General features: G+C 39.6%; 1 protein-coding gene and 1 long non-coding RNA gene across 2 annotated transcripts; both read left to right on the plus strand.

The window, feature by feature from the left end:
- Positions 1-9,155: 9,155 nt before the first annotated feature.
- On the plus strand, positions 9,156-10,019 carry LOC145125269 (uncharacterized). The gene is made up of 4 exons (XR_013715905.1): positions 9,156-9,265; positions 9,518-9,611; positions 9,711-9,815; positions 9,936-10,019. It is a non-coding gene; the product is annotated as an uncharacterized LOC145125269 (long non-coding RNA).
- A 742-nt stretch (positions 10,020-10,761) lies between these two features.
- On the plus strand, positions 10,762-48,757 carry LOC145125268 (pyridoxal kinase-like). The gene is made up of 5 exons (XM_079060752.1): positions 10,762-10,784; positions 40,075-40,104; positions 40,184-40,228; positions 40,334-40,387; positions 48,589-48,757. The coding sequence occupies exons 3-5, from the start codon at positions 40,199-40,201 to the stop codon at positions 48,727-48,729; spliced, it is 225 nt and encodes a 74-aa protein (XP_078916878.1). The 5' UTR covers positions 10,762-10,784; positions 40,075-40,104; positions 40,184-40,198; the 3' UTR covers positions 48,730-48,757.
- The last annotated feature ends 23,332 nt before the right edge of the window (positions 48,758-72,089 follow it).

Consider the following 72,089-nt stretch of genomic DNA (forward strand, 5'->3'; position numbering starts at 1 on the left):
AGTATGAGTAGGTGTGAATAGTAGTAGAGATCTATACTACTGGAAGCACAGGACTCACACTTGAATCAGGGAAAGTCACAAGGTTACCAAGGAACTAGTAATTGATTCCGTCTTATTCTAGTCTGTCGTTACCATCGTTTCGGTAATGACTAAGAAGATGATTGTTATTCCGACCTTAGAGGTCATATCGAATCGAGTCCGACTAAGATGAGTTTATTATGTGGTTCAGAGAACCAAGTTCGATGTAGCATTTGACTTAAGCCAGAAGATTGAAGTGAAAGATGATCAAAGCGATCAATAAAAGTATCACACTCATTGTTAAAGAAGTTGGTAGTTAGAAATGATACATGTTGAACTGTGATTGTATCACATTAGAACATGAAGGAAGGTATAGTTTGCTCCGAAATTTGTCCCTAGGAGATCTGAGTCTAAGTAGTGCAATATACAATGAGAGATCATTAGAACATGACCCATCGGTCTGTTACAATAAATGAAGGAAAGTACTTATTCCAAGAAGAAGAAGGAGTCTTCAATAAAGATTTATTTTGTAACTCGAAGGTTACAATTGAAAGTCCTACGAAGATCTGAAGCTTTTTAGGATTCGTCGGATATTACCGAAGGTTTATCCAAGGCTTTTCTTCGATCGCGACTCCATTGACAACTTTGACCCACAAAGGAGCTGTTTATACTTGGAATGAGAAGCATAAGGAAGTTTTGAGAAGTTAAAAAAAGAAGTTGTGTGAAGCACCGATTCTTTCGTTACTTGAAGGAGTTGATGACTTCACAGTTTATAGTGATACCTCTGGAGTTGGGTTAGGTTGTGTTCTGACCCAAAGGGATAAAGTGATAACGTATGCATCGAGGCAATTGAAAGAGCATGAAAAGAACTACCCCACTTATGATCTGGAGTTGGCAGCGGTAGTATTCGCCTTAAAGATATGGAGAAGGAATTGAACATGAGGCAACGGCGCTGGCTAGAGTTACTCAAGGACTACGACTGTGAGATACTTTACCACCCTAGTAAACCAAATGTTGTTGCTAATGCTCTCAGTCGGAAGGTAAATCTTGAAAAGAAAAGGCCAAGAGCGTTCAGAATTGAAGTTGTCTCGACAATTATGGAAAGTATAAAGAAAGCTCAAGAGAAAGCTTTAGAGAGAAATGACCGAAAGGAGGAACGTTTGGGCAAAACGTTGGTGTTTGATACAAAGGGTCAAGGACTGAAGGTATTCAAAGATAGGATTTGGGTACCTAAGGCGGGAGAAGTAAGAGATCTTCTGATGGAAGAAGCTCACAAAACCATGTACTCGATTCATCCCGGCAGTACGAAAATGTATAGGGATCTAAAACCCTATTACTGGTGGCCGACGATGAAGCTCGATGTTACTAAGTATGTGGCTGAGTGTGTAACTTGTGGTAGGGTTAAGGCACAACATCAGAAACCATATGGGAGTTTAGAACCTTTGCCTATACCCATGGGAAAATGGGAAGACATCACTATGGATTTTGTGACTAAACTGCCCAGAACAAGGAACGGTCACGACATGATTTAGGTGGTCGTTGATCGCTTCACTAAGAGTGCGCATTTCATAGCAGCCAACGAGAAATGGTCTATGGATAAACTTGCGAATTCTTACCTGAAGGAAATTATGAGGCTTCACGGTGTTCCGTTAACGATTATATCCGATCGTGACAGCCGTTTTACCTCAAGGTGTTGGAGGAGTCTGTAAGAGGAATTGGGTACCAAGTTGTGTTTGAATACAGCTTACCATTCGCAAACCGATGGTCAGAGCGAATAAACGATTCAAACGTTGAAGGATATGCTGAGAGCATGTACCCTGGAATTCCAAGGTAACTGGGATGAACATTTACCTTTAGTAGAATTTTCCTATAATAATAGTTTCCACTCGAACATTTAGATGGCACCTTATCACGCTTTGTACGGAGAAAAGTGTCGAGCGCCGTCACGTTGGCTGGAAGCTGAGGAAAAGCAGTTTATGGGACTTGAAATAGTCCATTAGACTGCTGAAAAGTTGAAAGTGATTAGGGAAAGGATGTTAGCTGCTCAAAAGAGCTATGCTGACACAAAAAGACAACCGATATCATTCGAAGTTGGAGATTCGGTTTTACTTAAAGTCTCGTCATGGAAGGGACTTATAAGGTTTGGTAGAAGGGGAAAGTTGAGTCCAAGGTTTATTGGACCATTTAAAAGTTCTTCAGAGGATCGGGAATCAAGCTTACAAGCTAGAATTACCGGAAGAACTAGAGGGTATTAATAATACCTTTCATGTGTGTTATTTGAGAAAGTCCACGGGAGGTGTGCCCGACATAATTCCCATTTCTGAATTAAGGTTGGATGAGAGCAAGAGGTTAATTGGAGAACCTGAGGCAATCGTTGACCGTAAGACTAAGAAGTTGTAACGTAAGATGCTCGATTTAGTTCTTGTGCGTTGGAAACATATAAATGGGTCAAATCCCATCTGTGAAACGGAGAGTGACATGGTGAGTCGCTACCCGTAGTTGTTTGTCGATGTGTGATTCCGGGGACGGAATCATCATAAGGGGGAGAGAATTGTAATACCCGTGTTTCTAGGCTAGGCATTAATATTGACGTGATAGTCTTGGTTAACCTTTGTGACTCATTTTGAAGAAATGAAAAGGAATTATGTGAATATTATGTGTTTTATGTGTTTTATGCTTAATTACTAGGAGTTAATTAATTAAGAATAAAAATGAGCGTCGAAAATAAATATTAGATAAAGCCGATATTTATTAAGAAAGTTGTAGTGGTCGTGAAAAGGATTACGATATATAAAGAATGCCGAAATCCGAGCTATAGCGAAGAAGTTATGACCTGTCGAAGTTTCGCGATAAACCGGCACGGTGCCGAATGTCGTAAAAAGTGAGTTTTTGATAAACTACTTTTTAGCCTTAGTGATCTAAACGAAACTTGTAGTGTTCGTTAAACCGAGAGTATGTATAAAAAGAACGCCTAAATCTAACTTCGTATGAGGAAGTTATGATTTTTTGAAGTTTCAGCTTAGCAGTAGACAGCTAAAAACTCGAATTTTAGATCGAGTGATTTTTAGCCGACACGACCTAAACGAGAATCGAAGGTCTCGTAAATTGTAGCACAACGGTAAAAACTCTGACGAAAACGGACGTCGGATGAATAAGTTATGAATTTTTAACGGATTTCCTGTCCCGGTCTGTTAAAAATAATAATATAAAAATTAAATTCAAAATTAGCCGACGAAGTCTAAACGAAAGTTGTAGAGCGTAATTTTACCGACGCGTGCATATAAAGAACGTCAAAAACGGAGCTCGTATGCGAAAGTTATGGATTTTATAAGATTTGGCGCGAAAATCGAGAAAAAATCCCCAAAACCGAGGAATTTCACACACGTGGACTTCGGCCACGTGTCCTCGCTTCGCATCCGACGCGTGTCCGGGAATGGCTGAGTCACCAAAGCCACCTGGCGAGGCGTGTCATGTCCTTCTCGAGTCCGAGGTTCGGTCCAATAGGAGGGTGCCCCGTGTCCGATCTCGGTGTGTCATCAGCAGCGCGTCCGAACCATAGAGCTGTCCGAAGTGGTCCAATCAGAAGCCTCCAGCAGACCCTTCGCATGCGCAGCCACGTGGGAGCCCACGTGCGAACCCTTCCTGCGAGCCCTCGGATCAGCACCACCTGGAGCCTTCTCAGCCGTTGGATCAGAAGGCTCGCCCCTATAAATAGGAGGGTGCGAGACCTCCCGGGTATATTTTGGAAAATTGTCACTTTTAGCCCCTCTTTCCATATTTCTTTCATTTTAACGTCCCCCGAAGCCCCGGTATCAATTATAACCCCCGAAATACGCCACGAAGTGCCCGAGAAGCCAAGAAAATTTATCTTTTCGGTTTCGAAGCCCAACCCTTCGCAGAGCCCGGTTTCTCAATAAAACTCCCGATTTTATTAGAAACTATCGTTTTAGGAAACGAATTGCTGCCCGATTTTCATTAAATCAGGTGAGTGTGTAGTTACTTTCACCTTACACATAGATATGAAGTATTTTATATAAAATACGTGCTGTGTGAATATTTATTGTTTGTTTATTTGAGTTGGATGTTGAAGGAGTGATTAATACATGTTTTTAAATAATTTAAACTGTATATGTATTTTTATCTACAAAAAATGTTGGGTAAAACATGGGTATATGAAATAGTGGGTGTGTGATGAAAGATGAGTTGGATAAATGAGATGATCAGTGATATAGATCATAAGTTGAGGGTGAGTGGTGAAAGGAGATCATAAGTTGAGGGTGAGTGGTGAAATATGAGATAAGCCCTTACCCAAACAGTGACCCCGTCATTCAACAGAGTATGGATGACAACCATGGACTATTCTAGACGGTCTGTGGAACACTAGCAGGCTTGCAACCTGTAGGTGTGTGAACCATATGTTCATCAGGCGTACTCTAAAAACCCATTGACATGTATGACAGGGGCGAATACTGTCAATAATATTGTCGATAAATGAGAGTTATGGACATGTATGACAGGGGCAAATACTGTCAATAATACTATCGATAAATGAGAGCTATGGACTTAGCACCTGTTGTATAAACCCTGACGATGGTGTGACCTTGTGCCTATTCCTTAGGATAAATCCTTAGGAAGGAGTGATAGTTGAATCTTAGGGTAAACCCTAAAGAAATAAATAAGATAATGGGGTTGGGATAATTTGGTTGATTGATTGTTGTTTAAGTATAATAAATTTATTTATTGTGGGTTGAAAACCCTATATGCTCACCAAGCTTCCAAGCGTGACCCACTCAGCTTTTTATGATTACAGGTAGTGGACCCCAAACATAGTCGGATGATGATGATGAGTGATTTTGAATTATAGGCCAATAGTTATAAATAACTGTTGTAAGACTTATAATGTATTGTTTATGCTTTTGATCTGTATCGGAACATGACATCCCGAGGTTTTGATATAAAAGGAAATTATATATTTCTTAAAGAAAGGTTTTGACAAACTTTTATCATGTTTTGTTTTGGGGACCAATTCCGCAACATCTTTTAAAAAGGTTTCTCTGATTTTATTTTAAAAAGCATAAATTAAATCGGTCTTTTCTGGCCGAGAAATTAGGGGATGTCACAAGTTGGGGAACCATGACCCGACTCGCCGAGTCCTATGAACGACTCGTTGAGTCCCCCAAAGTCCAATTCCATACAGTCGATTTCAGTCGGGCTTATTGCATTCAAAGCATAGATCTGGCCTCCTAGGTTCGATATAACACGTAAAGTTACAAACTTTACGTGCATGCATGGGTGTTATGAAGCTAAAACACCAAAACTAAGTCATAAAGGAGTTCTAATGCATGGGATAGGGCCATAGCTCAATAAAGGTGGCAACTTTGAGCTTCCTGAGCTCAAATGTTCCCAGATCTGAAGTCATCACTCTCATATTCGATCAAATCCCGAAAGTGACTTAGAAATGTCCCAAAAATGACAAGATGCAAGCCCTAAAAAAGATCTAAGCGATGGAAAGCCAAGGTTGAAGCTTTTTACCTCAAATAAACTGGAAATGCAACCAAAAACTCTGGATCTACTGCCTTCTTCTTGAACCTCCAAGCCTTTCCTTCCTTCTCCAAGCTTCAAATCACGGGAACTGGGCGTTACATAATTTGTTTATTTATTTAATAGCATTATCAAGATATCCTTTGGTTGTAACTTCTTACTCACAATATTCACTTGGTTTAGAAAGAAAATACCATGTTTAGTTCTTTCGAATATACTTAGCCATTTTCTATCACACTTCTCCAAATTTGATAAAGTTCTTGTGCATATAGCTATAGAAAACCGTCTACCAAATTTATCGTAGGGACTATACATAATACTATTATCTCTTTTGGGACCTTTCTCGACCAAAAGTTTAATCTCATCAGAATTAAGTTTTTCTCACCTTCTTGGATCATATATATCAACAAGCTCTTTAACAAGCTCTTGCTCTTCTACCTCTTCTACTTCTACATGCTCTTGATCTTCAAGATGCTCTTCAATGTGCTCTTCAACATGCTCTTCAACAGGTTGTCTATGGATAAACTTATCTAAACCGATGTCAACATTTCTCTTTTCTTCATCTAGTTTTCTTTTTTTACATTTTTGATAACAGGATGGTTGTTTAGACTTCATCACTACATGTTCATTAGTTTCAACTTTCAAGTTTTCAACTTTCAACATTTAAGCAATTACAATAAACATAATTTAAAAATATGAGAATCAGATAACCTGATTTCTGATGAACAAGATTTATGATAGACAATTTTACAATAAACATAAACTCATAATTTAATTTCAGTTTCTAATAGTCTATTTAATAATTATTATTCATTCATTAAACATTCTATAATCTAATTGATTCATATTTCAAAATAATTTAAGATTTTCTGATATAGTGAAATCTTTCAAGTATGCAATTGACAATTATTAAACTGATAATCTATTAATCATATTTTAGAATAAAACTATTAAATTGATAATCTATTATCTATGAATCATTCAAGTATGCAATTGACAGTTATAAACTGATAATCCTCAATTTCTCATAAATCATAAGAATCACTAAATATAATCTATGAATCATTCAAGTATGCAATTGACAACTATATTTACCTCGTTGGTTGGTTAGTAGGGGATAAGAATCACCGAATATAATCGACTTTCAAAGTTTCACCCTTGCTGTTGGCCTGTTCGCTATTCGCGCTAAGACACACTTATCGTTTTTTTTGAACGACGATATCATCATACGAACATGATGCTTTTGTTCGTCGAATTCCTTCTCCCGTACGTGAGATGACTAATGAATGATGATACCGGATTGCTTTACATTTGGATTGGGTTGAAAACTATATATACTACTAAAAAAATTGGACCCTTTAAAATTAGGGAAAATGACTTATATGGGTAACTATGTTTCAAAATTGTTCAAAAAATACCATTCAAGTTTGGTGTGTCCAAAAAACACCATCCAAGTAAAGCATTTGTATAAAAAACACCAACGAAGTACATTCTTTGTTCAAATTTGACCTTTGGTAACCGACAATTACCGGTAAAAAATAAGTAAAGAAAAAAAAACAATAGGAAATGACTCAAAGAGGTAACTATGTTTCAAAATCGTTTAAAAAACACCATCCAAGTTTGGTATGTTCAAAAAACACCATCCAAGTAAACTTTTTGCACAAAAAACACCAACAAACTATATGTTTTGTTCAAATATTACCCACCGGTAATTGGTTCTTACAGGTTAAATGATAACTTGGCTTAACTATTATGACATGGCATAATAATGATTGACAAAACAATAAATGATATATTCCTCCTTTAAAAACCGATTTAGGGTTTCTTCATGAATGAATGACTTCTTCTTCTCCTATGAAGCCTCTGCGATCTGGATTTTATGCAAGTACGCCCGACGTACTCCTACGTACGCCCATCGTACTCGGCTAGGCTCAAGAACCGCCAATCTTCTGAAGGCCATAACCCTCGGTATGGCCGTCTGATGCCTAAATTAGCTCCCGTAGATATAAAGAATGACGAAATCACACTTAAAATGAAGAAGTTATGGCCTTCGGAAGATTGGCGGTTCTTGACCCTAGCCGAGTACGTTGGGCGTACGCTAGGAGTACGCCGGGCATACTGGCTCGACATTCGGATATGATGGGACTATGCACAAACTTGTTTAAGTTAGGCCTCGGGCCCACCTGATTGTAGCAGGTCATTTTTTGGCTAAGGCCATGTTGGGGGTTCTTGGGCCATATTAGGCCTTAGATGCCTTGTAGTTGGATGCCTTTTTGGGCTTTTTATGGATTTGGGCCTTAGGTGGAGGGAGGTCCATTGAGGCAGGGGTAAAGGAGCCCTTTTTGCCTTAAGTTAAGAATTAGGGTTTTAGACTTGAGTTCGAGATCATCACTTTAGAAGAAGACGAGCAATCATAGGAGAAGAATAAGTCATTCGTTCATGAAGAAACCCTAAATCGGTTTTTAAAGGAGGAATATATCATTTATTGTTTTGTCAATCATTATTATGCCATGTCATAATAGTTAAGCCAAGTTATCATTTAACCTATAAGAACCAGTTACCGGTGGGTAATATTTGAACAAAACATATAGTTTGTTGGTGTTTTTTTGTACAAAAAGTTTACTTGGATGGTGTGTTTTGAACATACCAAACTTGGATGGGGTTTTTTGAACGATTTTGAAACATAGTTACCTCTTTGAGTCATTTTCCTATTGTTTTTTTTCCTTTACTTATTTTTTACCGGTAATTGCCGGTTACCAAAGGTCAAATTTGAACAAAGAATGTACTTCGTTGGTGTTTTTTGTACAAATGCTTTACTTGGATGGTGTTTTTTGGACACACCAAACTTGAATGGTATTTTTTGAACGATTTTGAAACATAGTTACCCATATAAGTCGTTTTCCCTTAAAATTATAGGACCTGTTCCAATGCCCACCTTGTAGCTGCACATGGTCTAAACCGGGACTGCTTTTTATCTATGTTCATGGATATAAAACAATGTTTTATTTAAAATATAAATCAACCAAAAGCAACTATGAAACAACAAAAATAGGCAAACAAGTACAGGCGGTCAGGCGCTGATGAGAAGTGATGAGTCCAGGATGCTATTAAGCCCGCTATCTGCCGTTAAAGCCCAAATAGCGCCGTAGTGTCGCTACGCCAGCGATAGCGAGCTGAGCTCTAATGGCCGCTATTGCCAACTATACTTTGACTTGCTACCCTAAAAACCTTCAAGCTTGATTATCCTATTCTTTATCTCGTATCAACACCAAATGACGATACAAAATTCTTCATGATTTCTACGAAAATTTGAAAACATTTTAGTTTAGTTTACAAGCAAAGTTCTCAACATAAATCGAAAGTGTTGAATTTAATTGTTTAGTGGTAATTCGCGTATCTTCTTCTTTGGTTTATGATTAGATTACAGAGTTCATTGTGAAATAATTTCCGTTCTGAATCGATCACATTCCGGAGAATATCTTATTTTAGGTGAATATGAAGTTTTACCTGTGTACATTTTGTTGATTTTAGCTGATTGGGCGTATTGTAATTAATTCGTTCCTTTATCTGTGCGGATGGATTTTAATTCGAATTAAAGTGGTAGGAACTCGAAGAAGGATTCGCGAAAAATGGCACCTCTATTCTATCTTTAGCTTTACCATCGGAAACAGGTCGGGTTCTCAGTATTCAGTCTCACACTGTTCAGGTTCGTTTTGCTATTCGTCCCCTTCCACCGTTTGACTGCAAATTTGTTTGACTTATTGGAAATTGGCATTAGATTATCGCTTTTCCATGTTCGATCAAAATCAGGAAATTAGTTACAGTGATTTTGATGACAACTGTTACTTTGTGTATAACACTTTACATGTTCATTATCTTTAATGAAACAATTCTTAATCATCCTTTGATCATACATCTTGATTTTCTAAATTTGCTCTCTCTCTCTCTCTCTCTCTAGGGTTATGTTGGCAATAAATCGGCCGTCTTTCCACTCCAACTACTAGGTTATGATGTTGATCCGATTATGTCAGTGCAATTCTCAAATCATACAGGCAAGTTTCTTTTATCTACTTCATCAAATCAAAACATAGTGAGGGTCATTTTTTTCAATTTAAATCTATCCATGGCTTAACAACAAAAGAATTTTGTAGGATACCCAACTTTCAAGGGGCAAGTTCTAAATGGAAAACAACTTTGGGAGTTGATAGAAGGCCTAGAAGCCAATAATCTACTATACTACACACATCTATTGACAGGTATTTGACTATTTTCTATCTTTTTTCTAATACAAAAAAGCATTTTATTTAACAAGACTACTTAGAAGAAGAATTATGATTTGATGGTTTTGTTGATGCATTTACAAATTACAATTACAGGTTACATTGGTTCAATTTCTTTCTTGGATAATGTGTTAGAAGTAGTTAAAAAGCTTCGATCCATCAATACTACACTTACATATGGTAAGTTATTAAGGATATGTTTTCTTTTTTTGTAAAGTATATTTATATTTTCTTATCTTTCTGTGTTTTCCATTGTTAGTTTGTGATCCAGTTATGGGTGATGAAGGAAAGTTGTATGCCCCTCAAGAATTGGTGTTTGTATATCGTGAAAAGGTAACATCTTGATATATATTTTGAAATAATAAGTTTGATTATTTATATATAATGATTATCATCCCTTTTTGTAATTCTTGTTTAGGTTGTCCCTGTTGCTTCAATGTTGATTCCCATTCAGTTTGAAGCTGAACAATTGACTGGATTCAGGTACTTTTATTATTTTTTTTCCCAAAAAAGACCTTGCACTTTTTTAGTTTTTTTCCGAAATAACCTTAAGTTTTTAATCTGAAAAGCAACAATATATAAAGATCTTTTATGATATCAACCCTTTGATATATTTATCCACCTTTTGTAGAATTGCATCTGAGGAAGATGGGCGAGAAGCATGCAAACATCTTCATGCAGTTGGTCCATCAAAGGTTCTCTCTCTCACTCTACAATTTTTTTTCATTATTTATTTTCTTTAATTTTTTTTTTCTCAGGTTGTGATAACAAGCATATCCATAGATGTCAATCTTCTTCTAATCGGAAGTCATCAGAAAGTAAAGGTACACATTCTACTAATCTTTTTATTTTTAACTTTCTTTTTTGTTTTGTTAATATTCAAATTCATTACTCTAATATGACTTCTAAATATGATAGGATCAATCTCCTGTGCAATTCAAGATTGTCATTGTAACGCCCGTAGATCCGGGCTATTCAATTTAGAGACGATAAGCATCAAAAATGACTTTTTGATGGAAGATTATTTAGAGGGATTAATCTTAACTAAGTTGTAGTATATGTTACAAGGATTCCGTACATATAAAGAACGCCGAAATCCGAGTTATAACGAAGAAGTTATGACATGTCGAAGTTTCGCGATAGAACCGGCACGACACAGCGCGACGTAAATAGTGAATTTACGTTAGAGCGATATTTGGCCTTAGCGATCTAAATGAAAGTCGTAGAATACGTTAAACCGAGAGCGTGCATAAAAAGAACGTCTAAATCTGACTTCGTATGAGGAAGTTATGATTTTTCGAAGTTTCAGCATTAGCAGTATGCAGCCCGAAGTTCGAATATGAGATCGAGTGATTTCTAGCCGAAACGATCTAAATGAGAATCGAAGATCTCATCGATAGTAGTCCAACGGTAAAAAGACAGACGAAAACGGACATCAGACGAAGAAGTTATGGATTTCTAACGGAGTTTTCCTGTCCCGGCCTACTAAAAATAATATAATAAAAATATAATAAAAATAGATTCAAAATTAGCCGATGGAGTCTAACCGAGAGTTGTAGAGCGTAATCTCACCTACGCGTGCATATAAAGAACATCAAAAACGGAGTTTGTATGCGAAAGTTATGAATTTCTGAAGTTCGGGGCGCAAAACCCCAAAACTGTCAGAGTTCACGACGTGAATACAGTGTTCACGACGTGAACTCAGTATTTATGACTTCTGGAGCATGACAGACGCAAGTTGCGATGACGCACCTGATGACTATTGAACTCACGACGTGAATATTTGAGATTCACGACGTGAATCCAGAAAAATGGCCCTATAAATATAATTCAAGGGGCAACCGAGTTTGGTTGCTCAATCTCTTCTCTCCCACTCCCGATACCCTCTCTAAGCCCTATTTTAACCCCCCGAAGCCCCGGTATCATCCCGAGACACGAAGCAAGTCACGAAGCCTGAAGATCCCGAGAAGAAAAGAGTTTCCGAGCCGAAGCTCTGCCCGCGAGAAGTCCGGTGTGTGAAGATCTTCCAGTTTTACCGAAGAATACTACTTTACGAGCCGTAGTGCTGTCCGAGAATCGTCTAATCAAGTGAGTGTGTAGTTACTTTCTTCTAACACATAGATATGAAGTATTTGCTATGAAATACGTGCTATGTGTTTATACATTGTTTGTTTACTTGAGATGGATGCTGAATGAATGTTTTATACGAGTTTTTAAATAGTTTTAAACTGTATATGTAATTTATATCTACAAATATGTTGGGTAGAACATGGGTAGATGAAATAGTTGGTGTGTGATGAAATAATGTGATAAGAGATACGTGAGGATATAATGGTGATGATAATTAGGTGATGATAGATAGGTGATGAATTACGAGTCCAGGCGATGTTGTGGCTACGTATTCTTGTGATGATAGTCTAACCCTTATTATGAATTACGAGTCCAGGCGATGTTGTGGCTGCGTATTCATGCGATGATAGTCTAACCCTTATTATGATTTACGAGTCCAGGCGATGTTGTGGCTACGTATTCACGCGATGATAGTCTAACCCTTATTATGAATTACGAGTCCAGGCGATGTTGTGGCTGTGTATTCATGCGATGATAGTCTAACCCTTATTATGATTTACGAGTCCAGGCGATGTTGTGGCTGCGTAATCATGCGATGATACCCTAACCCTTACTAGACACATATTGAGGGAGTGATCCCCGAATTAGTATTGTCTATGCGATGTAGGCGATGATCCTTAGGAAAAGTTCTTAGGAACAAACATATAAGGAAATAAGATGTAAGGAGATGAGAAGTAAATATGATATAGGAGATGACCCTTAGGATAATATCTTTAGGGAAGATTAAATGAATATAATGGGGATGGCTAATTGGGTTGATTGTTTGATGATTAAATATAATAATTATATTATTGTGGGTTGAAAACCCTATACGCTCACCAAGCTCCCACGCCTGACCCACTCAGTTTTCTTTGCATTACAGGTAATGGCACAAGAGTATAAGTTGGTGGACTTGACGAGAGATTTTGGATTATAGATCAGTAGTTATAAATGACTGTTGTAAGGTCTATTTTATACTGTTTATGCTTTTGGTCTGTATCGGAACATAACATCCCGAGATTTTGTTATTTAATGAAAATACATTTCTTTAAAGAAATGCTTTGATAAATTCTTATCACATTTTGTTTTGGGAACAAATTCCGCAACTCTTTTAATCAAAGGACTACTCTGATTTTATAAAACAAAGCATAAACAAATCGGTCTTTTCTGGCCGTGATTTTGGGGATGTCACAGTTGGTATCAGAGCATTAGTTTAAGCGAACTAGGAATTTGTAGGATTTCTAGACTTAAACTTAGAATGCTAAGCGATGATTGTGAGATGAGTGTCTACCACATTTTTAAGACACGAGCACTAGGATATTTTAGGAAATATGCCTAAAATGGTTTTATGTGCTAAATGTTATATGTTTGCCATATATGATACTATTTGTTCGTATATATGGTCTGTTGCCAACCGGGTCTGGAAACCTTATGTGTTTAGGATTCGAAGCATACGGCTACGATATTAGAACTAGCATGTAAACGTTTCGGAGTGATAAGGAGATTTATACGTCTATCGTAAATAAAGCTTTCTTATCTTAAATTCTCGCCCGGTGCACCGAACGTCTGCTTGGATGTACAAAGCGTTATGGTGAAGACTCGTAGAGAATTGAGTAAATGGAGGAAATGAGAGGCTTATGATAGTGAATGAAACCTATCGGAAGATATCGTAAGAGTGATATCTTGCCTTAGAATATGTCTGATAAAATAACGGAACGTTTAGAGGAGTACGGTACGTCTGAGGTACACCTTCGATTGGCAGGATGGTGGAACGATTGGTGTAATTCTTGAAGTTGTCCCATCGTCTGGAATTTCCATCACCAACCGAGTTGAAGTAGAATTGATGATTGAAGATACGCATGGAAGAAGTCCTAGTAGAGTCTAGGAAAATTTGTATGATTAATTGGACACATTTGTATGTGTTAAATTGTTTTGTGATTTTAGGACTTGGGGACTGCGAGACAATACTTGGGACGAGTATGAGTAGGTGTGAATAGTAGTAGACATCTATACTACTGGAAGCACAGGACTCACGCTTGGATCAGGGAAAGTCACAAGGTTACCAAGAAGCTAGTGATTGGTCTCGTTTTATTCAAGTATGTCGTTACCATTGTTTCGGTAGTGACTAAGAAGATGATTGATATTCTGACCCTAGCGGTCATATCAAATTGAGTCCGACTACGATGAGTTTGTTACGTGGTTCATAGAACCAAGTTCGAGGTAGCATCTGACTCAAGTCAGAAGATTGAAATCAATGCGATCGATAGCATCGCGCTCGTTGTGAAGGAAGCTTGTAGCTAGAAATGCTACCTGCTAAAATGTGATTATATCACATTAGAACATGAAGGAAGGTTTAGTTTGTTCTGGAATTTGACTCTAAGAGACCTGAGTCTAAGCATTGCATCATACGATGAGGGGTCATTAGAACATGACCCATCGGTCTGTTACAATAGATAAAGGAAAGTACTTATCCTAAGAAGAAGAAGGAGTCCTCAATAAGGATTTATTTTGTAACTCGTAGGTTACGATTGAAAGTCCAACGTAGTACGAAGAGCAGATGCAGGATTGAGCATTACCTGCTATCGAGAAGTCCAAGAGTTAGATACTCTTTCGAGGAAACATAGAACTTACAGTTATTACCTAGGATGAAGAGATAACGTATGGAATCATTATACAAGTCCTATTTCGTTGATGATTCCGGGACGTAATCATCCTAAGGGGGAAATAATTGTAACGCCCGTAGATCCGGGCTATTCAATTTTGAGACGATAAGCATCAAAAGTGACTTTTTGATGGAAGATTATTTAGAGGGATTAATCTTAACTAAGTTGTATTATATGTTACAAGGATTCCGTACATATAAAGAACGCCGAAATCCGAGTTATAACGAAGAAGTTATGACCTGTCGAAGTTTCGCGACAGAACCGGCACGACACAGCGCGACGTAAATAGTGAATTTACGTTAGAGCGATATTTGGCCTTAGCGATCTAAATGAAAGTCGTAGAATACGTTAAACCGTGAGCGTGCATAAAAAGAACGTCTAAATCTGACTTCGTATGAGGAAGTTATGATTTTTCGAAGTTTCAGCATTAGCAGTATGCAGCCCGAAGTTCGAATATGAGATCGAGTGATTTCTAGCCGAAATGATCTAACTAAGAATCGAAGATCTCATCGATAGTAGTCCAACGGTAAAAAGACAGACGAAAACGGACGTCAGACGAAGAAGTTATGGATTTCTAACGGAGTTTTCCTGTCCCGGCCTACTAAAAATAATATAATAAAAATATAATAAAAATAAATTCAAAATTAGCCGATGGAGTCTAAACGAGAGTTGTAGAGCGTAATCTCACCTACGCGTGTATATAAAGAACATCGAAAACGGAGTTTGTATACGAAAGTTATGAATTTCTGAAGTTCGGGGCGCGAAACCCCAAAACTGTCAGAGTTTACGACGTGAATACAGTGTTCACGACGTGAACTCAGTATTTATGACTTCTGGAGTATGACAGACGCAACTGATGACTATTGAACTCACGACGTGAATATTTGATATTCACGACGTGAATCCAGAAAAATGGCCCTATAAATAGAATTCAAGGGGCAGCCGAGTTTGGTTGCTCAATCTCTTCTCTCCCACTCCCGATACCCTCTCTAAGCCCTATTTTAACCTCCCGAAGCCCCGGTATCATCCCGAGACACGAAGCAAGTCCCGAAGCCCGAAGATCCCGAGAAGAAAAGAGTTTCCGAGCCGAAGCTCTGCCTGCGAGAAGCCCGGTGTGTGAAGATCTTCCAGTTTTACCGAAGAATACTACTTTACGAGCCGTAGTGCTGTCCGAGAATCGTCTAATCAAGTGAGTGTGTAGTTACTTTCTTCTAACACATAGATATGAAGTATTTGCTATGAAATACGTGGTATGTGTTTATACATTGTTTGTTTACTTGAGATGAATGCTGAATGAATGTTTTATACGAGTTTTTAAATAGTTTTAAACTGTATATGTAATTTATATCTACAAATATGTTGGGTAGAACATGGGTAGATGAAATAGTTGGTGTGTGATGAAATAATGTGATAAGAGATAGGTGAGGATATAATGGTGATGATAATTAGGTGATGATAGATAGGTGATGAATTACGAGTCCAGACGATGTTGTGGCTACGTATTCATGCGATGATAGTCTAACCCTTATTATGATTTACGAGTCCAGGCGATGTTGTGGCTTCGTATTCATGCGATGATAGTCTAACCCTTATTATGAATTACGAGTCCAGGCGATGTTGTGGCTGTGTATTCATGCGATGATAGTCTAACCCTTATTATGATTTACGAGTCCAGGCGATGTTGTGGCTGCGTAATCATGCGATGATACCCTAACCCTTACTAGACACATATTGAGGGAGTGATCCCCGAATTAGTATTGTCTATGCGATGTAGGCGATGATCCTTAGGAAAAGTTCTTAGGAACAAACATATAAGGAAATAAGATGTAAGGAGATGAGAAGTAAATATGATATAGGAGATGACCCTTAGGATAATATCTTTAGGGAAGATTAAATGAATATAATGGGGATGGCTAATTGGGTTGATTGTTTGATGATTAAATATAATAATTATATTATTGTGGGTTGAAAACCCTATACGCTCACCAAGCTCCCACGCCTGACCCACTCAGTTTTCTTTGCATTACAGGTAATGGCACAAGAGTATAAGTTGGTGGACTTGACGAGAGATTTTGGATTATAGATCAGTAGTTATAAATGACTGTTGTAAGGTCTATTTTATACTGTTTATGCTTTTGGTCTGTATCGGAACATAACATCCCGAGATTTTGTTATTTAATGAAAATACATTTCTTTAAAGAAATGCTTTGATAAATTCTTATCACATTTTGTTTTGGGAACAAATTCCGCAACTCTTTTAATCAAAGGACTACTCTGATTTTATAAAACAAAGCATAAACAAATCGGTCTTTTCTGGCCGTGATTTTGGGGATGTCACAGTTGGTATCAGAGCATTAGTTTAAGCGAACTAGGAATTTGTAGGATTTCTAGACTTAAACTTAGAATGCTAAGCGATGATTGTGAGATGAGTGTCTACCACATTTTTAAGACACGAGCACTAGGATATTTTAGGAAATATGCCTAAAATGGTTTTATGTGCTAAATGTTATATGTTTGCCATATATGATACTATTTGTTCGTATCTATGGTCTGTTGCCAACCGGGTCTAGAAACCTTATGTGTTTAGGATTCGAAGCATACAGCTACGATATTAGAACTAGCATGTAAACGTTTCGGAGTGATAACGAGATTTATACGTCTATCGTAAATAAAGCTTTCTTATCTTAAATTCTCGCCCGGTGCACCGAACGTCTGCTTGGATGTACAAAGCGTTATGGTGAAGACTCGTAGAGAATTGAGTAAATGGAGGAAATGAGAGGCTTATGATAGTGAATGAAACCTATCGGAAGATATCGTAAGAGTGATATCTTGCCTTAGAATATGTCTGATAAAATAACGGAACGTTTAGAGGAGTACGGTACGTCTGAGGTACACCTTCGATTGGCAGGATGGTGGAACGATTGGTGTAATTCTTGAAGTTGTCCCATCGTCTGGAATTTCCATCACCAACCGAGTTGAAGTAGAATTGATGATTGAAGATACGCATGGAAGAAGTCCTAGTAGAGTCTAGGAAAATTTGTATGATTAATTGGACACATTTGTATGTGTTAAATTGTTTTGTGATTTTAGGACTTGGGGACTGCGAGACAATACTTGGGACGAGTATGAGTAGGTGTGAATAGTAGTAGACATCTATACTACTGGAAGCACAGGACTCACGCTTGGATCAGGGAAAGTCACAAGGTTACCAAGAAGCTAGTGATTGGTCTCGTTTTATTCAAGTATGTCGTTACCATTGTTTCGGTAGTGACTAAGAAGATGATTGATATTCTGACCCTAGCGGTCATATCAAATTGAGTCCGACTACGATGAGTTTGTTACGTGGTTCATAGAACCAAGTTCGAGGTAGCATCTGACTCAAGTCAGAAGATTGAAATCAATGCGATCGATAGCATCGCGCTCGTTGTGAAGGAAGCTTGTAGCTAGAAATGCTACCTGCTAAAATGTGATTATATCACATTAGAACATGAAGGAAGGTTTAGTTTGTTCTGGAATTTGACTCTAAGAGACCTGAGTCTAAGCATTGCATCATACGATGAGGGGTCATTAGAACATGACCCATCGGTCTGTTACAATAGATAAAGGAAAGTACTTATCCTAAGAAGAAGAAGGAGTCCTCAATAAGGATTTATTTTGTAACTCGTAGGTTACGATTGAAAGTCCAACGTAGTACGAAGAGCAGATGCAGGATTGAGCATTACCTGCTATCGAGAAGTCCAAGAGTTAGATACTCTTTCGAGGAAACATAGAACTTACAGTTATTACCTAGGATGAAGAGATAACGTATGGAATCATTATACAAGTCCTATTTCGTTGATGATTCCGGGACGTAATCATCCTAAGGGGGAAATAATTGTAACGCCCGTAGATCCGGGCTATTCAATTTTGAGACGATAAGCATCAAAAATGACTTTTTTATGGAAGATTATTTAGAGGGATTAATCTTAACTAAGTTGTATTATATGTTACAAGGATTCCGTACATATAAAGAACGCCGAAATCCGAGTTATAACGAAGAAGTTATGACCTGTCGAAGTTTCGCGACAGAACCGGCACGACACAGCGCGACGTAAATAGTGAATTTACGTTAGAGCGATATTTGGCCTTAGCGATCTAAATGAAAGTCGTAGAATACGTTAAACCGTGAGCGTGCATAAAAAGAACGTCTAAATCTGACTTCGTATGAGGAAGTTATGATTTTTCGAAGTTTCAGCATTAGCAGTATGCAGCCCGAAGTTCGAATATGAGATCGAGTGATTTCTAGCCGAAATGATCTAACTAAGAATCGAAGATCTCATCGATAGTAGTCCAACGGTAAAAAGACAGACGAAAACGGACGTCAGACGAAGAAGTTATGGATTTCTAACGGAGTTTTCCTGTCCCGGCCTACTAAAAATAATATAATAAAAATATAATAAAAATAAATTCAAAATTAGCCGATGGAGTCTAAACGAGAGTTGTAGAGCGTAATCTCACCTACGCGTGTATATAAAGAACATCGAAAACGGAGTTTGTATACGAAAGTTATGAATTTCTGAAGTTCGGGGCGCGAAACCCCAAAACTGTCAGAGTTTACGACGTGAATACAGTGTTCACGACGTGAACTCAGTATTTATGACTTCTGGAGTATGACAGACGCAACTGATGACTATTGAACTCACGACGTGAATATTTGATATTCACGACGTGAATCCAGAAAAATGGCCCTATAAATAGAATTCAAGGGGCAGCCGAGTTTGGTTGCTCAATCTCTTCTCTCCCACTCCCGATACCCTCTCTAAGCCCTATTTTAACCTCCCGAAGCCCCGGTATCATCCCGAGACACGAAGCAAGTCCCGAAGCCCGAAGATCCCGAGAAGAAAAGAGTTTCCGAGCCGAAGCTCTGCCTGCGAGAAGCCCGGTGTGTGAAGATCTTCCAGTTTTACCGAAGAATACTACTTTACGAGCCGTAGTGCTGTCCGAGAATCGTCTAATCAAGTGAGTGTGTAGTTACTTTCTTCTAACACATAGATATGAAGTATTTGCTATGAAATACGTGGTATGTGTTTATACATTGTTTGTTTACTTGAGATGAATGCTGAATGAATGTTTTATACGAGTTTTTAAATAGTTTTAAACTGTATATGTAATTTATATCTACAAATATGTTGGGTAGAACATGGGTAGATGAAATAGTTGGTGTGTGATGAAATAATGTGATAAGAGATAGGTGAGGATATAATGGTGATGATAATTAGGTGATGATAGATAGGTGATGAATTACGAGTCCAGACGATGTTGTGGCTACGTATTCATGCGATGATAGTCTAACCCTTATTATGATTTACGAGTCCAGGCGATGTTGTGGCTTCGTATTCATGCGATGATAGTCTAACCCTTATTATGAATTACGAGTCCAGGCGATGTTGTGGCTGTGTATTCATGCGATGATAGTCTAACCCTTATTATGATTTACGAGTCCAGGCGATGTTGTGGCTGCGTAATCATGCGATGATACCCTAACCCTTACTAGACACATATTGAGGGAGTGATCCCCGAATTAGTATTGTCTATGCGATGTAGGCGATGATCCTTAGGAAAAGTTCTTAGGAACAAACATATAAGGAAATAAGATGTAAGGAGATGAGAAGTAAATATGATATAGGAGATGACCCTTAGGATAATATCTTTAGGGAAGATTAAATGAATATAATGGGGATGGCTAATTGGGTTGATTGTTTGATGATTAAATATAATAATTATATTATTGTGGGTTGAAAACCCTATACGCTCACCAAGCTCCCACGCCTGATCCACTCAGTTTTCTTTGCATTACAGGTAATGGCACAAGAGTATAAGTTGGTGGACTTGACGAGAGATTTTGGATTATAGATCAGTAGTTATAAATGACTGTTGTAAGGTCTATTTTATACTGTTTATGCTTTTGGTCTGTATCGGAACATAACATCCCGAGATTTTGTTATTTAATGAAAATACATTTCTTTAAAGAAATGCTTTGATAAATTCTTATCACATTTTGTTTTGGGAACAAATTTCGCAACTCTTTTAATCAAAGGACTACTCTGATTTTATAAAACAAAGCATAAACAAATCGGTCTTTTCTGGCCGTGATTTTGGGGATGTCACAGTTGGTATCAGAGCATTAGTTTAAGCGAACTAGGAATTTGTAGGATTTCTAGACTTAAACTTAGAATGCTAAGCGATGATTGTGAGATGAGTGTCTACCACATTTTTAAGACACGAGCACTAGGATATTTTAGGAAATATGCCTAAAATGGTTTTATGTGCTAAATGTTATATGTTTGCCATATATGATACTATTTGTTCGTATCTATGGTCTGTTGCCAACCGGGTCTGGAAACCTTATGTGTTTAGGATTCGAAGCATACGGCTACGATATTAGAACTAGCATGTAAACGTTTCGGAGTGATAAGGAGATTTATACGTCTATCGTAAATAAAGCTTTCTTATCTTAAATTCTCGCCCGGTGCACCGAACGTCTGCTTGGATGTACAAAGCGTTATGGTGAAGACTCGTAGAGAATTGAGTAAATGGAGGAAATGAGAGGCTTATGATAGTGAATGAAACCTATCGGAAGATATCGTAAGAGTGATATCTTGCCTTAGAATATGTCTGATAAAATAACGGAACGTTTAGAGGAGTACGGTACGTCTGAGGTACACCTTCGATTGGCAGGATGGTGGAACGATTGGTGTAATTCTTGAAGTTGTCCCATCGTCTGGAATTTCCATCACCAACCGAGTTGAAGTAGAATTGATGATTGAAGATACGCATGGAAGAAGTCCTAGTAGAGTCTAGGAAAATTTGTATGATTAATTGGACACATTTGTATGTGTTAAATTGTTTTGTGATTTTAGGACTTGGGGACTGCGAGACAATACTTGGGACGAGTATGAGTAGGTGTGAATAGTAGTAGACATCTATACTACTGGAAGCACAGGACTCACGCTTGGATCAGGGAAAGTCACAAGGTTACCAAGAAGCTAGTGATTGGTCTCGTTTTATTCAAGTATGTCGTTACCATTGTTTCGGTAGTGACTAAGAAGATGATTGATATTCTGACCCTAGCGGTCATATCAATTTGAGTCCGACTACGATGAGTTTGTTACGTGGTTCATAGAACCAAGTTCGAGGTAGCATCTGACTCAAGTCAGAAGATTGAAATCAATGCGATCGATAGCATCGCGCTCGTTGTGAAGGAAGCTTGTAGCTAGAAATGCTACCTGCTAAAATGTGATTATATCACATTAGAACATGAAGGAAGGTTTAGTTTGTTCTGGAATTTGACTCTAAGAGACCTGAGTCTAAGCATTGCATCATACGATGAGGGGTCATTAGAACATGACCCATCGGTCTGTTACAATAGATAAAGGAAAGTACTTATCCTAAGAAGAAGAAGGAGTCCTCAATAAGGATTTATTTTGTAACTCGTAGGTTACGATTGAAAGTCCAACATAGTACGAAGAGCAGATGCAGGATTGAGCATTACCTGCTATCGAGAAGTCCAAGAGTTAGATACTCTTTCGAGGAAACATAGAACTTATAGTTATTACCTAGGATGAAGAGATAACGTATGGAATCATTATACAAGTCCTATTTCGTTGATGATTCCGGGACGTAATCATCCTAAGGGGGAAATAATTGTAACGCCCGTAGATCCGGGCTATTCAATTTAGAGACGATAAGCATCAAAAATGACTTTTTGATGGAAGATTATTTAGAGGGATTAATCTTAACTAAGTTGTATTATATGTTACAAGGATTCCGTACATATAAAGAACGCCGAAATCCGAGTTATAACGAAGAAGTTATGACCTGTCGAAGTTTCGCGACAGAACCGGCACGACACAGCGCGACATAAATAGTGAATTTACGTTAGAGCGATATTTGGCCTTAGCGATCTAAATGAAAGTCGTAGAATACGTTAAACCGTGAGCGTGCATAAAAAGAACGTCTAAATCTGACTTCGTATGAGGAAGTTATGATTTTTCGAAGTTTCAGCATTAGCAGTATGCAGCCCGAAGTTCGAATATGAGATCGAGTGATTTCTAGCCGAAATGATCTAACTAAGAATCGAAGATCTCATCGATAGTAGTCCAACGGTAAAAAGACAGACGAAAACGGACGTCAGACGAAGAAGTTATGGATTTCTAACGGAGTTTTCCTGTCCCGGCCTACTAAAAATAATATAATAAAAATATAATAAAAATAAATTCAAAATTAGCCGATGGAGTCTAAACGGGAGTTGTAGAGCGTAATCTCACCTACGCGTGTATATAAAGAACATCGAAAACGGAGTTTGTATACGAAAGTTATGAATTTCTGAAGTTCGGGGCGCGAAACCCCAAAACTGTCAGAGTTTACGACGTGAATACAGTGTTCACGACGTGAACTCAGTATTTATGACTTCTGGAGTATGACAGACGCAACTGATGACTATTGAACTCACTACGTGAATATTTGATATTCACGACGTGAATCCAGAAAAATGGCCCTATAAATAGAATTCAAGGGGCAGCCGAGTTTGGTTGCTCAATCTCTTCTCTCCCACTCCCGATACCCTCTTTAAGCCCTATTTTAACCTCCCGAAGCCCCGGTATCATCCCGAGACACGAAGCAAGTCCCGAAGCCCGAAGATCCCGAGAAGAAAAGAGTTTCCGAGCCGAAGCTCTGCCTGCGAGAAGCCCGGTGTGTGAAGATCTTCCAGTTTTACCGAAGAATACTACTTTACGAGCCGTAGTGCTGTCCAAGAATCGTCTAATCAAGTGAGTGTGTAGTTACTTTCTTCTAACACATAGATATGAAGTATTTGCTATGAAATACGTGGTATGTGTTTATACATTGTTTGTTTACTTGAGATGAATGCTGAATGAATGTTTTATACGAGTTTTTAAATAGTTTTAAACTGTATATGTAATTTATATCTACAAATATGTTGGGTAGAACATGGGTAGATGAAATAGTTGGTGTGTGATGAAATAATGTGATAAGAGATAGGTGAGGATATAATGGTGATGATAATTAGGTGATGATAGATAGGTGATGAATTACGAGTCCAGACGATGTTGTGGCTACGTATTCATGCGATGATAGTCTAACCCTTATTATGATTTACGAGTCCAGGCGATGTTGTGGCTTCGTATTCATGCGATGATAGTCTAACCCTTATTATGAATTACGAGTCCAGGCGATGTTGTGGCTGCGTATTCATGCGATGATAGTCTAACCCTTATTATGATTTACGAGTCCAGGCGATGTTGTGGCTGCGTAATCATGCGATGATACCCTAACCCTTACTAGACACATATTGAGGGAGTGATCCCCGAATTAGTATTGTCTATGCGATGTAGGCGATGATCCTTAGGAAAAGTTCTTAGGAACAAACATATAAGGAAATAAGATGTAAGGAGATGAGAAGTAAATATGATATAGGAGATGACCCTTAGGATAATATCTTTAGGGAAGATTAAATGAATATAATGGGGATGGCTAATTGGGTTGATTGTTTGATGATTAAATATAATAATTATATTATTGTGGGTTGAAAACCCTATACGCTCACCAAGCTCCCACGCCTGACCCACTCAGTTTTCTTTGCATTACAGGTAATGGCACAAGAGTATAAGTTGGTGGACTTGACGAGAGATTTTGGATTATAGATCAGTAGTTATAAATGACTGTTGTAAGGTCTATTTTATACTGTTTATGCTTTTGGTCTGTATCGGAACATGACATCCCGAGATTTTGTTATTTAATGAAAATACATTTCTTTAAAGAAATGCTTTGATAAATTCTTATCACATTTTGTTTTGGGAACAAATTCCGTAACTCTTTTAATCAAAGGACTACTCTGATTTTATAAAACAAAGCATAAACAAATCGGTCTTTTCTGGCCGTGATTTTGGGGATGTCACAGTTGGTATCAGAGCATTAGTTTAAGCGAACTAGGAATTTGTAGGATTTCTAGACTTAAACTTAGAATGCTAAGCGATGATTGTGAGATGAGTGTCTACCACATTTTTAAGACACGAGCACTAGGATATTTTAGGAAATATGCCTAAAATGGTTTTATGTGCTAAATGTTATATGTTTGCCATATATGATACTATTTGTTCGTATCTATGGTCTGTTGCCAACCGGGTCTGGAAACCTTATATGTTTAGGATTCGAAGCATACGGCTACGATATTAGAACTAGCATGTAAACGTTTCGGAGTGATAAGGAGATTTATACGTCTATCGTAAATAAAGCTTTCTTATCTTAAATTCTCGCCCGGTGCACCGAACGTCTGCTTGGATGTACAAAGCGTTATGGTGAAGACTCGTAGAGAATTGAGTAAATGGAGGAAATGAGAGGCTTATGATAGTGAATGAAACCTATCGGAAGATATCGTAAGAGTGATATCTTGCCTTAGAATATGTCAGATAAAATAACGGAACGTTTAGAGGAGTACGGTACGTCTGAGGTACACCTTCGATTGGCAGGATGGTGGAACGATTGGTGTAATTCTTGAAGTTGTCCCATCGTCTGGAATTTCCATCACCAACCGAGTTGAAGTAGAATTGATGATTGAAGATACGCATGGAAGAAGTCCTAGTAGAGTCTAGGAAAATTTGTATGATTAATTGGACACATTTGTATGTGTTAAATTGTTTTGTGATTTTAGGACTTGGGGACTGCGAGACAATACTTGGGACGAGTATGAGTAGGTGTGAATAGTAGTAGACATCTATACTACTGGAAGCACAGGACTCACGCTTGGATCAGGGAAAGTCACAAGGTTACCAAGAAGCTAGTGATTGGTCTCGTTTTATTCAAGTATGTCGTTACCATTGTTTCGGTAGTGACTAAGAAGATGATTGATATTCTGACCCTAGCGGTCATATCAAATTGAGTCCGACTACGATGAGTTTGTTACGTGGTTCATAGAACCAAGTTCGAGGTAGCATCTGACTCAAGTCAGAAGATTGAAATCAATGCGATCGATAGCATCGCGCTCGTTGTGAAGGAAGCTTGTAGCTAGAAATGCTACCTGCTAAAATGTGATTATATCACATTAGAACATGAAGGAAGGTTTAGTTTGTTCTGGAATTTGACTCTAAGAGACCTGAGTCTAAGCATTGCATCATACGATGAGGGGTCATTAGAACATGACCCATCAGTCTGTTACAATAGATAAAGGAAAGTACTTATCCTAAGAAGAAGAAGGAGTCCTCAATAAGGATTTATTTTGTAACTCGTAGGTTACGATTGAAAGTCCAACGTAGTACGAAGAGCAGATGCAGGATTGAGCATTACCTGCTATCGAGAAGTCCAAGAGTTAGATACTCTTTCGAGGAAACATAGAACTTACAGTTATTACCTAGGATGAAGAGATAACGTATGGAATCATTATACAAGTCCTATTTCGTTGATGATTCCGGGACGTAATCATCCTAAGGGGGAAATAATTGTAACGCCCGTAGATCCGGGCTATTCAATTTTGAGACGATAAGCATCAAAAATGACTTTTTGATGGAAGATTATTTAGAGGGATTAATCTTAACTAAGTTGTATTATATGTTACAAGGATTCCGTACATATAAAGAACGCCGAAATCCGAGTTATAACGAAGAAGTTATGACCTGTCGAAGTTTCGCGACAGAACCGGCACGACACAGCGCGACGTAAATAGTGAATTTACGTTAGAGCGATATTTGGCCTTAGCGATCTAAATGAAAGTCGTAGAATACGTTAAACCGTGAGCGTGCATAAAAAGAACGTCTAAATCTGACTTCGTATGAGGAAGTTATGATTTTTCGAAGTTTCAGCATTAGCAGTATGCAGCCCGAAGTTCGAATATGAGATCGAGTGATTTCTAGCCGAAATGATCTAACTAAGAATCGAAGATCTCATCGATAGTAGTCCAACGGTAAAAAGACAGACGAAAACGGACGTCAGACGAAGAAGTTATGGATTTCTAACGGAGTTTTCCTGTCCCGGCCTACTAAAAATAATATAATAAAAATATAATAAAAATAAATTCAAAATTAGCCGATGGAGTCTAAACGAGAGTTGTAGAGCGTAATCTCACCTACGCGTGTATATAAAGAACATCGAAAACGGAGTTTGTATACGAAAGTTATGAATTTCTGAAGTTCGGGGCGCGAAACCCCAAAACTGTCAGAGTTTACGACGTGAATACAGTGTTCACGACGTGAACTCAGTATTTATGACTTCTGGAGTATGACAGACGCAACTGATGACTATTGAACTCACGACGTGAATATTTGATATTCACGACGTGAATCCAGAAAAATGGCCCTATAAATAGAATTCAAGGGGCAGCCGAGTTTGGTTGCTCAATCTCTTCTCTCCCACTCCCGATACCCTCTCTAAGCCCTATTTTAACCTCCCGAAGCCCCGGTATCATCCCGAGACACGAAGCAAGTCCCGAAGCCCGAAGATCCCGAGAAGAAAAGAGTTTCCGAGCCGAAGCTCTGCCTGCGAGAAGCCCGGTGTGTGAAGATCTTCCAGTTTTACCGAAGAATACTACTTTACGAGCCGTAGTGCTGTCCGAGAATCGTCTAATCAAGTGAGTGTGTAGTTACTTTCTTCTAACACATAGATATGAAGTATTTGCTATGAAATACGTGGTATGTGTTTATACATTGTTTGTTTACTTGAGATGAATGCTGAATGAATGTTTTATACGAGTTTTTAAATAGTTTTAAACTGTATATGTAATTTATATCTACAAATATGTTGGGTAGAACATGGGTAGATGAAATAGTTGGTGTGTGATGAAATAATGTGATAAGAGATAGGTGAGGATATAATGGTGATGATAATTAGGTGATGATAGTTAGGTGATGAATTACGAGTCCAGACGATGTTGTGGCTACGTATTCATGCGATGATAGTCTAACCCTTATTATGAATTACGAGTCCAGGCGATGTTGTGGCTGCGTATTCATGCGATGATAGTCTAACCCTTATTATGATTTACGAGTCCAGGCGATGTTGTGGCTACGTATTCATGCGATGATAGTCTAACCCTTATTATGAATTACGAGTCCAGGCGATGTTGTGGCTGCGTATTCATGCGATGATAGTCTAACCGTTATTATGATTTACGAGTCCAGGCAATGTTGTGGTTGCGTAATCATGCGATGATACCCTAACCCTTACTAGACACATATTGAGGGAGTGATCCCCGAATTAGTATTGTCTATGCGATGTAGGCGATGATCCTTAGGAAAAGTTCTTAGGAACAAACATATAAGGAAATAAGATGTAAGGAGATGAGAAGTAAATATGATATAGGAGATGACCCTTAGGATAATATCTTTAGGGAAGATTAAATGAAGATAATGGGGATGGCTAATTGGGTTGATTGTTTGATGATTAAATATAATAATTATATTATTGTGGGTTGAAACCCTATACGCTCACCAGGCTCCCACGCCTGACCCACTTAGTTTTCTTTGCATTACAGGTAATGGCACAAGAGTATAAGTTGGTGGACTTGACGAGAGATTTTGGATTATAGATCAGTAGTTATAAATGACTGTTGTAAGGTCTATTTTATACTGTTTATGCTTTTGGTCTGTATCGGAACATGACATCCCGAGATTTTGTTATTTAATGAAAATACATTTCTTTAAAGAAATGCTTTGATAAATTCTTATCACATTTTGTTTTGGGAACAAATTCCGCAACTCTTTTAATCAAAGGACTACTCTGATTTTATAAAACAAAGCATAAACAAATCGGTCTTTTCTGGCCGTGATTTTGGGGATGTCACAGTTGGTATCAGAGCATTAGTTTAAGCGAACTAGGAATTTGTAGGATTTCTAGACTTAAACTTAGAATGCTAAGCGATGATTGTAAGATGAGTGTCTACCACATTTTTAAGACACGAGCACTAGGATATTTTAGGAAATATGCCTAAAATGGTTTTATGTGCTAAATGTTATATGTTTGCCATATATGATACTATTTGTTCGGATCTATGGTCTGTTGCCGACCGGGTCTGGAAACCTTATGTGTTTAGGATTCTAAGCATACGGCTATGATATTAGAACTAGCATGTAAACGTTTCGGAGTGATAAGGAGATTTATACGTCTATCGTAAATAAAGCTTTCTTATCTTAAATTCTCGCCCGGTGCACCGAACGTCTGCTTGGATGTACAAAGCGTTATGGTAAAGACTCGTAGAGAATTGAGTAAATGGAGGAAATGAGAGGCTTATGATAGTGAATGAAACCTATCGGAAGATATCGTAAGAGTGATATCTTACCTTTAGAATATGTCTGATAAAATAACGGAACGTTTAGAGGAGTACGGTACGTCTGAGGTACACCTTCGATTGGCAGGATGGTGGAACGATTGGTGTAATTCTTGAAGTTGTCCCATCGTCTGGAATTTCCATCACCAACCGAGTTGAAGTAGAATTGATGATTGAAGATACGCATGGAAGAAGTCCTAGTAGAGTCTAGGAAAATTTGTATGATTAATTGGACACATTTGTATGTGTTAAATTGTTTTGTGATTTTAGGACTTGGGGACTGCAAGAAAATACTTGGGACGAGTATCAGTAGGTGTGAATAGTAGTAGACATCTATACTACTGGAAGCACAGGACTCACGCTTGGATCAGGGAAAGTCACAAGGTTACCAAGAAGCTAGTGATTGGTCTCGTTTTATTCAAGTATGTCGTTACCATTGTTTCGGTAGTGACTAAGAAGATGATTGATATTCTGACCCTAGCGGTCATATCAAATTGAGTCCGACTACGATGAGTTTGTTACGTGGTTCATAGAACCAAGTTCGAGGTAGCATCTGACTCAAGTCAGAAGATTGAAATCAATGCGATCGATAGCATCGCGCTCGCTCTTAAGGAAGCTTGTAGCTAGAAATGCTACCTGCTAAAATGTGATTATATCACATTAGAACATGAATGAAGGTTTAGTTTGTTCTGGAATTTGACTCTAAGAGACCTGAGTCTAAGCATTGCATCATACGATGAGGGGTCATTAGAACATGACCCATCGGTCTGTTACAATAGATAAAGGAAAGTACTTATCCTAAGAAGAAGAAGGAGTCCTCAATAAGGATTTATTTTGTAACTCGTAGGTTACGATTGAAAAGTCCAACATAGTACGAAGAGCAGATGCAGGATTGAGCACTACCTGCTATCGAGAAGTCCAAGAGTTAGATACTCTTTCGAGGAAACATAGAACTTACAGTTATTACCTAGGATGAAGAGATAACGTATGTAATCATTATACAAGTCCTATTCCGTTGATGATTCCGGGACGTAATCATCCTAAGGGGGAAATAATTGTAACGCCCGTAGATCCGGGCTATTCAATTTAGAGACGATAAGCATCAAAAATGACTTTTTTATGGAAGATTATTTAGAGGGATTAATCTTAACTAAGTTGTAGTATATGTTACAAGGATTCCATACATATAAAGAACGACGAAATCCGACTTATAACGAAGAAGTTATGACTTGTCGAAGTTTCGCGACAGAACCGGCACGACACAGCGCGACGTAAATAGTGAATTTACGTTAGAGCGATATTTGGCCTTAGCGATCTAAATGAAAGTCGTAGAATACGTTAAACCGAGAGCGTGCATAAAAAGAACGTCTAAATCTGACTTCGTATGAGGAAGTTATGATTTTTCGAAGTTTCAGCATTAGCAGTATGCAGCCCGAAGTTCGAATATGAGATCGAGTGATTTCTAGCCGAAACGATCTAAATAAGAATCAAAGATCTCATCGATAGTAGTCCAACGATAAAAATACAGACGAAAACGGACGTCAGACGAAGAAGTTATGGATTTCTAACGGAGTTTTCCTGTCCCGGGCTACTAAAAATAATGTAATAAAAATATAATAAAAATAAATTCAAAATTAGCCGATGGAGTCTAAACGAGAGTTGTAGAGCGTAATCTCACCTACGCGTGCATATAAAGAACGTCGAAAACGGAGTTCGTATGCGAAAGTTATGAATTTCTGAAGTTCGGGGCGCGAAACCCCAAAACTGTCAGAGTTCACGACGTGAATACAGTGTTCACGACGTGAACTCAGTATTTATGACTTCTGGAGCATGACAGACGCAAGTTGCGATGACGCACCTGATGACTATTGAACTCACGACGTGAATATTTGAGATTCACGACGTGAATCCAGAAAAATGGCCCTATAAATAGAATTCAAGGGGCAGCCGAGTTTGGTTGCTCAATCTCTTCTCTCCCACTCCCGATACCCTCTCTAAGCCCTATTTTAACCTCCCGAAGCCCCTGTATCATCCCGAGACACGAAGCAAGTCCCGAAGCCCGAAGATCCCGAGAAGAAAAGAGTTTCCGAGCCGAAGCTCTGCCCGCGAGAAGCCCGGTGTGTGAAGATCTTCCAGTTTTACCGAAGAATACTACTTTACGAGCCGTAGTGCTGTCCGAGAATCGTCTAATCAAGTGAGTGTGTAGTTACTTTCTTCTAACACATAGATATGAAGTATTTGCTATGAAATACGTGTTATGTGTTTATAAATATTTTGTTTACTTGAGATGGATGCTGAATGAATGTTTTATACGAGTTTTTAAATAGTTTTAAACTGTATATGTAATTTATATCTACAAATATATTGGGTAGAACATGGGTAGATGAAATAGTTGGTGTGTGATGAAATAATATGATAAGAGATAGGTGAGGATATAATGGTGATGATAGATAGGTGATGAATTACGAGTCCAGACGATGTTGCGGCTACGTATTCATGCGATGATAGTCTAACCCTTATTATGAATTACGAGTCCAGGCGATGTTGTGGCTGCGTATTCATGCGATGATAGTCTAACCCTTATTATGATTTACGAGTCCAGGCGATGTTGTGGCTACGTATTCATGCGATGATAGTCTAACCCTTATTATGAATTACGAGTCCAGGCGATGTTGTGGCTGTGTATTCATGCGATGATAGTCTAACCCTTATTATGATTTACGAGTCCAGACGATGTTGTGGCTGCGTAATCATGCGATGATACCATAACCCTTACTAGACACATATTGAGGGAGTGATCCCCGAATTAGTATTGTCTATGCGATGTAGGCGATGATCCTTAGGAAAAGTTCTTAGGAACAAACATATAAGGAAATAAGATGTAAGGAGATGAGAAGTAAATATGATATAGGAGATGACCCTTAGGATAATATCTTTAGGGAAGATTAAATGAATATAATGGGGATGGCTAATTGGGTTGATTGTTTGATGATTAAATATAATAATTATATTATTGTGGGTTGAAAACCCTATACGCTCACCAAGCTCCTACGCCTGACCCACTCAGTTTTCTTTGCATTACAGGTAATGGCACAAGAGTATAAGTTGGTGGACTTGACGAGAGATTTTGGATTATAGATCAGTAGTTATAAATGACTGTTGTAAGGTCTATTTTATACTGTTTATGCTTTTGGTCTGTATCGGAACATGACATCCCGAGATTTTGTTATTTAATGAAAATACATTTCTTTAAAGAAATGCTTTGATAAATTCTTATCACATTTTGTTTTGGGAACAAATTCCGCAACTCTTTTAATCAAAGGACTACTCTGATTTTATAAAACAAAGCATAAACAAATCGGTCTTTTCTGGTCGTGATTTTGGGGATGTCACGGTTGGTATCAGAGCATTAGTTTAAGCGAACTAGGAATTTGTAGGATTTCTAGACTTAAACTTAGAATGCTAAGCGATGATTGTGAGATGAGTGTCTACCACATTTTTAAGACACGAGCACTAGGATATTTTAGGAAATATGCCTAAAATGCTTTTATGTGCTAAATGTTATATGTTTGCCATATATGATACTATTTGTTCGGATCTATGGTCTGTTGCCGACCGGGTCTGGAAACCTTATGTGTTTAGGATTCTAAGCATACGGCTACGATATTAGAACTAGCATGTAAACGTTTCGGAGTGATAAGGAGATTTATACGTCTATCGTAAATAAAGCTTTCTTATCTTAAATTCTCGCCCGGTGCACCGAACGTCTGCTTGGATGTACAAAGCGTTATGGTGAAGACTCGTAGAGAATTGAGTAAATGGAGGAAATGAGAGGCTTATGATAGTGAATGAAACCTATCGGAAGATATCGTAAGAGTGATATCTTGCCTTTAGAATATGTCTGATAAAATAACGGAACGTTTAGAGGAGTACGGTACGTCTGAGGTACACCTTCGATTGGCAGGATGGTGGAACGATTGGTGTAATTCTTGAAGTTGTCCCATCGTCTGGAATTTCCATCACCAACCGAGTTGAAGTCGAATTGATGATTGAAGATACGCATGGAAGAAGTCCTGGTAGAGTCTAGGAAAATTTGTATGATTAATTGGACACATTTGTATGTGTTAAATTGTTTTGTGATTTTAGGACTTGGGGACTACGAGACAATACTTGGGACGAGTATGAGTAGGTGTGAATAGTAGTAGACATCTATACTACTGGAAGCACAGGACTCACGCTTGGATCAGGGAAAGTCACAATGTTACCAAGAAGCTAGTGATTGGTCTCGTTTTATTCAAGTATGTCGTTACCATTGTTTCGGTAGTGACTAAGAAGATGATTGATATTCTGACCCTAGCGGTCATATCAAATTGAGTCCGACTACGATGAGTTTGTTACGTGGTTCATAGAACCAAGTTCAAGGTAGCATCTGACTCAAGTCAGAAGATTGAAATCAATGTGATCGATAGCATCGCGCTCGTTGTTAAGGAAGCTTGTAGCTAGAAATGCTACCTGCTAAAATGTGATTATATCACATTAGAACATGAAGGAAGGTTTAGTTTGTTCTGGAATTTGACTCTAAGAGACCTGAGTCTAAGCATTGCATCATACGATGAGGGGTCATTAGAACATGACCCATCGGTCTGTTACAATAGATAAAGGAAAGTACTTATCCTAAGAAGAAGAAGGAGTCCTCAATAAGGATTTATTTTGTAACTCGTAGGTTACGATTGAAAAGTCCAACATAGTACGAAGAGCAGATGCAGGATTGAGCACTACCTGATATCGAGAAGTCCAAGAGTTAGATACTCTTTCGAGGAAACATAGAACTTACAGTTATTACCTAGGATGAAGAGATAACGTATGGAATCATTATACAAGTCCTATTCCGTTGATGATTCCGGGACGTAATCATCCTAAGGGGGAAATAATTGTAACGCCCGTAGATCCGGGCTATTCAATTTAGAGACGATAAGCATCAAAAATGACTTTTTTATGGAAGATTATTTAGAGGGATTAATGTTAACTAAGTTGTAGTATATGTTACAAGGATTCCGTACATATAAAGAACGTCGAAATCCAAGTTATAACGAAGAAGTTATGACCTGTCGAAGTTTCGCGACAGAACCGGCACGACACAGCGCGACGTAAATAGTGAATTTACGTTAGAGCGGTATTTGGCCTTAGCAATCTAAATGAAAGTCGTAGAATACGTTAAACCGAGAGCGTGCATAAAAAGAACGTCTAAATCTGACTTCGTATGAGGAAGTTATGATTTTTCGAAGTTTCAGCATTAGTAGTATGCAGCTCGAAGTTCGAATATGAGATCGAGTGATTTCTAGCCGAAACGATCTAAATGAGAATCGAAGATCTCATCGATAGTAGTCCAACGGTAAAAAGACAGACGAAAACGGACGTCAGACGAAGAAGTTATGGATTTCTAACGGAGTTTTCCTGTCCCGGCCTACTAAAAATAATATAATAAAAATATAATAAAAATAAATTCAAAATTAGCCGATGGAGTCTAAACGAGAGTTGTAGAGCGTAATCTCACCTACGCGTGCATATAAAGAACGTCGAAAACGGAGTTCGTATGCGAAAGTTATGAATTTCTGAAGTTCGGGGCGCGAAACCCCAAAACTGTCAGAGTTCACGACGTGAATACAATGTTCACGACGTGAACTCAGTATTTATGACTTCTGGAGCATGACAGACGCAAGTTGTGATGACGCACCTGATGACTATTGAACTCACGACGTGAATATTTGAGATTCACGACGTGAATCCAAAAAAATGGCCCTATAAATAGAATTCAAGGGGCAGCCGAGTTTGGTTGCTCAATCTCTTCTCTCCCACTCCCGATACCCTCTCTAAGCCCTATTTTAACCTCCCGAAGCCCCGGTATCATCCCGAGACACGAAGCAAGTCCCGAAGCCCGAAGATCCCGAGAAGAAAAGAGTTTCCGAGCCGAAGCTCTGCCTGCGAGAAGCCCGGTGTGTGAAGATCTTCCAGTTTTACCGAAGAATACTACTTTACGAGCCGTAGTGCTGTCCGAGAATCGTCTAATCACGTGAGTATGTAGTTACTTTCTTCTAACACATAGATATGAAGTATTTGCTATGAAATACGTGCTATGTGTTTATACATTGTTTGTTTACTTGAGATGAATGCTGAATGAATGTTTTATACGAGTTTTTAAATAGTTTTAAACTGTATATGTAATTTATATCTACAAATATGTGGGGTAGAACATGGGTAGATAAAATAGTTGGTGTGTGATGAAATAATGTGATAAGAGATAGGTGAGGATATAATGGTGATGATAATTAGGTGATGATAAATAGGTGATGAATTACGAGTCCAGACGATGTTGTGGCTACGTATTCATGCGATGATAGTCTAACCCTTATTATGAATTACGAGTCCAGGCGATGTTGTGGCTGCGTATTCATGCGATGATAGTCTAACCCTTATTATGATTTACGAGTCCAGGCGATGTTGTGGCTACGTATTCATGCGATGATAGTCTAACCCTTATTATGAATTACGAGTCCAGGCGATGTTATGGTTGCGTATTCATGCGATGATAGTCTAACCCTTATTATGATTTACGAGTCCAGGCGATGTTGTGGCTGCGTAATCATGCGATGATACCCTAACCCTTACTAGACACATATTGAGGGAGTGATCCCCGAATTAGTATTGTCTATGCGATGTAGGCGATGATCCTTAGGAAAAGTTCTTAGGAACAAACATATAAAGAAATAAGATGTAAGGAGATGAGAAGTAAATATGATATAGGAGATGACCCTTAGGATAATATCTTTAGGGAAGATTAAATGAAGATAATGGGGATGGCTAATTGGATTGATTGTTTGATGATTAAATATAATAATTATATTATTGTGGGTTGAAAACCCTATACGCTCACCAAGCTCCCACGCCTGACCCACTCAGTTTTCTTTGCATTACAGGTAATGGCACAAGAGTATAAGTTGGTGGACTTGACGAGAGATTTTGGATAATAGATCAGTAGTTATAAATGACTGTTGTAAGGTCTATTTTATACTGTTTATGCTTTTGGTCTGTATCGGAACATGAAATCCCGAGATTTTGTTATTTAATGAAAATACATTTCTTTAAAGAAATGCTTTGATAAATTCTTATCACATTTTGTTTTGGGAACAAATTCCGCAACTCTTTTAATCAAAGGACTACTCTGATTTTATAAAACAAAGCATAAACAAATCGGTCTTTTCTGGCCGTGATTTTGGGGATGTCACAGTTGGTATCTGAGCATTAGTTTAGACGAACTAGGAATTTGTAGGATTTCTAGACTTAAACTTAGAATGCTAAGCGATGATTGTGAGATGAGTGTCTACCACATTTTTAAGACACGAGCACTAGGATATTTTAGGAAATATGCCTAAAATGGTTTTATGTGCTAAATGTTATATGTTTGCCATATATGATACTATTTGCTCGGATCTATGGTCTGTTGCCGACCGGGTCTGGAAACCTTATGTGTTTAGGATTCTAAGCATACGGCTACGATATTAGAACTAGCATGTAAACGTTTCGGAGTGATAAGGAGATTTATACGTCTATCGTAAATAAAGCTTTCTTATCTTAAATTCTCGCCCGGTGCACCGAACCTCTGCTTGGATGTACAAAGCGTTATGGTGAAGACTCGTAGAGAATTGAGTAAATGGAGGAAATGAGAGGCTTATGATAGTGAATGAAACCTATCGGAAGATATCGTAAGAGTGATATCTTGCCTTTAGAATATGTCTGATAAAATAACGGAACGTTTAGAGGAGTACGGTACGTCTGAGGTACACCTTCGATTGGCAGGATGGTGGAACGATTGGTGTAATTCTTGAAGTTGTCCCATCGTCTGGAATTTCCATCACCAACCGAGTTGAAGTAGAATTGATGATTGAAGATACGCATAGAAGAAGTCCTAGTAGAGTCTAGGAAAATTTGTATGATTAATTGGACACATTTGTATGTGTTAAATTGTTTTGTGATTTTAGGACTTGGGGACTGCGAGACAATACTTGGGACGAGTATGAGTAGGTGTGAATAGTAGTAGACATCTATACTACTGGAAGCACAGGACTCACGCTTGGATCAGGGAAAGTCACAAGGTTACCAAGAAGCTAGTGATTGGTCTCGTTTTATTCAAGTATGTCGTTACCATTGTTTCGGTAGTGACTAAGAAGATGATTGATATTCTGACCCTAGCGGTCATATCAAATTGAGTCCGACTACGATGAGTTTGTTACGTGGTTCATAGAACCAAGTTCGAGGTAGCATCTGACTCAAGTCAGAAGATTGAAATCAATGTGATCGATAGCATCGCGCTCGTTGTTAAGGAAGCTTGTAGCTAGAAATGCTACCTGCTAAAATGTGATTATATCACATTAGAACATGAAGGAAGGTTTAGTTTGTTCTGGAATTTGACTCTAAGAGACCTGAGTCTAAGCATTGCATCATACGATGAGGGGTCATTAGAACATGACCCATCGGTCTGTTACAATAGATAAAGGAAAGTACTTATCCTAAGAAGAAGAAGGAGTCCTCAATAAGGATTTATCTTGTAACTCGTAGGTTACGATTGAAAAGTCCAACATAGTACGAAGAGCAGATGCAGGATTGAGCACTACCTGCTATCGAGAAGTCCAAGAGTTAGATACTCTTTCGAGGAAACATAGAACTTACAGTTATTACCTAGGATGAAGAGATAACGTATGGAATCATTATACAAGTCCTATTCCGTTGATGATTCCGGGACGTAATCATCCTAAGGGGGAAATAATTGTAACGCCCGTAGATCCGGGCTATTCAATTTAGAGACGATAAGCATCAAAAATGACTTTTTTATGGAAGATTATTAAGAGGGATTAATGTTAACTAAGTTGTAGTATATGTTACAAGGATTCCGTACATATAAAGAACGCCGAAATCCAAGTTATAACGAAGAAGTTATGACCTGTCGAAGTTTCGCGACAGAACCGGCACGACACAGCGCGACGTAAATAGTGAATTTACGTTAGAGCGGTATTTGGCCTTAGCAATCGAAATGAAAGTCGTAGAATACGTTAAACCGAGAGCGTGCATAAAAAGAACGTCTAAATCTGACTTCGTATGAGGAAGTTATGATTTTTCGAAGTTTCAGCATTAGCAGTATGCAGCTCGAAGTTCGAATATGAGATCGAGTGATTTCTAGCCGAAACGATCTAAATGAGAATCGAAGATCTCATCGATAGTAGTCCAACGGTAAAAAGACAGACGAAAACGGACGTCAGACGAAGAAGTTATGGATTTCTAACGGAGTTTTCCTGTCCTGGCCTACTAAAAATAATATAATAAAAATATAATAAAAATAAATTCAAAATTAGCCGATGGAGTCTAAACGAGAGTTGTAGAGCGTAATCTCACCTACGCGTGCATATAAAGAACGTCGAAAACGGAGTTCGTATGCGAAAGTTATGAATTTCTGAAGTTCGGGGCGCGAAACCCCAAAACTGTCAGAGTTCACGACGTGAATACAATGTTCACGACGTGAACTCAGTATTTATGACTTCTGGAGCATGACAGACGCAAGTTGTGATGACGCACCTGATGACTATTGAACTCACGACGTGAATCCAGAAAAATGGCCCTATAAATAGAATTCAAGGGGCAGCCGAGTTTGGTTGCTCAATCTCTTCTCTCCCACTCCCGATACCCTCTCTAAGCCCTATTTTAACCTCCCGAAGCCCCGGTATCATCCCGAGACACGAAGCAAGTCCCGAAGCCCGAAGATCCCGAGAAGAAAAGAGTTTCCGAGCCGAAGCTCTGCCCGCGAGAAGCCCAGTGTGTGAAGATCTTCCAGTTTTACCGAAGAATACTACTTTACGAGCCGTAGTGCTGTCCGAGAATCGTCTAATCAAGTGAGTGTGTAGTTACTTTCTTCTAACACATAGATATGAAGTATTTGCTATGAAATACGTGCTATGTGTTTATACATTGTTTGTTTACTTGAGATGGATGCTGAATGAATGTTTTATACGAGTTTTTAAATAGTTTTAAACTGTATATGTAATTTATATCTACAAATATGTTGGGTAGAACATGGGTAGATGAAATAGTTGGTGTGTGATGAAATAATGTGATAAGAGATAGGTGAGGATATAATGGTGATGATAATTAGGTGATGATAGATAGGTGATGAATTACGAGTCCAGACGATGTTGTGGCTACGTATTCATGCGATGATAGTCTAACCCTTATTATGAATTACGAGTCCAGGCGATGTTGTGGCTGCGTATTCATGCGATGATAGTCTAACCCTTATTATGATTTACGAGTCCAGGCGATGTTGTGGCTACGTATTCATGCGATGATAGTCTAACCCTTATTATGAATTACGAGTCCAGGCGATGTTGTGGCTGCGTATTCATGCGATGATAGTCTAACCCTTATTATGATTTACGAGTCCAGGCGATGTTGTGGTTGCGTAATCATGCGATGATACCCTAACCCTTACTAGACACATATTGAGGGAGTGATCCCCGAATTAGTATTGTCTATGCGATGTAGGCGATGATCCTTAGGAAAAGTTCTTAGGAACAAACATATAAGGAAATAAGATGTAAGGAGATGAGAAGTAAATATGATATAGGAGATGACCCTTAGGATAATATCTTTAGGGAAGATTAAATGAAGATAATGGGGATGGCTAATTGGGTTGATTGTTTGATGATTAAATATAATAATTATATTATTGTGGGTTGAAAACCCTATACGCTCACCAGGCTCCCACGCCTGACCCACTCAGTTTTCTTTGCATTACAGGTAATGGCACAAGAGTATAAGTTGGTGGACTTGACGAGAGATTTTGGATTATAGATCAGTAGTTATAAATGACTGTTGTAAGGTCTATTTTATACTGTTTATGCTTTTGGTCTGTATCGGAACATGACATCCCGAGATTTTGTTATTTAATGAAAATACATTTCTTTAAATAAATGCTTTGATAAATTCTTATCACATTTTGTTTTGGGAACAAATTCCGCAACTCTTTTAATCAAAGGACTTCTCTGATTTTATAAAACAAAGCATAAACAAATCGGTCTTTTCTGGCCGTGATTTTGGGGATGTCACAGTCATCCCTAAAATCCCTGCATATTTCACTGTATGAATTTTCTTTTCTTTTATGTGTGTGTGTATGTGTGTTTGTAGAATGATGTATGTATTCATCTTTCTGGTTGTAGGGAACGGGAGATTTGATGACTGCATTATTACTTGGATGGAGCAATGTAATCAATGCATTTTTTTATGCCAATTAGTCATCATCCATCAGGTTTCATATTTTTTTTTAATTAAATGTTGGTTCTTATAAATTGTTTTTTTTTCTTCTTCAGAAATATCCTGACAACCTTGACAAAGCAGCAGAACTTGCTGTATCAAGCTTACAGGTATGTGAATGTCAATGTCATGTCCTTATTATGGTTAAATTTATATATATATATATATATATATATATATATATATATATATATATATATATATATATATATAATATGTGTTTGAAGCTTATATTATCTTATTTTCTATTGTGAAACCATATTATACATTTTTTCTGAAAATGAGACTTTTGTTGAATTACATTACATGTTGATGCTAAAATGTGGAAAAGTCATGGACATCATTTCTCTCTAGATCCACCTATTAAATCTTCTTTTGCATAAATGAGATCTTAGGATTTGCAAATATTTCACATGAGAAAGAGAACGTATGGGGAAAGACAATGAAGCATTGCAGCGAGATAAAGGTTTCTTTAGAAAAACTTGTAGGGTACGACAATCGAGGCTTTTTATGGGTAGGGTTATTTTGGAAGTAGTAGTTGAACATTCTGAGGAATGCAAAACAGTTATGGAATAGTGTGTCCTACACAATTAGAGAGGTTGCCAAGGACACTCGAATGACAACATGGAAGGTCAAGGAACAAAAGAATCGTGTTGGTGGAGTAAGGATGTACAAGCTAGGTAAAACATTCACATTTTAAGAAGTTTTTATCGAACAATGAAAACGTTGAAAGAGACACGGTGAATGGAAGATACAATAGAGAGAAGGGAAAGGGACATAAGATGAGATCAAATAGAAAAGGAGATACTGAAATCTACAAGCTTGCAAAATCGAGAGAAGGCAAAGGGACATATGAAGCAACTATAATAGAAAATTAATCCCCGTCTAGGAGGTCGACGATAGATGCAATTCATCTACTCGGACACCTTATGGAGAAATATAGAGAAAGATGTATGAATCTTCATATGGTGTTCATTGAACTTGGGAATACATATAATAATATTCCATGAGAGAGGACTTAAAGGACCTTGTAAGATAGAAGTTACAATAGAAGGGTCCTAATGAGATATATTATTTAACACTAACCCGATACGTACTCTAAGTCAAGCGAGTCAATGATCTTTTGAACTCCATTAGGTGACACAAAGTGTAGTCTTTCCCGTGAAATAGGGCTTCATCACAGATCAACACTTAGCCCAGATGAAGGGTGCAAGGTGTATGTTTTAGATGAAGGGTGCAAGGTGTATGTTTTTACTGATGATATTGTGTTGGTGCCAGAGACACTGATGGAGTTGAATGTTAGATTGGATATTTGGAGGATGACTTTGGAAGAAAAAAGGTTACAGTTATGCCAACTATGTTGCATGCATCCAAATGTTAGCCAACAAACAACACATATTAGAAGATTGCAAAAGCTGCAGAGAAATAAGGAGGCTACTATGAACATGTGGTAAAACAATGTTAGATACGATTGTTAGGTTAATCGCTCATTTATCAAGTTCACGTAATCATATGCATGGTTGGAAACTTAGAATTAATAAGTATTTGTGGGTTTATATGCTATGTTTTAGTTAATAGTTTATTAGTTAAAATTGTTATTCTAGTTTTGACCGAATTCCATGGATTTATACGTATGTGCATGAGGAGAGTAGGTCATTAGGTTGTACCGGTTTTTTAGGTGGACTAAATGAGTAGTATTTTATTGCTACTTTCATGGTTCACGTTGCTCTTAAAAGGCTATATATAGCCTTTGTCTAATATGAATAAAAAGTAGAGTTTTTGTCTTTAGTCTCCATTCATTGCATATTTAGATGTTTGGCCAAAAAAGATTTTTTTTTTCTTCTTTTTGTCTTCATATTTGCGTAATAAACAAAAGGAGGCTGTCATTTTGTTTTTATATACTACACTTGGTATCAGAGTCTGGTTTGTGTGAAGGTGTAAGCTGAATCTGATGAAAAAAGAGGCACTAAAGCAACTTCTACTATTGATAAGCCTGTTCGTGTTGAAAAGAGACTAACTGATAGAGGTACATAAGAAAATGAACATAAAGATGCGTCAAAGCAGGTGACTTTGGATTTGGTCGGTAGAAAATGAACGGAAAAGATGCGTTAAAGCCTGTTCTTGTAGCTTGTTTTCTTGGTCGGTGGAGTAGTCTTCTGGAATAGGTCTGATGGGCAAAGGGTTAAAGCTATCAAAAGGGAGAATAGAATGACGATAACACCGCTTAAAGAGGAGGTTTGATGTCATATCAAGTTCTGGTTTTGACCCCATCGAATTATCTGGTGTGCAGTCAAAATAAAGTTGATTATGGATGCACACGACACATGGGAGATGGTCAAAACGAGGATGTTAGGTGAAGAATCAGATTCAAGGAAGTCAAAACAAGCACTTACTTTTTGTTTCAAGCGATACCCGAAGACATGGTATTGCAAATGGCGAGTTACACTGACCTAGAGCAAGTGTGTGATGGGCTAAAAATACGATATTTAGGAGTGGATCACGTGAGAACGGCTCGACTTGCAACCTTAAAGAAGGAACTTAAAGGTTTATGTATGAAGGAGGGTGAAACGGTTGATGATTTTGTAACCAAATTTGCTGGTTTAGCCTCTAAGGCAAGGAGCCTTGGATATGAGCTTGAAGAATTGGTTTTGGTGAAAAGGTTACTTGATTTGATGCCTAAGTCCTTTTTTCCAAATCGTGGCTTCAATAGAACAATGTTTCGAGTTGGATTTGATATTATTTGACGAGGTCGTTGGTAGGTTGAAGGCATAAGAGGAGCGCATGAAAGGAACCGGGAAAATGGATGACATTCAAGGTGTGTTGTTGGCCGGTCAAGAAAACCCTCATGTGTGTAAACATTGTGACGTTAGAAGTTAAAACAGTGATGACTTTAGACGTGGCCGTGGAAGAGGTTGCGGGTTCGGGTCCGGGAAGAGTCGAGATGGTAATGATCGTTTCAGGGATAAAAGCCACGTGAAATGTTGTAAGAGGTGAATTTTGGTCATTACAACAATGAGTGTCCAAAATTAAAAAATCAAGAGGCAAATTTGATTGAATAGGAACCAACGTTGTTAGGAGTGGATGGGTAAATAACCGATTGAAGGGGTGATTGTTGGATTAATCTTCGCTCATTTACCGGGTTCACGTGATTATATGAATGATTGGAAATTCGGAATTAATAAGTATTTATGGCTTATATGCTCTGTTTTAGTTAATAGTTTATTAGTTAGAATTACTATTCTATTGACCGAATTCGGATTTATATGCTGAGAAAATGTGCGTAAGGAGAGCAAGTCATTAGGTTGTACCGGTTCTTTAGGTGGACAAAATGAGTAGTATTTTGTTGCTATCTTCATGCTTCACGTTGTTCTCAGAAGATTATATATATATATATATATATATATATATATATATATATATATATATAAAGAAAAGTTTTAGTCCTCCATTTATTGCATATTTAATTCGTTTAATCAGAGAAGTTTTTTTTTCTTCTTTCTTTTTTCATATTTGTGTTATTGTGTAACAAACAAAAGGAGACTTTCATTGTGGCTTTACGCAATTTGGGACTTTCTTGTAGTGTATAAAACCAAAATGGCAGTCTCTTTTTGTTTATTATGTAAATAAATATGAAGACAAAAAGAAGAAAAAAAAAACTTCTCAAATCGAACGAATTAAATATGCAATCAATGGAGAACTAAGGATTGAAAGTATACTTTTTATTCATATAAGAGAAAAACTATATATAGCCTTCTGATAGCAACGTTGAGGATGACATTAGCAATAAAATACTACTCATTTAGTCCACCTAAAGAACTGATACAACCTAATGACCCACTCCCCTCACGTACATTCTCTCAACGTACAAATTTATTGAATTCAGTCAAACTAGAATACCAATTTCAACTAATAAACTATTAACTAAAATATAACATATAAAACCATAAATACTTTTTAATTCCAAGTTTCTAGCCTTGCATATAATCACATGAATCTGATAAATGAGCGATTAACCGAACAATCACCCCTTTAATTGGTTATCTTCCCATCCATTCACAGTGTCGGTTCCTCTTTGACCACTTTTGTCTCTTTATTTTTTCAATTTTGGACACTCATTGTTCTAATGATCAAATTCAACTACACTTATAACCTTTCGTAAGATTTTTCTCCCGGAAACGCTCATTATCATCTCGGGAAGCTCTTCCTGTACCCACGACCTCTTCGTTGGCGATGTCCAAAGTTTAGTTATTTTTTTGACTTCTACCGCCACGTGTTGACACACATGCAGTTTTTCTTGACTAGCTAACAAAAACCCACCTTGATTGTCCTTCGTTTGCTTGGTTTCTTTTGTACGAAGTGTATGCCTTAAATCCACAAAAGGTGTCGTCAAATAGCATCGAATCCAACTCAAAACATTGCTTTTTTGAAGCCACAATTTGGAGAAAGGTTGCAAGCCGAACAGTTCTCACTCGATCCGCTCCGAATGTCGTGTGGTCAAAACCGTAACTTAATACGACATTGAACCTCCTTCTTTATCTGATACCATCTCCATTCTATTCTCCCTTTTGATAGCTTTAACCCTTGCCCATCAGACCTGTTCCATAGGCGTATTCCACCGACCAAGAAAACAAGCTACAAGCTTTACCGTCTTTTTGCATCTGCAAAACGAACCAAATCCAAAGCCACCTGCTTTTACGCATCTTTTTCGTTCGTTTTTTCTTACGAACCTCCGTTGGTTAGTCTCTTTTCAACACAAATAGGCTGATCAAGCGTAGAAGTTGTTTTTGTGACTCTTCAACCTTTCATCAGATTCAACTTAGGAGTCGTTTGATAATGGTTGATTGAGTTAGTACTGACTGAGTTAGAATTTCTGACCGAGTCCACATCTGATTGAAACCATGTTGTTTGATTATATTTCCAACTGGCTGTGGTGAATGGTAAAAAATGATCATATTACCCTTATGTTGTCTCATGTGTCGGACAAAATTGGTTATATTCCACTTAAGAATACAAAGAAATTAGAATAAAAATCAAGTTTGTTCCAATTTTGGCTTTGTGAAAACATCTTTGACCATTGAAACAATACACTATTAAAGCTTTGTGTATCACCAATTCTTTTGACATCTTCACTTTCGATTATTTAATCAAAAAACAAATCTTCACTGTGACCACTCCTTTTTTTTGCAAATTCGAATCACATTTGAAATGAAACACCAACTTCGACCTTCATCCAGATTCCCATTGAAGCGATATTAATTTTAAATCAATTGCAATATGAATTTCAGCCACGTCAAATTTCAAAATCTCCAAAGAATTTTGGATCATATTTTCACACAGGAACCACAAGTAATCAATTTCGGCATGTCAAATTTGACTTTTTATTTGACTATTGGACTTCAAGATCGGAACTTCAAGGTTTCAATCAGGCGATCATTGGAACCCAATTCACCTTCGTTATTGACCAGAAACATTGATAACATCCAAACTAACAATCTTCAAAAAATTATTGATAAAAAATTCAACACAATAATCGAACATATCTTCCGATTTTCAGATTATCGAATTCAAAATTATCAAATCGAAACTTATGCCATAATCGGAGTCTCCATTTTTGTGGAGCGAAGATTAGGGAATAATGGGAAATCGATTGCAGAAATCAATTACAGACCTTACAAAAATCGATTGCAGAAATCGATTGAAGAAGTTGTAAATATTACGAGGATCGGAGAAACAGGGGATCAGAAATCGATTGCAGACCTTACCGGCGGAGATGGAGGACAAGAGCGACGATAGATGATCTACTGTGGAGTACGTTGAGTCATCCATGTTGCGTCCTTCGGTAAACAAGGGCAAAGTGTGTCTTTTCCCTCGGTCAGCTATTATTTTTTGGAGGACTGAATCAACAATATTTCTTGACCGAGTCAGATAAATGGGTTGGATCAGAGACACAATATTCACATACCAAACGCTCTGACCGGACTGAATCATCAGACGTTTTCGGGGTCGTTTGATATAGTGTCTAACTGGGTCCAAAGTGGGATTGAATCCAGAAAAATCCAATCGGCATGTTTGATAGGGATTAGAGAGTAAAGGACTCGGTCCAACATGTGGACTCGGTCCAAGAATATCATCAAATTCGGTCCTTGCTTTCCAATCGATGGACCGGGAACAAAAAAGAAGAAAACTCATTTTCCCCTATTATTTTCGCACGCCTCCATTGAAGAGATAGAGAAACCGAGACAATTATCGCCTATCACTCCAGTCGATTTCTTCCCCCCATGAAGAAACCAGAGCAGCTACTTTCGACGAACAGATACCTGTTTCTTCCTTCCTTCCTTCTCGTTCTTGATTTCTCGATTCCATACGACATTTGCCTTTGGTATGAATTTTTTTTTTTTTTGAGTTTCTTTCTCAGTTTTTGCTGATATATTGATGAGTTTTTGCTGAGATTTCAATTGGCTTGCTTTCAATGACAGAGCCATGAACTCGTAACTTCCCTCTGATGTTAATTAATTGTTTCCTTTAATTTTTTCAGGTGAGGGTTTTCTTCTTCAACCCTCGATTTCAGTATGCGTCCATTCGAACGATCTGTTCTATTTTGTATCATGGAGATAACCATATTGTTGATATTGAATCCCATAAGGTTGAATTGGAAATTAATGCTCTATTGATGAAATTAAGGCCAATCATATAGGTTCGCTTTTTTCTTGGCTATTCCAATTTCACAGTTGACGATAAAGACCCATGTTTCACTCTTTTTGTAGGAGATTTTGATTTGTGATGACAAAAAACTCATATTGTTGGTGTCCCTTACTGATTCATTGGAATACATTGTTGATTCTATGGAGAGGCAATTTCAAATTGAAACAGTTGTTGTTTCATGTTTATTTTTTCTTGAAAAGATTCATGTTTTACCTAACTCATGTAGCACACATGTTTGAAAATGCATCAGCAAAAGCATCTGATCAAGAACAAGAAATAAGTGATGTTAAGCCAAGACCTTTCCATCATAAACAAAGTGCCACTGTACCTTATAAGGATCTGGTATTATTAACATATAATTACAGAAAGTTGGCATTAGATTGACGAAAAGGTGTACTAAAGAGGTGAAATAACACCATTTGTTTATGATCCTAGTGTTATATTTTTGAAGAATAATTGTAAATTGCATCATTTTGTCATTGTGTTATATTTTTATATGCATCTTTTTTTTGAAGAATGGTTATAAAATACATCACTTTGTAAATTACACGACAATGTTATAAATTAAATTGTTAATCATAAAGGAATTGTTAGAAAAAATATTGTTTGAGGGTAATATAGTCTTTTTGCACAGTCAGTCAGATGCAAAATCAAACATCAAGTTTCAGTCAGAAGTTAACTCAGTCAAACTTCTAACTCAGTCAACTTCTAACTCAGTCAGTTCTAACCCGGTTAGCAACTATCAAACGACCCCTTCGTCTGACCAGACCGGGTCAGCACCAAATCAAACAGCCCCTTACACCTCTCACACGAACCATGAATAGACTCTCATACCAAGTGTAGTGTCTAAAGCCAAAAATGACAGCCACCTTTGTTAATTACGTAAATATAAAGACAAAAAAAAAAAGCCTTCTCTGATCAAACGAATTAAATATGCAATGAATTGAGAGAAGTAAGGACTAAAACTCTACTTTTTATTCATACATAGCTTTTCTGGGAGCAACATGAAACATTAAAGTAGCAATAAAATACTACTCATTTAGTCCATCTAAAGAACCGATACAACCTAATGACCCACTTTCTTCACATACACTTTTCTCAACGTAACCATAAATACTTATTAAATCCAAGTTCAAGCCATTCATATGATCACATTAACCGATAAATGAGCGATTAACCCAACATATCGAATGTAATATTCATTCATAAATCAGGAAATAAGTTAGGAGTTTTCTAACATTGAGAAATCGAGGTAAGGCAAATTACGGTGGTTTGGGCATGACCAAAGGAGGGTGGAGACTGTTAGGGTGGTGGAGTAGTATAGGTGTTTGTTATTTTATTTTTATTTGCATTTGAGTATTTATCTACTTATTCTATCCTTTATCGGATCTATTTCTAGTATCAAAAATATTGTTATAACTTTTCGGAAGTTCCTATTAGTTTATTGGATTCTAAGCTCTTATGGTTACTTTCTTATATCAAAAGCATTTATTGCACTTACCTTTCACTCTGATAATTAGCATAGCATATATTTTGGACAAGACAAAATTCAAATTATCTTCTATATATTTATGTGATGTGTTATTTGTGTAACAATATTTACATACAGGCTGTTTTGAGTAGAACATTAGAGGATTATGAGAAAACAGGGTATGATCCACAGTCAAGCAGCTTGGAGATTAGATTGATTCAAAGTCAAGATGATATTCGGAACCCAGAAATTAAATACATTTCTCAATTATACGATTAAATATTTAAGTACGTATGTACAATTCTTAATGTTAATCAAACTTAAACTTTTTAGACAATTTGTGATTAATTACAAATTATAGCGTCAAATCTTAAGTTGCTGTATATCTACTTGCATATGCCTTAGAGTAATGGTATATCTTATTTAACACTGTCATAAAAATCATGTTACTCAATGTTTAACAAAACCATACATCCACCTACGTAAGTTAGACGATTTACTCTTTTGTTAGATTTTCAATTTTGGTGATTTCTAAGCAAAGATTTTTATCATAGGGATTTTAAATGGGATAATTTAATGTAAACAATCACATTGATTATTTAGTGGAGAATTATTATGAGATTGGATAAACATGTATAGATTATGATATGTGTTCTCTCGCAATAAATTTTGCATTCTAGCATCATCTTTCTTAAGACATGATAAGTTCAAAGTAAAGAGACACAACCTTATAAAATCTCATTTTATAAGGAAACACTCAAATGAAACAATTGATACTGCAATATGATTGGGTTGATTATAATCATTAAAACAAAATTAAATAAAGAACTTTAAAGTTATAATAAAAAAAAGCTAGGCTCTGATCTCTCTTTCCGGTTGGTTTTCAAGTCTTTTTCATGCGTATTCACTAAGGGTTTGAAAAATAAGGATGAAGGTTGGCAATGGTGCATTGGTAGACATCAAATTTGCATGGAAGACCCCAAATACATAATAGAATCGATGGTAACATGCAATCAAATTACAAAAAACCTAGACGAGGTTTCAATTAGTGTTTATGTTACAAATTTCCCTGAAACAATGACTCCTAATGATCTATGGACACTTTGTGAGCGACATGAAGCAGTGGCTGATGTTTTTATTCCTTCGTAAACTGTCTAAAATTGTTAGAGGATTTGCTTTTGTTCGATTTCTTAAGAATAAAGAATACATCCATGTTGTAGAATCGATTTCTTAAGAAAAGGATGAAAACTTTGTTCTTGAAGAAATTGTCGACTCTACAAGCAAGAAATAAATGCCTAATCAGTTGAATGAAAACTTTACGTCTCTTTCAAAGCCACCAGGTTTTTGTAACTATATTCTTAATAAGGGAGTGTCAAAGCTATCTGTGCCAAAAGCATCTTTTTCTGGCAGCTCCAATAGGAGAAAGGTGAACACTCTTAGTAGGGCTAATATTAAGGATATAGATGGAACGTCTTTACTTGATGTTATGGCTAGAATTGCAGAAGTTGGTAATACTTTGGGTTATAAAATGGAAGGATGTAATGTGAATATTGACTCTATTGTAAAAGAACTTGGTGTAACCGTGTAAAGCTTATTGATAAATGAATACGTTGTCTATAAATCTGAAGAGGAGGAAGATTTCGACTTTATGTGGTAAGATGGGTGTTTCGTTACTTGTTATTCAAGAAACTCGGATGCAATCAGTCCATCTTTTTGTTCTTAGAAGCATGTGGGGTAACTTTTCGTTTGGGTTTGCTAATAGGTCTTCTCGCGGGCGATCGGGAGGTATTCTTTTTATTTGGGATCCAACGACTTTTATTAAAAAGAAATTACTTGTACCGAGTATGTTGTAATTATGCAAGGAGAATGTTTGGTAAATAAATTGCAATGCTTTATGGTTAATGTATACTCCCCGTAAAAAGAAGCTAAAAAAGGACAATTATGGAATTTTCTTATTTCTTTTATGCTTCGTAATTGTGGTTTTTATATGATTTTAGGTGACTTTAATGCTACCAAGATATCAAGGTGAACGAATGGGTTGCAATTTTTCTCAAAGAACAGCAAATGATTTTAATTCGTTTATCTTGGAGGCATGCTTATGTGATAATCCGATGGATGGTTTTTCTTTCACTAGATTTAGCACTAATGGTGAAAAATCTAGCAAACTTGATCATTTTTTGTTGTCCGAGGATGTGGTTTTACATTATCCATAGTAGGAATGAAAGGGGGTCCAAACCCGGCCCTGATGGACCCGGACCGAAAAACCTGGAAACCTGTTAACGGGATTTTGTAGGACCGGAAATCGGACCGGTATACAGTAATCGGTTCCGGTTCGGTTCCGGGTATGGTACCGAGTAAAGTAGGTCTAGAACCGAAAAAACCGAAAACGTCAAAGTCGGTAGGGTGGAACCGGGTAGAGTGGGTCTAGGACCGGAAAACCCGAGAAAACAAGAATTTTTTGGGTTGAACTTTGAAAAAAATTCAAATTTGATATTCCGATTTCAGGGTACTATAAGTCATTGAATATGAACCCAAAAATGACAAAATTATAGTCTAAAATCATGTACAAACTCTAAAATACAGGCTGGAAAAAACCTTATGTGAATCCAACTTCAAACGAATGAGATATGCATATTTTAAAATTTTCACATAATACAAAGTACATAACCAAATAACTGAAAAGCTAAAAAATTTCAGCTTTGATATCTCGAATTCAGGAGACTGTAAGTCATAGAATATTAACCCAAAAAATGACAAAATTATAGTTTAAAATCGTGTACTAACTCTAACCTACACGTTGGAAAAAACCCCATGCCAATCCAACTTCAAACAAATTAGATATGCATGTTTTAAACTTTTTACAGAAACCGGTTCCGGTTCCTAACACTAGTTCCGATTCTTAAACCTGATTTACCTGGACCTAGTGGACCCAAACCCGGATAAACCAACTTTAAACCCGAAACTTAGACCGGTTCTACATATTACGGTTCTAACGGTTTCGGTTCCCGTTTTTTGGTTTTAAATCTCATCCCTAATCTAGAGCTACATGCGACTGCTTTGGATCTTATTGGTTCTGATCACAAAACTTTCTGGTTATCTCAACAGGTCTCTAATTATGGTCTTCGTTCGTTTAGATACTTTCAGTAGTGGATGCTGGAACCAGATTTTGATGAGATGGTGAGGGATTATTATACCGAGGGCAGGGGACAATCGGAGAATTCGTCATTTTTAATTTTAAAAACAAGTTAAAGGGTTTAAAGGATATTTTAAGGAAGTAGTGGTATGAAGTTAAAGCTAAACGTTCTCAAGAAAAACAAAGATTATTAATTCGGGTTCATGAGATTGATAAAAATATTGATGTAGGTGTGGTGTCGGAGCAAGAAAAAGAAGAAATGGAGGTTAAATAGAATATGTACCATTTGGAGAAAAAAAGAATTAAGTGATGTTTCTCAAAAAGCTAAGATTAAATGGAGCATCGAAGGTGATGAAAATATCAAATATATTTATGGCATTATTAATAAAAAATGAAGACAATTAGCCATAAGGGGGAGGGGGGAGTTAAAGATAGGGAGATTGGATCATGAATCCTGATCAGGTGAAAAAAAATATTTTCTAATCATTTCGTGAGAAGTTTAAAAAAATTCTGAATGTTGAATATGAAAGGAAGAGCTCTCGGTTTTCATCTCTCTTGAATGTTCAATCTCTTGGCATTGAGCATATGGTTACGATGGAGGAGGTCAAAAAAGTTGTTTGGTCTTCTGGCAATGAAAATGTTCAAGGTCCTGATAGTTTTAGTTTTTCGCTTATAATGAAATACTGGGAGATGTTCAAAGAAGAAATTTTAGCTTTTGTGGGTTTTTTTTTTCTTAAATGTCAAAATTCCATCGGGATGTAATTCATCATGCATTACTTTGATTCCAAAGACTGATAGCCCAATTTTTGTTACTAACTTTCATCCTATCAACCTTATTTGAGTCCAGTATAAGATTATTGCCTATATTTGAAGTTAAAATAATAATATTTCAAATAAGTATTTATCTAGTTTTCTTTTATCAGTTGGAGGCCTCCAGAAACTCTATCAAGGGCGTAGATAACCTTCTACACGCTGCATAGAAGGAAACTTGGAGACGGGTCTTTAATGATCTATGTATGGCGTAGATCTTAAGTATGCAGGGCGTACGTGGCTAGAGTCCAAACCCTAATTTCGGGTTTTAGAGCCCTATTTAAGGACCTTAACCTTCATAAAACAGTTTCATTCTCAGCCTCCATTTCCCCAAACGTCTCTCTTGAAACCCTAACCCTATTTTAGTGTATTGTGTGCTTATAAGTGTGTTTTGGGTGCTTTTGAGGAAATAAGAAGGTGGTGGTGGTGATTGGAAGCTTGAATCAACCTTGGATATGGAATTTCTTCTCCCTCATTCACCTCCTGAAGGTATAAAGTTTGTACCTTTATGCCTCCATTGATAGATCTCGCTTAGATGTTGAAGTTATGCCATTTTGTCCCATTATTTTGGTCCATTTGAGTATGGACGACTATAGACCTTGTAGAGTGCATTTCCCTAAGTATTTTAGGGTATTAAGTCACAAAAATGGTGTCTTGGATTTATCCAACCACCCATGCATAAGTTTGAGATCCTTAGAAGTTGTTATAAGATTGGGGTTTGTTCTTGAGCCTTGATAAACCACGAAAGTGCATGACGTTTAGAACTTAATCACTTACAACATTTATTTAGACCAGATCTAAGAGTTGGACATGATGCCTTTCTATATTAATCACTTAATGAGATAATTATCTTCAACGTGAGTACGCAGGGCATACATATGGGTACGGAGCGCGTAGCTCTATGTTGTCCCATAAAATCCAATCAATGCTCTACGTAGGGCGTAGAGCTAGTACACAGGGCGTACTATGTCTGAATGTGGAGCTTTGACTTTTGACCGTTGACTTTGACGAAGTTTGACTTTAGGTCATTTGAGGTAGTTTGAATAGTAGATTGAGACTGGGTCCTTATTTATTGTATAGGTGACCTGTAGAGACAGTGTTTCGAGTAGTGATCAGTTTAGCTATCTTTCAGACTGTGAGGTGAGTTTTCCTCACTGTACTCATGGGTTGAAGGCACCAATGCCAATATACTAGGTTATGTATCCCGGTATATAGGATGATGTTATGTTGGTTATATGTTAGACTGGTAGATATGTATGATTACCTGTATTCACTGGTGATATGTTAGACTGGTAGATCAGTACGATTACCTATACTTGTTGGCTATTGTTTATAGTTATATATATCGACATGTTATTATGTTGTGGGGTTGAGGCGGCCCTGCTTTATGCTGAAGGCTAAGATACCTGGGTGGTCCAGTTGATACTGTAGGCCCAAATGAGCGGTCTAGCTTATGATGTAGGCTCGGAAGCAATCCACCTAGTAGTTGAAGGCTCGGTGGCAGTCCAGCCTAGTGTTGCAGGCCTTATTGTGTGCATTGTATTATGTTGTTGTGTGTGATACTTTGGGGGAACTTACTAAGCTTTTGGCTTACAATTTGATTTTATGGTTTCAGGTACATCAGAGGATAAAGCGAAGGCATGATTGTGCACATTGTTGTGATATGTCTTCGGCTTAACTCCGTTTCATTGAGGGGTAAAAAAGGTAAGTCTGAGGATCACAACAAAGAAAACGAGATCGTCAGACGTCGTCCGGAGGTGATCCCGAAACGAGGCTCCGACGGTCAAGTTAGAGAGTTCCTTTGAAGTAAAGTCTACAATGGAAAGTAAGAGACTGGGATTCAAGAGTCGATCCCTTCTCTTGGGGGAGAATGGACCTTTTTATACCTGTGGTCAAGGAGACAGATCCCCGACAGTATCTTCTACTTTTTCAAGCATGGCTCGACGAGGCGGCCTTTGATTGGTAGATCGTTCCCCGCGGGTGGCTGTTTGCTATTGGTGCAGAACGACCAGTTGGCAGATCAAGGAGCACTACACCTGCAGCTCTGGGGAAACTGGTACTCCTTTGTCTTATTTGGAACGGGAGTTTCTGTCTAAAAGGAGACCAATCCCGAGGCCAGGTTATCGGTGCTAGAACATGGGGTCTTATGGACTACGGCCCGTTCCTGGCTCTTGTCGAGTAATGGGTTTTTGTTGGGCCGTTCCTGAGTTCACGGCTCCGTTATCCTTTGACGTTTCTTCCAGTGAGATACGTCAACAAGTCCCCTAGGCTAGTGTACGTCATCGTTTGCTACGGTTAGTGTGGTCATTCTAGCCTTAGCCTGAACACGTGTTCATCGACTATGGTTTCTGTTACCTGTTGACGTGACGAAACCGTATGGGTTGGCGGTTTCATCATTTTCACTGTCCGGGTTTCCTGCCTGCATTTAAAACCCTTTTACCTTTGCTTCTTCTTTCCTCTAACATTGTTTCTTTCTTTTCGTTCCTTCCGCATTTCTTCTTCTTCGTTTTCGTTTCCCCTTTGTTACCATGCCATGACACCTCTGAGCACATGTGTCGCTCCATCTTCTGAAGAGTTTTCCGGGCTACAGGAACAATTCGGTTTCCTCCTCAATCATGGGGTCGAATGTGACATCCCCATTTTTCACGGCCAGAAAAGACCGATTTTGTTTATGCTTTATAAAAAAATTAGAGTACCCTTTTTAATAAAAATGTTGCGGAATTTGTTCCCAAAAAAATGATAAATACGTTATCAAAGCATTTCCGAAGAAAGGTATTTTATTCATTTTTAAACATTGGGATGTCATTGTCAATACAGAAACATAAGCATAAACAGAACTTACATTCATTATCACTAGTGATTTATATCTCCTTAATCCCTCAGTGTAATGTAACTTCATATAGACACCTGTGATTCAAATAAACTGAGTGGGTCAGGTTGGGAAACCTGGTGAGTACATAGAGTTTTCAACCCACAATAATATAATTATTATGTTTAAACATCAAACAATCAACCCAATTACCCATCCTCATTATCTTCTTTACTCTTAAGGATCTACCCTAAGAATCAGTTATTCCTCGTTCATTCATTCCTAAGGATCATCCTAAGGAATCGGCACGAAGTCCATCGTTGCCATGGTTTACACAACGGGCACTAAGTCTGCATAGTCGCCAGGGTTTAGGCACCAAGTCTGCATGGTCTCCAGGGTTTAGACACCAAGTCTGCATGATCGCCAAGGTTTAGACACCAAGTCTGCATGGTCGCCAGGGTTTAGGCACCAAGTCTGCATGATCACCAGGGTTTAGAGTACACCGGGTGAACACATCGTTCACAACACCTACAGGTTGCGAGCCTGCTAGTGTTCCACTGAACTGTCTAGAATAGTCTGTGGTTGTCATCCATACTCTGCTAGATGACGGAGCCACGCTTGGGTAAAAGGCTTCTCTCATTGTTCACCTCTCACCCTTATCTCATGGTCTATATCACCTCTTATCTCAACATTCAATTCATATTTCATCTACCCATGTTTTACCCAACATATTTTGTAGATATAAAATACATATATAGTTTAAATCATTTAAAACATGTATAAATTCATCCAACATAGATAGCAAGTATACAGATAATATGCACACATAGCACGTAATTTATATTAAAATACTTCATATCTATGTGTAAGATGAAAGTAACTATGCACTCACCTGATAAGGTGGTGACTCGGTACTCGGACAGCGCTTCGTTTATTTAAAACAGCTTCTTTCGACAAAACCTAGTATCATTACGACTAGAGTTTAGTCTAAGGTTCGACGAGACTAATTAATAGTTTAGCTATTATTACTATTATATAAGTGTTAAACAATACTCTTCACCTACTATGTACAGACAGGGGCAGACATAAAACACCGGAGGGCAGGACCATTTTGGCATATAGCACTTCTGAAATCCAACAACCCTATGCGGCCCTTTAAACCAGATTCCCCGTACCACGAGTAGTTAAAAAGATATTATAACGACACTTATATAACCCATAATAATAGCTCAAATAATTATTATAAGGTCCTAATAACGTTACTATAATTAATTAAAAGCTATATTAAAAATAGCGTAGGCGTAGCTCACTTACAGCGGGTTTTCTCGAAAACCGGGCTTCGCTTGGAGCAGCGTTTCCGAGCCAAAAGACTCTTTTTCTTGGGGCTTCGGGAGCCTCAGGGCTTCCTTCGGGTGCTAGGGGGGTTCCCTAGGGTTTAGGGGGGTTAGGATAGGCTAGAGAGAGAAAGTAGTGAGAGAAAGAAGAGATTTTGGAGTGAGGAACTCGGCAGCCTTCGCACTCCCTTTTATAGGCGCAACCCTCAGAAGAACGTCGGGCGTACCCTCGGTGGTACGCTGCGCATAGGGACAGGTGTCTCGCTTCGGGTGGGGCGACGTGGACGTTTCGGAACCGCGCAAAGGAGTTCGTTGGGCGTAATCCTCTTCCGACGTGGGGCGTACTCGGACGGTGGGTGTTCCTCGGCTACGCTGGGCGTTCCTCGGCTACGTGTCACCCATCCGAAGCGAAGCATGGTCAACAAGGGACTGCTGTGATGCGACCACGTCATCAACTTCGCATAAGCTTCGCATATTCGAGTCTTAACTTCAAATTTTCATAATTCTCTCATACGAGCTCTATTTTCGATGTTCTTTATATCCACGCGTAGGCGGGATCGTACTCTACAACTTTTGTTTAGACTCCGTTGGCTAATTTTGACATTATTTTTAAAGTTTTATTTTTAACAGGCCGGGACAGGATTGGTCCGTTAAAAATTCATAACTCCTTCATCCGACATCCGTTTTCGTCTGTCTTTTTATCGTTATGCTACTATTAAAGAGATCTTCGATTCTCATTTAGGTTGTGTCGGATAAAAACCGCTCGATCTAATATTCGAACTTCGGGTTGTACATTGCTAAGCCGAAACTTCGAAAAATCATAACTTCCTCATACGAAGTCAGATTTGGGCGTTCTTTTTATGCATGCTCTTGGTTTAAAGTATTATACGACTTTCGTTTAGATCGCTAATGCTAAAAATCGCTCTATCGTAAATTCACTATTTACGCTTCCCGGTGTCGTGCCGGTTCTGTCGCGAAACTTCGACAGGCCATAACTCCTTCGTTATAACTCAGATTTCTGCGTTCTTTATATGTACGGAACCCTTGTAACATACACTACAACTTTTATTATGATTATTCATTCTAAATAATCTTCTACCAAAAAGTCTTTTTCAACACTTATTGTCTCTATAATGACTAGCCCGGATCTACGGGCGTTACATCGAATTTCCACGCAAGGGAGTTGTCATCCCCCGACTACCAGAGGCTAAGGTCAGAATTCCTATCCCCATCTTCGAGACAGGGCTCTGGCTGCCGACAACCAACTTTTTTTTATGAGATCATGTGTCACTACGGCTTCACTGTCGACGATCTTACCCCCAACGCTGTCAACAAGATAGTTGGCTTCGAGATGGCATGTCGGGCTCTGGGTATGCTTCCCCAACTGCGGGCTTACAAGTAATTATTCAAATCATCGACTCAATCTGGTATTCACACGTTTTATCCACGCAGAGGTGTTCATGCTTTCATAGTGAACCAAAAAGCACCAAAGAAGAATCGGCAGGACAAGTGGCTCTGGGTGAATTGGAATTTGGTCAGTTATGATTATCCCCCGCAGAACTAACTTTTATGATCGGATTCCTACTCTTTGGGGGCTAGCAAGCAGGTTGCCAACACTTTGAAGAACATCTCTTTCACTGGGGATGACTAGGAGGAGCGTATGCTGGCCATTGTGGGTATGAGTGCAGCTTGGAGGTCTCGAGGAATGATGCCCAAATTTTTCGTTATGAAGGATGGCAAGCGTTTCTCCCTTCCTCTTTCTTTGTTTTTCTTTCCTTCGATTGTATTTGTGTTCCGTAGTGTGGCATGCCCCCCCCCCCTCTTTTTTTGTTTGATCTTCTTATTTTGTTGTTAGGTCGTGAGAGGATCATTCCCTTCGAGATGGTTTTGAGAGGTCGTTTCTAGGTTGTTTGTCTTCATCGAGAGGTTTCGTCGGTGGAAGTGCTTCCACCACCAGTTAGCGTCAATCGTGCATTGGCTTTCTCTAGGCCGATCACTACGCCAGATCTGATACCTGACCCTCAAGCTGATCCGACGCTGGTCGACGCTCCTGTCGACGGTGTTTCTTGTGATGATCCTTTGCTTTCTGACATGGAGGAGGAAGCCTCGACTGGGCTGGCGAGGCAGGATACCTACGTGGCCTCCAAGCGACAGATTTCCTGGTTGGATTCACCGCATATAGATTCTACCGGGACTAGCTCCTCGGGTCGACGCCTCCTCAAGAGGCAGAATGTGGACTTCCTTTAGGGGGAGTCCACTGTGGTAATGAACATCCACGATGATGACACTCAAAAACAGTCGGAAGGGGTGAAAGAAGGGGCGATAGAACTACCCCTTGAACCCAAAGAAGAGCCAGAGGCACCTACTGCATTTGGTGAAAGCTTTTTCGGTGTTAACTCGGGCGTTGCTCACGAAGATGTTCCAGACCCACCAGTCCTACTTCTGACTCGGGAGGGTGCCACTGGGGATTCTGCTTCTGTTCCTCCAACGGCGCCGGCCATATATGTGCCGGAAAAGGGGATCACCCGGGAGTCTCGCCTCATGCAACATGCAGTAGCATATGACTGCCATGCTTTTCCCCCCTTCCACCATCGAGGCTTTGGAGCTTCTTTGTAACTCTCATCCGTTAAACAGTCTTTTATATGCAGCTGCTCAGGTTGGCTCATACATGGTGGTGGATGCTCGTCGCCTGCGTTAGGACAGCTCGAGTTCTGGTGAACTTGCCTTGATTAGGGATGAGCGGGATGAATTGAGGGCGGGGATACTGGTGCTGGAGGGAGAGAAGCATGCATTTGATGGCCGTTATGATCTTTTGGTCGGGGAGAATGCTTCTTTGGAGGAGTAGGTTGTAAAGCTGGATGGATCCGTGGAGCACTTATCTCAGTGTATGGAGACGTTGGTTGAGGAAGGAAGGGTATCAGAGGGCCGCATTGAGGAGTGTCGTGTGCAGTTCGGGATGGAAAAGGTGAATAGGGAGAGTGTGGAGACGGATTTGTCTTGGCTTATGAAGAGAGGGATTTTCCAGATTGTGGATAAACTGATTAAGAGCTCTGAGTTCACACTTAGGATTAAGCGAATGAAGGCTGTATGTATGGAAGCCAGGGTAGAGGGTGGTAAGCAAGTAATTCGGGAGCAGGTTGTTGCCGAGAAGTTTGTACCTGGCGAGCCAAGCGCCCTTCTAGAATATATCCAAGCCATGCATGCTGAGTTGAAGTCTTTCTTTGAGACCGATTTTGCCTCCTACCTCCACCTTGGTGAGCTTGACATGGAAGGTCTTCTCCTGTTGTGTAGTGACCCTGATGTTGAAGGAGAACGCTCTGCAGGAAGTACTTCCGGGGCTGGACCTTCTGCCCCTGCCCTGGGTATGTGATCTCTGCTATCTTCCTTTGTTATGTGCGAATTGCCTTTGGTCGGTGATACCCAAACAATATTTTCTTGTGGATGGTTTTTATATTAGTGAACAGCTTTGACATTGCTCGTTATTCGTTTTTTGAATGGCCATGCGTGGTTTTTTGCTAAGCGTGGGGTATGTCCGGTAGACACTTCATTTTATTATCTGAAAAAACATGGTTATGTGCTTTGTTTGTGATTTACTTATGATTTGTTCGGTTTTATTCCTGGGGGGTTTATGTTGGCCGCCCCAGGGCTGAGTTCTTTCATGGACCCTGGTCAATCCTAGGAATGCTATTCTATGTTGTTGTTCTTGTGTAAGTTTGTATTAAGTGAGGGATTGGCAGGCAATTTTCTCTGTTAAGAGGGGGTTAGCCGTTTTGGTTCCTGACCCTTAAATCCATTCCTCTCTTTTTTCTTTTAGACTTTTATTCGGAGCTTTAGGCTCCTAAATCCCCTGTCTCCAAGTTTGATTATCTAGGTTGTGCCAGGATTGTCATCCCAGGGCTTTGAAGCTTAGATATTGTTTTTGCTGCGAGGTGAAGGTTATGATCCTTCATAACCTCTATTTACTCCACATCCTAATTCTCACCGTCGTTAGCCAGAGTGGGATTTTATTAAGGAAAGCTTGGGAGCCTTTGAGGCGTAAGGTTGTGTTTTTCGCGACGATTTCATGTAAATGCCGCGGATTATCAATCTGTCTTTGTTTTCTGTTTGTATGACTGTATGTTAATACGCGTGTGTTTCAAAACGATACTTTTCATTGCATATTTTCTAGTGTCTTAGAGACATCTACATCATTATATAGGTATTGGGGGTGGGATAGTTGGTGTTATTCTAGGCCTAGCTCCTGGGCTGACTCGTTTGAGTGTGATTATCCGTTAGGAGTTTGATCACTTGGCCCTTTCGTTGGCTTCCCCCTCCCCCGTTTTAAGCATATTGGTTCAGGCTCTAGTGTTCCCAGGCTATTAGATTGAATTATTCTTCTTGGTCTTTCTTAGTTTGTGTCCCTATACAGATTGTGTCCATGGGATCTTCAATGTTCGCGCTCGCGCGCAGGCCATGATTTGTTGTTTTTGGTTTGGCCATCTTTTGAAGGTCGCCTGATCATCCTCCAGGGATGAGTTCATCGTGTTCAGAGTGCGTGTCTATGTTATTACGAACCTTGGCTCCTTTATGGTTCAGTGCTCACTCTGTTGTTTGTATGGTTCTTGACAATATATCATTCTGAAAGAAGCCTTTTCCAGTTGTGGACCCTTACGGTTGTGGTATGTCTCCTATCGTCATCTTCCGTTCTGGGTAGTTATCTATCCTTGCTGTACCGACTTTAGCGGTTTCCATGTTGCGTTTCTGTTCGAGCAGCGAGAGTTTGCGTTTATGCCACGTTGTTTCCTCTTTTTTCGTGCTCTGGTCTTTCGTCATGCGGTGTCGCATTGGCAGGCTTAGCGGTATCCAGCCTCGTCTACTGTTCATGCTGACTATCCTTGTTGTTTCCGGCATGGTAATGTTGTTGCTATCACACCCTTCTTCCCTCGCGCTATTTATGTGGGGGTGGTAGGTGTTCCTCTTGTATTGGATCCGGTTGGTAATTATTGTTGTGCGTCGCCTTTTTAGAATGCGCACAGCAGCCCATGCGACGATCGCCCGTTGTTGCTTTGCCCGTGGGTTGACTGCGATCACTGTTGCTGAGTCGTTGGTGGTCCTAAATTTTACTGTACCATGTAATGTCGACGGGATGGCTTGGAGAAGGAAAAGGGTTGGCCGCCCAAAGATCATATCGTCATCGTACATGTGTTTTACTACTTAGAATTCGATTATCCTTGTTACCTTTTCCTTCCCATCATGACTGAGTATTGTCAATTGTAGATTTATGTTTCCAAGTGGCCACAACCTGTGCCCTTTGAAGCCAACGAGTGGGGCTCGGGTCGGTGGTATTAGATTCTTTTTCCAGGGTGGTGGGATTCGTTCGAAACATTGCTCGTAGAGGACGTCGACGTTGCTGCCATCGTCGACTAAGACTCGTCAGATCTGGTGTTGTTGGATGTAGGTGGATATTACAATCGGGTTTGTGGGGTCCCATTCGGGCGCTCGCGGGTCTCCCGGTGAGAAACTTATGTTTGGAGTATCACCAGGTAGAGCGCCGATGCTATTGTTTTCGGATCGGTGTCTGACTCTATTATTGGGCTTCGCTATTGTGAAGATTTCCTCCTTTTTGATTGGTTGTTTATTCACTTCCTTCCGGGTTCGCCCGTCTTTTTTTTCGGCTTTGAATTTTGATCGTAGGGTCTTTGAAAATACCGTTAGGTCCCCATTCAATTTCTTGTCCGCTACTTCCCTTTTGAGGATTGTGTACTCCCCAGTATCGTGGGTTTTGCTCTTGTGGTATTCACAATACTTCCCTTTTTCTTTTTCCACCCGTTAAGGAGTTTTTTCCACAATATGAATTTCCGACCTCTGGCTCCTTGGCTCATCCTTGAAAAATGGGCGAAACCTGCTAGATGAATGTCTCGAATGTCTGCTATGCTTATCCTGACTTCCGTCGTGACGTTCCTTATGACTATATCGGGAGTGGGAGTCAGTTGATTCTTGTTTGAGGCATGCATTCACTACGACTTTTAGGCTGGCTTCTTTGCGCTCTTCCCCCTCGATTTGCCTGAGGTATTTTTCGACCCTATACTTCAGTTCGTCCCTCAATTTTGGCACTGTTCCTTGCATTTTTCTTGACAGGTGGCCTGGGAACAGCCCCTGGGCGAAAGCGTCTGTGACTAGAAACTCCTCATGACTGGGGACACTCAGGGTTACGAGGGTAAACCGGTCATAGTACGCTCGGATGGACTCTCCCTCTTTTTTTATGCCATAATGGAGTTGGCATCTCCTTTGATTTTCGTTAACTGCATAAAATTGTTGTGGGAGAGATATCTCAGTTGTTCAAAGGTGGAGATACTTCCTGGACGCAACGCTCTGAACCATTTGCGAGCATTTCCTGACAGCATAACCGGGAAGTAAGTGCAGGTAAACCTCTTATCCATCCGTAGTGATGTCATTGTCCATTCGTAGGTGTCTGTGTGCTCATTCGGATCTGTCGTGCCGTCATACTTTGGAATGGGTGGGTTCATGGCGGAATGTGGTATTTTGTACTGTAAGAGAGCTTGGCAGAACACCGAGTTGATGCTCGTGACCGGGTTGTCCATGTGTAGATAGGCGAATGCTCCGCCGGCCATCGCCTGTTGTGCATGGTATGGGATGTTGTACCCTTGGCCATACCCGTATTGGTACCCATGACTGTACATGGTTAGTTGTGGTATATATGGTGCCTTCGTGGAGTATGTGTGCATCAGCTGGTTCGGTTGTGAACTTGACTCTGTTGTCCCCATGGTGTGAGAGCCCATCTCCTGCACTGGTGTGCCTTGACCGTTGTGACTTTGCGACTACGTTGTTTGGGGGTACACGCCCTGGTATTGGTATGAGTATGGGTTGAACGTTGGTTGTTGTGTTAATAACGGGATGTGAGACATGCTGGCCATCGGGAAATACGAATGACTTGTGGAGGGCAGTTTCGTGGTGGGTAGAATGCTAGCGGGGGACCAAGTGATGGTTCCCACCGGTCGAAATGGTGTCGGAGGTCGATTTGCGGTTGGCTGTGATTAGTTGTTCGGTGCTCTTTAAGGCGTTGTGGTGGGTGTCGTGGTCGATTGTTCTGTTGCGACGAGTGGCGGTTGCCATAAACTGGCGATGAACTCCGCCGCAGACCCGACTACTGGCGCTGTCGGTGTTTGAGTGGGTGGTTGCCCCTCCAATATCTACAGACCGCTCCCATCGAGGGGCTGCATTGGTCTGAATGGGCTGTTGTCACCACCGTCTGGCCGTGTGGGTCCTTTGCCCGTCATTTCCGGCACCTAATCTCTTTAGATGGGTTGTGCAGTAGTGAATGCACGCCCGGATGGCGCCAATTGTTGTGATATGTCTTCGGCTTAACTCCATTTCTTTGAGGGGTGAAAAAGGCAAGCTTGAGGATCACAACAAAGAAAACGAGATCGTCAGACTTCGTCCAGAAGGTGATCCCGGAATGAGGCTCTGACGGTCAAGTTACAGAGTTCCTTTGAGGTAAAGTGTACAATGGAAAGTAAAAGACTGGGCTTCAAGAGTCGATCCCTTCTCTTGGGGGAGAAGGGACATTTTTATACCTATGGTCAAGGGGACAGATCCCCGACAGTATCTTATACTTGTTCAAGCATGGGTGGACGAGGCAGCCTTTGATCGGTAGATCGTGCCCCGTGGGTGACTGTTTACTATTGGTGCAGAACGGCCAATTGGCAGATCAAGGAGCACTACACCTGCAGCTCTAGGGCAACTGGTACTCCTTTGTCTTATCTGAAACGTGAGTTTTTCACCTAAAAGGAGACCAATCCCGAGGCCAGGTTACCAGTGCTAGAACGCGGGGTCTTATGGACTAAGGCCCGCTCCTGGCTCTTGTCGAGTAATGGGTTTTTGTTGGGTCGTTCCTGAGTTGACACTCCGTTATCCTTTGACGTTTCTTCCGGTGAGATACGTCAACACACATCATCTTGGATATTTATTTGACTTATGATTTGGGATACTCTGATTTATACTTATGGTTTTGGAACTATGTTTTGTGTGAATTATGGATTCTGTGACGGTTTTAAAACTGAAAATTTTGTCATAATTTGTGGGATGTTACATTAGTTATGACCCTAGACACCTTAATCCAATAATTTTGTTTATAAATAATGGAACACAGTAAAATTTCTATAATGTTAGGTGCATAAATTGCACCTTTTCACATGTTTATTTCATGATTATTTATAGCATTGCATTGTATTTTAATCTAATTTTACATGTATTTTGCATTTTTGAGACAAATCAAGGATCAATATACTTTTCACGGTTTTTGTGGATGTTTCAGGGTGATTTGAAGATTGGAGCATGCTTAGGATGTTCGAGAAGCTCTCGGTAAAGTTTCATAATTTTTTGAGCTCAATTGAAGAATTCGAAAAATTAGAAAATGGGCATTTTTCAGATTATTACGAGGGTCGTGTAATGTTTACTCTTGTCATTACATGGTCGTGTTTTGGAGCCTTTCAGCATATATTTTTCGTTACATTGTCGTGTAACATTGTCATTATGTGGGACGTGTAACGTGATCTGACAGTTTTTGATTTTGCAACTTTCGATTTATCTTCTCTTTTTGGCACATTTGGAGATAACTTCGACCAAGGATTTCAAAGGAGCAATTTTGGGAGATCATATCATCACTTAGCACTTTGGAACATTTTGATTTTGATTTTTTAAGTTTGTTTTAAGATCAAAACTTATTGGATTGATGTTCTAAGTTAGTCATGTGTGGCTAACTTTTCTTATCATTTCTGGTTCTAGATTCTTATGTATTTGTTTTTTAGATTGTAAATTGCACTTGATTCTATGTTTCTATCTAATAATCTTTGATTTGGTCTTCATTAAATGTTTGATTTGTACTCACTTTCACTTGATCAATGAAATTAGGGTTCATATCATTCTCGTTAGTCAAATTATAAAATTCGTAAATGTTTTATGATTTGATATTAGTGACAAACACTTAATTGATTTCATGATCAAAATTTGTAACGCCCCATTTCTGGTATGTGATTTAAATAAAGTAGTGTTTCTTTTCTTAAGGGGTACTCGACGAGTCAGTAGCCCGACTCGTCGAGTAGAGACGGGATTTGCACGCGAATTAAGTTGGCGACTCGACGAGTCCATATCCCCGGACTCGGCGAGTCTGCCAGTCTGGATGAAACCCTAATTTCAAGGGTTTGCGCCCTATTTAAACATCTTATGTGCCCCAAGACCAGCCTCCCTCACCCACAAAGAGTCCCATACGAAACCCTAGCCATTCTTAAGCATTTTTGGAGCATTTTCTCACTTGTGAAGGTTTTAGTGCATCTTGGGGATTTGGGGGAAGAAGAAAGAAGAGAAGTATTCAAGAGGAGCAAGTAGATCCGGATTTCTGGTTGCATTTCAGCCCCCTTTGAGGTATCAAGCTTGAATCTTTGATTTTTATCAATTAGATCTCTTCAGAAGTTTGCTCTTGTTGATTTTGAGCCCTTTCTAGACTTTAAGGTCGAATTAAGAGTTAATATGTTGAATGGACTTCAGATCTGAGCTTTCCAGAGCTTCTTAAGCTCAAGGTTGCCACCTTTATTGAGCCAAGTTTCCATTCCAAGCTTAGATCTCTTCCTTTAGCTTATTTTGGGTATTTAAGCTTCATATTAGCATGCATGCACGTAAAGTTAGAAACTTTATGTGAAAAAACAGCCCTAGGAGCCCAGATCTATGAGTGGAATGCACTGGATTCGAGCAGAATCGATTGTTTAGTGATGACATGCATGGGACTCGGCGAGTCGTTCTTCAGACTCGACGAGTCGAGTCGCGAGTCCCCGATTTTTCCCCATTTGATAGTTAAAGTGGAATCAGTGAGTAGGTAATGGACTCGGTGAGTTAAGGCTTAGATCTAGTAATGGAGGGACTCGACGAGTTGTTCATACAACTCGGCGAGTCCAAGACTGATCTCATTCATAGGATGAATGAGGACTCGACGAGTTGTTCATACAACTCGGCGAGTCAGATGATGATGAACTAGATGTTAGTATCGAAGAAGAACTCATCGAGCCTTTGCCAAACTCGACGAGTAGAAGCGGGTAGAGGATTAGAAAGGATGATAGGGACTCGGCGAGTTGGCGGCCCAACTCGGCGAGTCCAGTCAACTGAAAGTTGACTTTGACCAGGAAGTTGACTTCGACCAGGATGTGGACTTTGACCAGGGGTAAAATAGTCATTTTACCCTGAGAGTAGTTATCAGTATCTGATTTAGTGTTTATGGGATTTGTAGCCGAGGAGTTCCGGAGCAGCAGTCAGACAGTGTCAGATTTAGCACCTCAGCAGCCAGTGTTACGAGATGAGTTTCCTTCCAGTAGGAACGGGTCTACGGCCACAATGCCAACCCGTTTAGTTAGAAGTAGTTCCGGACTTCGGTCCGATGCAGTAGTTCAGTGTGCTTGAGGTCTTTGTGATTCAAGCATGTCCTTGTGTTATGTGTTCCGGACTTCGGTCCGATGCAATATGCAGTATATGTGTTATGTTAGTAGTTATGATTATGTTATGCTATGTTTAGTCAGTTTCCGGACTTCGGTCCGATGCAGAGGGCAAGGCCCCGGTTAGTTCCGGACTTCGGTCCGATGCAGTTTCCGGACTTCGGTCCGATGCAGAGGGCAAGGCCCTGGTTAGTTCCGGACTTCGATCCGATGCAGTTTCCGGACTTCGGTCCGATGCAGAGGGCAAAGCCCTGATTAGTTCCGGACTTCGGTCCGATGCAGTTTCCGGACTTCGGTCCGATGCAGAGGGCAAGGCCCTGGTTAGTTCCGGACTTCGGTCCGATGCAGTTTCCGGACTTCGGCCCGATGCAGTGGGCAAGGCCCAGTAGTTGCTTTATATGTTATTGTATAGTATGTGGTAGTTTGGGGAAGCTCACTAAGCTTTGTGCTTACAGTTTCAGTTTTGGTTTCAGGTACTTCCGCAAGTAAGGGGAAGAGCTCGGGATGATGGCATCGCACACACCACAGTTTCAGTTTTATCCTGGGAGTTTTATTCAGATATTTAGATATGATTGATACAGTATTTGTTTGACACAGTTACTTGACTTTTGAGTTACTCATTCTATGGTTTTTAGTACGTATGTCATACGATGATGTGATTTTTAGTAATATTAAAACAAAAATTTTTGGGTCGTATTTTGGGATGTTACAAGTTGGTATCAGAGCCTTGGTTTTAGGGATTCAGGCATACTCTCGGGTGTGACTGGACTCAAACTAAGGAAATGGTAAAAAGATTTTCAAAAGAAAAATGTTTCGAAAGAATTTTTGAAAAGAAACTTAAAAAGAAAAGAGTTTTGAGAAAAGGAAAAGGGTGTGGTGCATGCGATCAGCCGAGCTCAAGTAAGTACTCCCAAATTACCCATACAAGTTTATGTTATGATTATCAGTTTCAGTAGAACAGCATGATAGAATAGGACTAAGGATCTAGGAGGATGCCTTATGTGCCTGTTTTATGTGTTTCAGCTTATTGAGAATTGCATGCTAGTATTGAGTAGACAGCAGTAGGATAGCCTGTTTAGGTTATGCCTGATAGTATGAGCTTAGCATTGTATGCTAGTACAGTTTCTCGTTATAAGGATAGATTTGTTTGAGTAGTTTCCTGTGTCTGAATGCTGCTTGCTTTGTGCTTTGTGGGATTCTGAGTTATGGGAGTTAGCCATTAGGTGAATACGTCACATCACATATAATCAGGGTTGAATAATCTCAGAGTGTTGGATTTGGCCCTATTGCGCAACTCTTGTCTGAGTCTAACCGTTGTAGGGACGAGTCTTTTATTCGAAGGATTATCTGAGCCTCGTCACATGTGATGGTATTCAGGTGATGACTAATTGGCATTACAAGGAGGCCTTCAGCAGCTGAGGACTGTATTGGGTAGAGTCAGAGATTTCCCTAGGGCAAGCCTAGGATGAGAGTAGCAGAGATCAGTAGCAGTAGAAGTGACTTGGTGCAGTCGAGGCAGTGCTTGAGGAAAGTACGGATAGATGTGGAAGGTAGTATGGGCCCGTACTACTGAAAGCAGAGGATCCATACTTGAATCGAGGAAGGCTGAGATGAGACCAGGAAACTTGTAGTAGTAGCGATCCCTCGAGATATATCAGTGTTTCTGACGTTTGTCATGATGTGATTTCAGAATGGTGGTTTTACGCCCTAGACCAGCAGTCGGCAGTTCAGGTGCCGGGGAGGGATCAGGATCAGGCTCGAGGACCGAGCAGTTGGACGAGCAGACTAGGGAGTTTCTCTCTTCAGAGATTACTCGCACCATACTTGAGCAGACTCCTGTGATCTTCAGTTCGATCAAGGAGGGTATTTTAGAGCTGATGGACGAGAGGTTGAGCACCTTCCGTGCTGAGGTGGCGGCTATGATAGGGACGCGCACACTCACCTTCAGGGAGTTCCGGGCTTGTGGAGCTCCAGACTACCATGGGGTACGGGATCCCATTGCGAGTACCAGGTGGTTGGCGGATGTCGCCAATGCATTCCGCACCAGCAGATGTCCCGATGGGGACAAGGTCAGACTAGCATCCTGTCTTCTGAAGGACAGGGCACGAGATTGGTGGGAGGAGATCGGGCATGTCATCGGGGATGACGCAACACTTGATGCGATGACTTGGGCTGATTTTACTACCAGGTTCAGAGCCGAGTTTGCATCGGTTATCGAGGTGCAGCAGTTAGTCAGGGAGTTTCAGGATCTCACCCAGACTACAGAGACAGTGGCGGAGATTACCGCCAAGTTCAGGGAGAGGGCTCTTCTCGTTCCTCAGTACGCAGCTGATGAGGAGATGAAGAAGTTCCGTTATCATGAGATATTGCGGAGTGATATCCGCCAGTTTGTGAGCCGGTCCAGCTGTAAAACGCTGGATGACATGATTGTGAGGGCTCATGAGAGAGAGATAGATTTGGAGATGGAGAAGAAGAGGAAGCCAGAGGTGGCTTCTAGTACAGGGAGTTCGGGCAAAAAGCCCAAGGTATCGGATCACAGATCTAGAGGATAGCAGAGCCACAGTCGGTGTGGCAAGTGTGGGAGATTGCACGATGGGGCGTGCAAGGCAGGTAGTGTCGGTTGCTATAAGTGCGGCCGGACCGGGCATATGAGTAGAGATTGTACAGCTACCACCACCACCACCACAGCAGCTGATCTGATTTGCTTTCATTGCAATCAGAGGGGACATAAAAAGTCCCAGTGCCCTAGTTTAGCAGCAGCAGGGAAGGTGGTAGCACCTGCCCCTGCTACTTTTAGGATTACAGACGGCCGTTAGGGCCGGGGTGAGGCGCCAGTGGCGAAGAGTAGAGCTTTTCAGATGACAGCAGAGGAGGCGCGAGCGACTCCTGATGTGGTGACGGGTATGTATTTTCCTCTTACCTCTTTATTGATATTGATTGTTTCTCATGGTTATATGTTGTCATATAGGGTCGTTCTTAGTGAACGGCATCTCAGCTACAGTATTGTTTGACTCGGGGGCCACCCGATCATTTGTTTCACTTGCGCTTAGCAAGAGGTTTAGTAGAGCTCCGGGGAGCTGGATTGTCCACTCGAGGTTGAGATAGCTGATGGCAGGACCGTCAGGGTCGCGAGAGTGCATAGGGCGTGTTCGCTGCAGTTATTTGATGAGTAGTTTTCAGTAGACTTTGTTCCCATTCCCCTGCGAGGGAATAAGGTTATAGTGGGTATGGATTGGCTGAGCCCCAATGGGGTAGTGATTGATTGTGAGCTGCAGTTAGTGAGGGTTCGCACTCCCAGTGGGGGAGAGTTAGTTATTCAGGGTGAGAGGCCACAGCGCCGACCGATTCTGTGTTCAGCAGCAAGAGCGAGGCGCTACGTTCAGCAGGTTTGTGCAGGGTACGTCGCCTATGTTATAGATGCCCGGGAGAAGGGTAAGGCGACAATTGATGATATACCAGTAGTACGAGAGTACCAGGACGTATTCCCAGAGGATTTGCCTGGAATACCTCCGGAGAGACAGGTTGAGTTTCGGATTGACCTGGTCCCGGGTGCGGCTCCGATAGCCAAAGCACCGTATCGGTTGGCTCATCCAGAGATGCAGGAGTTGTCTACGCAGCTGCAGGAGCTGCTAGACAAGGGTTTCATCAGGCCGAGTAGTTCACCATGGGGAGCCCCGATCCTGTTCGTGAGAAAGAAGGATGGGTCGCACCGTATGTGCATAGATTACCAGGAGTTGAACAAGATGATGGTGAAAAACTGTTACCCACTCTCGAGGATAGACGATTTGTTTGACCAGCTTCAGGGGGCATCTTGGTTCTCCAAGATTGATCTACGGTCAAGATATCACCAGATGCGGGTCAGAGATGAGGATGTGCAGAAGACCGCTTTTAGGACCCGCTATGGTTATTATGAGTTTGTGGTGATGCCGTTCGGGCTCACCAACGCTCCAGCCGCGTTCATGGATCTCATGAACCGCGTATGCAGACTGATGTTTGATCGGTCTGTGATAGTGTTCATTGATGACATCTTGGTTTATTCCAAGACTCAGGAGCAGCATGAGGAGCACCTGAGAGAGGTGCTGGAGACGCTGAGGAGGGAGAGACTTTTCGTAAAGTTCTCCAAGTGCGAGTTCTGGTTGTGAGAGGTGCAGTTCCTTGGACACCCCGTCAACCAGAAGGGTATACTAGTAAATCCGGCCAAGATAGAGGTCGTGATGCAGTGGGAGGTCCCGAGGTCTCCAACTGAGATTCGGAGCTTCCTAGGATTGGCAGGGTACTATAGGAGATTCATCCAGGATTTCTCCAAGATAGCAATTCCACTCACCCGACTGACCAAGAAGTCGGTCGTGTTCTGCTGGGGGCCTGAGCAGCAGGCAGCATTTAAGACCCTCAGATAGAGATTGTGCGAGACGCCGATTCTTACCCTGCCAGAGGGAGTAGAGGATATTATAGTTTACTGTGATGCTTCGATCACAGGTATGGGAGCAGTGTTGATGCAGCGGGGGCATGTGATAGCTTATGCCTCTAGACAGTTGAAGCCTCACGAGGCTAACTATCCGACACATGACTTAGAGTTGGGGGCAGTAGTGTTTGCTCTCAAGATTTGGTGACATTACCTCTATGGGGTCCGCTGTATCATTTACACGGATCACAAGAGTTTGAGGTACCTCATGGATCAGCCGAATCTGAACATGAGGCAGCGCCGATGGTTGGACGTGGTAAAGGATTATGACTGTGAGATCCTTTATCATCCGGGCAAGGCCAACTTAGTGGCCGACGCCCTGAGCCGCAAGGCGATAGCAGCCCCGATCAGGGATGTATGTTTGAGGATGACAGTGATTACTCTATTGTTGGAGCAGATCAGAGAGGCACAGGTTGAGGGCCTGAAGGAGGAGAGGCAGAAGTGTGAGAGGATTGTGGGCCGAGTAGCTTCCTTTGACTATGACAGTCGAGGATTGTTGACCCTTCATGGGAGAGTATGGGTACCGTACTGGGGCGGAGTACGACAAGTTTTGATGGACGAGGCTCACAAGTCTCGGTTCTCCATCCACCCAGGGGCGACGAAGATGTACAGA

This window comes from Lactuca virosa, chromosome 7 (genome assembly GCF_052849685.1).
Source record: "Lactuca virosa cultivar CGN04683 chromosome 7, Lactuca_virosa_CGN04683_v6, whole genome shotgun sequence".
NCBI lineage: Eukaryota > Viridiplantae > Streptophyta > Magnoliopsida > Asterales > Asteraceae > Lactuca > Lactuca virosa.

What these genes read in the sequence shown, in the direction of transcription:
- LOC145125268 (XM_079060752.1), top strand. Translation starts at nt 40,199, where the DNA reads ATGACTGCATTATTACTTGGATGGAGCAAT. An exon ending in TATTACTTGGATGGAGCAAT is followed by an intron (nt 40,229 to 40,333) that starts GTAATCAATGCA and finishes TTTCTTCTTCAG; the next exon opens with AAATATCCTGACAACCTTGA. An exon ending in TTGCTGTATCAAGCTTACAG is followed by an intron (nt 40,388 to 48,588) that starts GTATGTGAATGT and finishes ATTTACATACAG; the next exon opens with GCTGTTTTGAGTAGAACATT.